The sequence below is a fragment of the Mytilus edulis genome, chromosome 14 (genome assembly GCF_963676685.1).
Source record: "Mytilus edulis chromosome 14, xbMytEdul2.2, whole genome shotgun sequence".
Lineage (NCBI taxonomy): Eukaryota > Metazoa > Mollusca > Bivalvia > Mytilida > Mytilidae > Mytilus > Mytilus edulis.
In genome coordinates, this window is record NC_092357.1 from 33,973,178 (window position 1) to 34,045,266 (window position 72,089).

The 72,089-nt window shown below is 32.4% G+C and overlaps 2 protein-coding genes across 2 annotated transcripts; both read right to left on the minus strand.

Moving 5' to 3' along the window:
• Window positions 1–22,859: 22,859 nt before the first annotated feature.
• LOC139503262 (uncharacterized) lies at window positions 22,860–28,320 on the minus strand. Its single transcript, XM_071293024.1, has 5 exons — window positions 28,296–28,320; window positions 27,537–27,677; window positions 25,759–25,893; window positions 24,488–24,555; window positions 22,860–23,693 (listed from the first exon to the last, which is right to left on the minus strand). The coding sequence occupies exons 1-5, from the start codon at window positions 28,318–28,320 to the stop codon at window positions 23,526–23,528; spliced, it is 537 nt and encodes a 178-aa protein (XP_071149125.1). The 3' UTR covers window positions 22,860–23,525.
• On the minus strand, window positions 28,131–36,354 carry LOC139502553 (uncharacterized). The gene is made up of 8 exons (XM_071292052.1): window positions 36,215–36,354; window positions 35,419–35,469; window positions 34,834–34,872; window positions 33,947–34,279; window positions 32,983–33,060; window positions 30,390–30,497; window positions 29,684–29,705; window positions 28,131–28,814 (listed from the first exon to the last, which is right to left on the minus strand). The coding sequence occupies exons 2-8, from the start codon at window positions 35,465–35,467 to the stop codon at window positions 28,667–28,669; spliced, it is 777 nt and encodes a 258-aa protein (XP_071148153.1). The 5' UTR covers window positions 35,468–35,469; window positions 36,215–36,354; the 3' UTR covers window positions 28,131–28,666.
• Between the last annotated feature and the right edge of the window lie 35,735 nt (window positions 36,355–72,089).

Here is a 72,089-nt window from a genome sequence, read left to right on the forward strand (position 1 = left end):
CCCCTTAACTACTTACTGGTTCCCCAAAAGCTGCTTCTGGTGTCATGTTACATCAGAACCACAAGTTAAACCTGAAGAAAACTAGTATAGCTGTACTTGTGTTGAAAAAAAATAAGAAATTATGTAATTTATTTATTTCGGTGAAAATAGTAGGATGTACATGCAGCCGAAGGATGTCGCGTCTCAAATTTCAGTGGTTGCACATGTGTCAGACACTGCGAAAAGTTAAAGCGAGCATTTATAATTAAAAATGTATTGCAAGTTACATAAAAATAATGAAGTTCTACTTTCTAGGTAAATTTTTACATTATTACCCACAGATCAGGCAAAATTTGCTGAATCAGCAATTTTTACTCTCAGGGGTGGAATTTAAGGCTTGTTTTTATCATAGTTCCCCTTAATCAACTTTTTATTGATAAACTTACAAATTGCATAGGTAAAATAAATTCCTTTATTGATTTAGTGTTAAAATATATATCCCCCTTAAGGTGGCACGGTAGTATTTCCTGGCCCATAAGGGATAATGATAGCCTTTTTAGAATTTTCACCACTTTCTAACACTGCAAAAAATTCTACATTCACAGTTAACTGAAGTACTTTCATTTTACTATTCAGAAATGAATTTGAATATGTATCATGACCGTTTACTTTTTTTGCTATTTTTAAAAACCTAAGGCGACTAGTACTTTTAGGTCTTTTATGGTGCAGTGAATACAAAATTTAAAAAAATTCTCAAAAATTCATTTTCATCTGTATGTAAAATTATTTCATATTTTTCTACACCTGATTCATCCCTCAGTTTGGGAAAGTATGTTCAGTTGATACTGTATTTTTTGTCCAATCACACTGTTTAGATACATTAACCTAAGTACCTAAATTCTGGAATGCAAATACTACCGTGCCACCTTAAGGTTGTACCTAACACTACAGGGAGATAACTCTGTAAAGTCAGCTAAACGTTTTAATTACGTTGTGTTGTAAAAGGATCATTAAGCTTCTCAATGATCAAAATTGGTGTTTGTCAAACTGCTATATAACCAGTGTAATTTTTCTGACAAAACGGTTGGTTCAAAATTTTAAAAAATTTTATATTTTTGTTAAAGGGTCAAAGTAAGTACTTTGACAAAATTTTATGAAAATTAAACGAGCCAAATTAATTTTAGTGCAAGTGTTGGGTACCACCTTAATTTTTAAGTTTTGTTTCCAGATTTTATAAATATCTTGTGGTGTTTTAGGCGTTTTGTTAAATTTTATTGAATTCCTAATTTTCCATAGTGTCCATTTAAAATATAAGATAATTATGTTTTAAAAAAAATCATATTTTAGTTCTCCCGTGTTTTTACCCAATAAAACGTCCTTTTCACCAAACGGATTGTTTATTCCTATGTTTGACTTGATCAGTATTTCTTGGAGGTTTTTTTAAATTAACTGTGATGTACAACAACTGAAAAATAAGTGTTGCAGGGTTTCTATATTATTGTCGTTTTGACAAATGTGGCATTTTCCATTTGATATCTTCATTTTTTTTAATCTTTCTTCAGTATATAAAATATTGTGCAAGGATCTCCATTGGAATTCTTTTACTTTATTTTCAATTTTCAAATATTTCAATCCCGACCACATATTTTCCCAAGGTATATTTGTTCCAAATATTTCCTCCCACTTAATTTGACATTTTGGAGATACATCTTTATTTAAAACCGTACGAATATAATTGAGTTTTAACTTTGATGGTTTGATTTTATGGTTGTTTAAGTTAATGATCTCAAGGTCATTTGATATCTTTAATTTACTTTCATAATGCAAATTCTGGTTTCTACAAGATTTCAAAATTTGCACGAAATCTTTAGGAATTGCCTGTTTTATTTTTGAAAATTCGGAAATACAATTTCGCCGATCAATCAGCTTCCTATAAATTTCATTACAGCTAATGAAATCTGTAGTTTCTGAATTCCAAATGTCCTGGATAGTTGTGATACCGCTTTTTAAAAAAGAAGAGTAAAACAATGGTTTATTTTTGAAACGAATAGAAGAGTTTCCAAATATCCTCGTATTTAAAATAGCACTTTTATATGGAGGTGAATCAACCTTTTGAATGAATCCTGACCACGTATCTATAATTTTTTGATAAAATTGTGGTAGTTGGTTCATATCTAAACCATTTAAACTTGAACATTTACATACAAAAAAGGCATCATTATATTTTTCGTCAAATTTCCGAAGCCAATACTTACCGATCGCATTCCAGCTTTCCAATGGCTCCTGAATTAAACGATATACAAGTTTTGTTTGTTTACTTTTTATAAACGTATCTATACTTACCATTCCCATCCCCCCTTTTATTTCATCCAAACAGCAGACATTTCTATCTACCTGGTTCACTTTTCCGTCCCATATAAAGTTCCAAATCATATTATTCAGCTCTTTAGTGTATTTATCCGGAATTCCTCGTATTTCGATCTCGTAAGAACAAAGAGATAGTATCATATTTTTTACTATAAGTGTTTTACCTTTAAATGTAAGCTTCCTACTTTTTTACATGTATACAATTTTTAACTTTTTCTATAATTTTTCTCCAGATATCATCGTCATCTATTGCATAACCATGGCACACCCCTAATGTTTTAACATTGCCTGTGATCCATTTGATTTTATCAAATTTAAATCGTTTTCTTTTAGAAGCCCCTAATAGTAAGCCTTTTGTTGTGTCATAGTTTATTTAAGAACCCGAAGCTCTTCGTATAAGGACAAAATTTTAAAAGTATTTTCTACAGATTTTTCATTTTTATTAAATACCTGGGTGTCATCTGCAAACATGCATAATTTGATTTCTATAAAGTTCCCTCCCCCTCCTGGTAATTTTAATCCTTCTATTTTAATGTCACCCCTAATCGCACATGCCATGGGTTCAGCTTGTATGATATACAAGAGAGGCGCTATTGGACACCCTTGCCTAGCGGAGCGAGTAATAGAAAAGTATCTTGGTACAAACCCATTAGTTTTGATACACGTAGTAGCATTGTATAATAGCATCTGTATCCATGCTCTAAATTTCCCACCAAATTCAAATTTCTCCAATACAAAATCTATCCATTCCCATTCAACCCTATCAAACGCTTTTTGTTGATCCAAAAATAATATAATTCCTTCTTCATCTTCGTTGTCAATATATTCTATAATGTTCTGAATCATTCGGTTAGCCTCGCTTATATTCCTACCTTTAACAAACCCCTTCTGATCGGTATGAATAATTTTAGGCAATACTATTTTAAGTCTTTCAGATAAAATCTTTGCAATAATTTTATAATCACAATTAAGTAAAGTTAGTGGTCTCCAATTTTTTATATTTTCCCTTTCCCCTCCTTTATGTAATAAGGTTAAGACCCCCTTATGTTGAGAGTTACTCAATATAGTATCATTAAATATTTCTTGTAGTAAACTAAAGAAATCTCTTTAATTATATCCCAGTATAAAACATAAAATTCTGATATTATACCATCTTCGCCAGGTGATTTGTTTTGTTTAAGTAATTTTAGTACCTTTTCTACTTCAGAGATATTTATATCTCTATCTAACATTTCTTGATCTTCCTTACTTACCTAGCTTGTCTACCATAAATTGACAAAGTTGTTCGCCCGCTGTTTTGTCCCACCCTTCCGTGGCAAAAAGTTTAGTATAAAATTTTACTTGTTCATTTAAGATTGAATCAATGTCACATTTATACTCACCGTTTTCTGTTTTGACACGTTGCCATAGTTTATTCTGCCCATTTTTCTTTTCTAAATTAAAAAAGTATTTTGTCGACTTCTCCCCGTCTTCGGCCCATTTAGTTCGTGATCTAATTTTTGCGGAGACTGTTATTTTAGTATAATATTCCTTAATTTTATTTTCTAATTCACATGATTCATTTGATTCGTTTAATTGAAGTTTCAATTTTTCAAGCTGTTTTTCTAAAGCAATGACATTATTTTGTTTTGATAAACGGTTTAGTTTTTGACTAATTTCCATGGTCAAAAATTTAATTTTTGATTTTGTAACATCCCACCACTCTTGAATGCTATTGAGCGGTTTTTGCTTTTAACCCAAATTTCCCAAAACGTTTTAAATGCATTTGAAAATTCATCAGTCTTAATTGTATTTAGATTCATGATCCACATTCCCGGTCCTCTTTCAATATCATCTAATTTTATTTTTGAAGTAACTATGTCATGATCACTAAATGGAAATGTGATTATACGTGTGTTTAAAATTTTGCAGCTAAGGGATTTCGTACAAAATATATAATCTATTCGTGATTTTGAATTGCCTCTTTGAAAACTATACCGTCTATTTGTTGGAAATTTAGATCGCCATATATCATCTAAATCAAAATTCAATAGAAGACTTTTCAACTCGTTTAAGCCTGTATCATCCTTTTGGTGTGAAGGGGACCTATCTAGTTTTCTATCTATCGCACAATTAAAATCTCCTAAAAAAATATTATAATGATCTGTGCCATCATCTGAATACAATACATTTTTAAAATTTTTCAGGTTTTCAAAAAAATGTTTCCTTTCAGAACCCTTATTTGGGGTATACAAATTAAATATATGGTAAACCGCAGTGTTAGTTTAAAATTCACCAATTTGCATTCTACCTTTATCATCAAAACTAAGCGTAAAATCTTTATTTAATAAAATTCCCACACCTCTTGATTCGTTTGTACCACAATTCCAGAAACTTTCACCACCCCCGTATTCTTTCCATTCTTTGCTCCAAAGCCAAGTTTGGTCCTGTGTACAATGTGTTTCTTGTAAACAGACAAGATCTATGTTGTGTGAAACAATCCAATTAAAACTAATATACGTTTATTAACATTTCTTAATCCATTTACGTTTATTGATGCTATTTTTATACTCATTGTAGAAATTTGAAAAGGTAATTCTGTTTACTTCTGATGTAACGTTTAATGACACGTGATAATCTTTAATTTTGTTTCCAAACAATAGATTTTTAACTTCATAAAGAGTAATTACCTTTACGTAAACTTTAACACATACATTTACACTATATACATTACATATCACATTTAATGCGTTTACATAACCGTATTTGGTTAAACATAACAATCTATCATAAGTATTAAATAATTTGACATTATACTGCTCACCTTTCCTGAAACAGTTATTTTTATGCATATGATATATGAAATAAAAACTACAGTCTACAATCAATAGAAACAATATACAAATATGATGTTTGAAAGTAGTGGACATATATACAAAATTTAAAAACTCAGGCATGCATTTTTTTTTTCAGTTTTAGGTTTTTGATTTCTTATTAAAATAATACAGTTTGATTTTGACATATTTTGAGTTAAGCTTTTTTAGGTTCAGTATTGGACCGCTTGCTCATTCTATCCGCGGAGGTAGGTGTCGTTGTTCCGTCGCTTCTCTTACGTTTTGGGTTCATTGGTGTGTGTAGTTCCTGTACGCACGGTTTCGGAGAATGAAAGAAATCGTCAAGTTTTCTGTTTATATTTTGTGCACCTTCAGTGTTTATATGCACACCGCTGTTGTCGGCTTTGTCAAACATAGATCTGATGATTGTTCCATTTTTATAGAACAATTTCTCTAAATCAACATAATCTACATTGTCTTCGCGAGCGCACAATTTTCTTATAAATTTGTTAACGCTTGTTGCCGATAGGTTTAATCTGTTTATTTGCGCACTGTTATAGTCCGGTCGATCGGTGAAATGATTGCTCAAATAATGAGGAAAGCACCAATTTTTGCATGATGGTACATTTTTGTGTACTGAGTAATATTAGCTATGGACCCACCCTCAAAATTCAATATGGCGGCTTATTTCAAGATGGCTGCCGTACGTTCTAAAATATTTTCCAGTATTGCACAAACCACAGTGGATTTGATCTGGAAGCACAAAAATCAATATATTTGAATGACTTGGCGTACTTAGCAAGATTTTGTTTTAATCTATTTTTGAAAAACAAAATGGCTATTTTCAAAATGGCCGCCTTGAAAAATAAGCAAATAGTCATTATTGAGAATTGACCTGAATATAAGCCTTTTATTGATGTATAGTGTCACTTAGTATCTGTCCCAATTCTGTCTTTTTTGATTTTGCCTTGCTTGTGATTTCATACACAAAGTAGTAGCTTTCATAAAAAGCTGCAGTAGTAGCTTTCATAAAAAGCTGCAATATTTGTTGTTTTGGGTCACACATAAAAGCTTTGATTTGGGATTGATCTGCCTTAAGATATTATTCAGTGCCTATCTTATTTCTTGGGTCGCAATATTTTGCAATTTGAGATATTATACTGTGAATTGAAAATCATTTAAACATATATCAGTGAAAAGGCAGGAATTGAGGACAACAAGGCCAAGAACATTGCAATGGCAGAAACTGAACCACTTGGGGATATGGAGAAATCCACAGCTGAAGACGCTTTAACAGAGGACAGCTCAGAAATGACTATTAAACAATTGTACCAAGGACTTTTAGCAGATAGAAAATCTTATGCTCAAAGAACAAGTGAGATTTACAGCAAAATAAAACAGAGCGAAGCGCGAATTGATAAAATATATGTTGGTCTCATTACGATTCAAGCTGAACAGAAAGAAGCAATGCATATCAATAAAGAACAGATGGGAGCAATATCTCAGCAATTTCAGCAGTCTGAAGGCAGGATAGACCACAAGATTAGTGGTAATTGCTTTACGGAATTGATGGTCAGACCAATAAGATATTCAATGTTGTGTTGAGACGGATGGACAAGCTGACAACAACTGATCAAGGAGACCAATTCAATTTAAAAGTACATTTGGACAGCAGGGTACTAGTATATGTTGTAAATTAATTAATGGACAATCGAAATAAAGAAGTTAAAATTCCTGCAATGGACACATCATCTAAGCCAAAATTTGACCTTACTCAGTACAACGCAAGTTTACCAAAAGTACACAACAAAATCCTTGCCTTAGGTCTTTCTCCAATTGTAGTTCGCATGAACCATCAACCGCGCCAACTCTGTTGATGGTGTCTTCACCTTAAGTCAAAAGTCCTATGTTAGGGCTCTCGGCCCTGCATGAGACAGTTCAAATAATTCAACTCAATTTTCATTTTAGAACATACTATAAACCTCTTGTACTAATCAAGGATACCAGCATAAGGCTAATGTGTCTTCTTACGCACACCTACCATCTACTATGAGTCAATAATATTTGGTTCAGAGCAGCACACCATTACAGAAACAGTTGGCTGCAAGTGGATCCTATCAAGTTTCTCCAATGCTGAATGCAGTGCCTACTTACGGTATCATCCCCTTCGAATTCGAGTCAAAGGCAAATCCCACATTTATCACTCCAATTATGACAACCTCGTCAGCTCCTGGAGCACTAACAGGCTTCCCATAACAGCAAGCTGACTCCACTGACCGATCCAGGAAAGTGCAGAGGAAACCAAAAGAGTGAGGCAACAGCTCTTCTTCAGACTCCTCATTGCAGAGAGAATATACCCGATGGCAGAAAAATCTTGGTGCAAGGGACCGGAGCCGAAGCCCACAGCTGACAAAATTGCAAAAACTCAATTGAAGGGGATCCTTGAATTGGAAGGCGTTCATTTAGCAGTTTGAACGAACTGCCGGTAGATGACAATGGGAAAACAGGAAAATTGTGTGTAGGCCCCAGATTTCCAGGCCGATGTTGGCTTTGAGTACGCTCGAAAGGTAAACACAGATGATGATTCCAAGGCCTTTAAAAAGCATTGGAGCAGCGCTTCAGCAGGAAAGACGATCAAACCAAATTGGACCCGAAGCATTCCTCCGAGTATGTAAAGACAATCACTAAATTACTGAATTCAGAGGAAAATCAACTCGGAAAGCCCCTAATCTTGGCAAAATCAAATGACAAAACACATCCAAAACGAGTGGACAACGACTGTAATATTCCTGACTTGGTACAGGCATTTTCAAATTTAGAAAATGGTGGATTAAACCTGGTTTTATAGCGCTAACCCTCTCACTTTGTACGACTGTCTTATCAAATTCCGTTATATTTACAATGATGCGCGAACTAAACAGACATAATAAATAAAATAGTCAAAATATGGGTACAGCAGTAATCATAATAGTGAGGAACCCAGAAACATCCAACAAGAAGTTAAAACAATTAAAAACCACAATAGCAAACCAGATGGCGATATATGGATCAAAAAGTGCCTATAATGACCATCGACAATTCTACTTTGCTGATGGCGCAGTATCACCGACCTATAAAGGAAATATGAGCAGTGCTTTGGATAATGAGGTGCATAACCTCACACAAATTGTCCCAAAACAAGCTGATGTTATGCTTCCACTACTCAGCATAACCGTGGATTGGCCGATCAACGTAACCTCGGTTCTTCTGATTAAATACTCATGTAAGATCACCAGTTCAATGGAAGATCACCTGATCAATATACACGTGTAAGATCTCCCGAAAAAAAAATTGCGGTAGATCGTCAGATAGAAATACACCCAAGCTTAATGCAAACCGATGAGCAACACCCCCACTAAGCTAGAGATCATATTGTCTCTAAAGAAAACTGTTATAATCTCCACGGAGAAACTCCAGAAATTCCGGTTATTTCGGACAACGGCCACCTTCACCAGGATACGGAGCAAATCAAAGCGCAACCCCAACAATGGAGTCTATAAACAGCAAAGGGTCGGGCCAGTAGGCCAACGCACGATTCCAAAGTCTATTGGCCATGAAACATCACCTCATCACAAAATCGAACAGAGGCCCATGGCCTCTTCCGATATTGTCATCAGACGAATCATTTGAAAGAGCTTAGCAGTACGAGGTACTATACATGACTAGAATGTGAGCATGATTGTGGACACTGCTGCAATGGTAAATGAGAAATTAATTCCGGCAGAAAATGGAGATTTGGAGACTGTAACGCTACGTGGTTTTGATTAACAGCTTGTTATTGGGAAGATTATTAAAGCAAAGAGCCGTTAACAGACGATGTTATACTTAGGCTAGATATTTTGGACATACTGAGCGCAGTGATAAACCTGAGTACTCCCACATTCACCATCAACAATAAAGTGATAAATGCGGCATTTGTTAACAGTCGAAACAAGATTTCAACTCAGCAAATTTGCACAAAACGAACCATCACAGTTCCGCCAAACTCAGAAATGACTGTTACCATTAAAACTAATAAAATGCTGACCAGGAGTGCATTTTAGGACCATGATCACTGAATATAGTTGCGAATTGGTTTCGCACGTAGTTGGGAAAGGAAATAGTTGTCCCTTAACCATTTTAAATGATGGCAATCGTCTAATCAGCCTGAAGAAAGGTACGCCTATTGATTACATAGAATAATTTGTCGATGTAGTTGGTACGGCAGATGAAAACGCGATAAATGACGTAAGACGTGGTATTGAAGAGACACGAGACAAGGTGCCCTCGGCACTGCCTCAACGTTCAGATGATACCTACTATTCCAAGATATTTAACCGACCTATATTAGCGTTCAATCGACTCGTTTCAACCTATTTCATTCCAACCATTAAAACTGAAAGCATTTAAAGAACAATTACAATAACATGTAACATATTGATTAACATTTTGAATTTCACTATTTGTTTTTATATATATATATGCTGTCATATTAGCAAATGTATGTGTTATAGAAATAACCAATTTTTTTTTTATATTTTAAAATTAATTGATAACAAATTCAAGAACATGAAGTACATTTTTAAAGAATCATTACTTTAATTTCCGAAATTATATAGAATACATTTAGGACAATATTGATATTTATACCGTTTTTCCGCCATCTTGAAAATGGCAGCCATATTGAATATTTCAGAGTGGGTCCATAGCTGAAATCATAGGGTATATAACCCAGAACTACTATGCAAAGTTTCATGTTTTCCTCATCAAGTGAGCAATTCTGCTCTATATCTGCACCAATCGGCCGGACTATTACCTTTACGTGGTATGATGCTACAAAGACCGACATGCGACTCTGGATAGGCGGATTTCACTTGAGCCACTGCTTTTGTCACAAGTAAATTTATTTGGTCATTGTCATCCTTATGTTTACTTATATCATTTGTACCGAGACAAATAGCAACCTTATCCACTTTGAAATTATCTGTTTTCTGAACAGCAATGTCTAAAATTTGTGTGAAATTTTCAAAATTTGCACCTGATTTTGAAGCATTCAATAAATTTTCATCGGTTTCGCCGAGTCTTGTACAATTGGACGCGCCTATAAGGACATTTAGCGTATCTGTAGTGTCATTTTTCCCACTTTCGGAAAAGGTGTCGTTATCACAAACTGAATGTGTATCTGAGTGTGCATCTAATTTGGTTTTTTGTCTACCCTCAATTATTTCCGGACCATGCTTACTATAACCTTGGTTTTCTTGGTCTTGCTTAAAACTTTCACAGTCTCGCCTAGAATGCCCATTTATGTTGCAGTAAGAGCAATACGCTTCATTCGGACAAGCATTAGCTAAATGACCAATAGCAGCACAGTTATAGCACCTTCGCTCATTCATAATTTTTGGACGACCTTTACATTGATATGAGGAATGACCGATCAACTTACAATGAAAGCATGGTGTACGGTTATTGTCAGCAAATAGGCGAACTTCAAAGCGGCCTAGGCTAGTTCTGAGAGGAAGAACAGGATCGCAGTTCAATATATCAATATATGGTGCCCCATTTTCTATTTCGGTCCCTTTTATATAACCTCTTTTGACAGAGCCGGGAACAATTTGACCAAATGGAATCATTTGTGCAACAATATATAACGATCGTCAAGCTCGTACGGAGCATCTTTTATGGTAACATGTGTAATTGACTTTTCTACATCTAAAAAGTTAACTGACCTGTTCCTTAATGTTATACCATTTAGGGAGCTACCATTTGATTTTTATGGGGGGGGGGGGCTAGGATGAAAAATTTTGTCCTGCTTTTTTTTTTAGTTGTAATCCCTGTCCTGCCTTTTTATCTTTTACTCTATTCGGTCCTGCCTTTTTTTTTTTTACTAGTTTATCCTGACTTTTTTTACACAAATTGTCATCCTGCCTTTTTTTTTTACCAAGTTGCTCATCCTGCCTTTTTTTTTTACTCAAAACTCCTGTCCTGCCTATTTTTTTCAAATTTCATCCTAGCCCCCCCATAAAAATCAAATGGTAGCTCCCTTACTACCAACGTATCTTTTGACTCTACGTCTTTAAGAGACACAATACATTCTTGTTCTGTAATTTGTATAGATCCAACATTGTTTATATGTATTTGTTTACTAATTTCCGTTAAAATTTCATCGTGTTTTATCCCTTTGAAACCTTTGGTGTAAAAATGTATGGATAATTGTCTGCTTACCCTCGACATTTTTCAGTGAGTTGAAATCAGGATGTCACAACAGGACACATAAACAAAGTCAAATTATGCATATACTGTGCAAAATGTCATTATCTTTGTTTTCTAAATCCTTTTGAAGAACAAATATATGAAAATCTTGAAAAAATTGGCACCAGAAATATCCAATATAAGGAGTTTAAATTAATTTTCCGCTGCACAAAAACTCACACGTCCATTTACAAAGGGACATCACTCATCCCTGCATGTAGCAGCATGTTAGCTTAAAGCTTCCGGAATCTGTCAAACAGAGGGTTGTAAATAAGAACAATGAGTTTTTCGACTTTCAGTTTTTTCATATCACATGCATGAAACGTCATAACTATAGTCTTCCATGATACTACATGTATAAATAATTCATCAAAAATCTCATTTCATATTTGTATTTATCCGGCTCAGTCTGTCGGATTAATACAAAGCAGGGTCAAAATTAATTTGTTCTAGTTCTTATTAATAGAATGCATTATACTTGCCACTGAACGCAAATTATGTGTGAAGTATTTTTTCAAATCGTTATTTATTTCACAAGTGACGACAGAAATTATCCAAGTGCCAAGTGTCGTCCATCTTTCTCAAATGTTCCTTTTATATCTAACGCCTATTTTTTAGAGGGGGGGGGGGGGGGGGCAGCATAAAAAGGAGTGATTCGTAGAGTATCCATATATATTAGTAATCATATATATTGAAATATTTTAAAAACATTAATAAAATAACGCTAGTTGAAAATCATCCACAATTTTACATCGGTTGATGGCTGTCGAAATCAAAGAAAATATAGCACCGTATTATATTGTTCATGATACTCAATGCTTTTTTCAGGCTTACATGATTTGGGCACAAAAAAAACATATTTTGTAGTATTTCTTTAGACTGTTGTTAGCGAACTGTAGTACCAGCAAGTTAAAAATAAGGCTGCTAGACGTCAAATAATTTGGAAATATCAAACACTATGCCTCGTTATATATTTTGGTACATTTGATGACCTACAACAACAACAACAACAACAACAACAACAACAATAAAATGCTTCGCTAAGCGCAGCCTGATACGCCCGCAGAGGTTGAACAGTTGGGGCACGTTTGGACACAATATTAAAACTTGATACATCTGAATTTGGATTGTGATCAATTTTTTGATATAATTCAGGTTTCTGATACAAAATAAATGTGCTCGAAGGTCTTAAAAATCTATTGTGCACTACTGTGCAATTAGAATTTTCTTCTTGATCGATATATTTCGAAAAATTTAAAATTTCAAAAATTTGCAGAAAAAAATTGTGACCCCCCTCTTTATTGAGTAATTACCCCCAAAGTTAATCCCAGCCTTCCCTTAGTGGTATGGGACCTTGTAGTACAATGTTTGCTAGATCCGTACACTTAAACACAAGTTATTGTAAAATAGTAAAACTAGTAAAATGCTTGTTGTTGGCCCCTAATTCCTGATCCTTTAGAGCAATTACATGTACCCCCATACTCAATTTCAGCCGTTCACTTGTGATATGAAACCTTGTACAATTTCAGAGAGATTCATTACTACTCAATGTCATACAAGAAATTTATGAAAATCATAATGATAATTGGTGAAAGCATTTTAGAGCTAGCATATCTCGGAAACGTAAAATTGGAAATCTATAAAATGTTAAAGGGAGCTTAGTACATAAGTAAATATGAACAATTCATCAAAGTTTCATGAGAACTGCTGAAAGCATTATTGAGTTATTGTACGAAAACTGAAAATCCCCCTTCTTCTAATGAATAAAACCCTCGGAAACATAAAATCTAAATTCATAAACAACAAAAGGGAGTTCACCAACGTTTAATGCCAATTGGTTAAAGCGTCCGACATTTTGACGACGGACGGACGGACAGCGGTATACAATAATAAATGATAATGTACGTCCCGTAAACGGGCGTATAAAAATTTAACACGTACTATACATTTGGCTACAAAAGTCTCCATCAAGAGAAATATTCAACACACACACATGTAGAGTTACATGTCTCACAGAGTACTGCTAAGCTGATTAACTCTTGATTCTTTGGTTCTTTAAAAAAATATGGACAATATGATGTAGCAGAGATTCAATCAGTTATTTTCAAATTAACTATCATTAAAATTAATCAGTTTTTTGGGGAAAAAAGTACATATACCGTGATGAAAGATAAATATGATAAAATAGTATACATTCAAAGAAAAAGAGATGCACCAACAGAAAATAGAAACTGTGCACAATCTTACTCTTAGTTTCATCGAATCTCAAAATGTTAACTCTTTCCAGAATTTTTACATTATCCAACAGTATAACTCGGAAGTTTCTTAGTGTAACTTGAGCTTTTACTTGAACTCTAAAGCCTCGGTCACACCTTACCGGATAGCTCGAACGGACGCCTAACGGATAATTTTTTTTCAATCCGTTCATGTCCGTTAGACGTCCGTTCTTATCCGTTAGACGTCCATCCATATCCGTTGCATGTCCGTTAAGCGTACGTTTTATCCGTCGACGTCCGTTCTGTCCGGTGGAAACTTTGAACGGACGTCCAACGGATAAAATGTCCGTTGAACGTCCGTTAGGCGTTCGTTTTGTACGGTACTCGTCCGTTTCGTTTCCGTTTTGTATCCGTTATACATCCGTTGAAGGTCGGGAGGATAAATTCACCAACGGACTTCTACCGGACGTTTAACGGATAAAACGGATGTTGAACGAACGAGAAACGGACTTCTACCGGACGTATAACGGATAAAACGGATGATGAACGGATTTGAAACGGATAAATGCTAATTGAAAATTTTGCGTCAGAAATTCCAATTATTGGTATGTCAGATTTCTTAAAGTTCATGAATTCTTATTATTCATAATCAATCTTATCGAGTAAGGGCACGTCTTCACAATCAAGCAGCTTTTATTCAGGCCAGACACTGCCCTTTGGTGGCATTTTGAAGAACAAACCAAAACGAGTTACACAGAAACATTTGAATATTTATGCGATTTACATGTATTATTATTGAAACCTTAAATATTTCCGTATATCTTGTTCATCCGTTTTATCCGGTACGCTTCCTTTAGGTGTCCGTTTTATGTGGCATTCGTCCGTTGGATGTACGTTTGACATCCGTTTTGTCCGGTACGTTTCCGTTTCTCGTACGTTGCATATCCGGTGTGTGTCCGTTATGCATTCGTTACACGTCCGTTTTATTCGGTCATTATTTCAACGGACTCCCAACGGATAACAATTTTGTCAACAGACAACTTCTATTTTCATCCGTTAGGCGTCCGTTCGTGCTATCCGGTAAGGTGTGACCGAGGCTTTACTGGAATAAATGTTCGAAATAAAAATAAAAATCGCGAACTTTAACTCAAAATTTAACTGGAAGTGGAACTTAATTTTGGTTCGATTATGGAGCGTTGTGTAATTACGGAAATGTTATCCAACTTTAGATTTTTTCCGAAAATGGTGTCTTTAAGGGCCTTTTTTTTAAAGAGCCAAGTTTGTGGATTTTTAAACATGGCATTTCAGGTTATATCGTCCCGGTGCGAATGGACAAGGTAGTGAATTTATTCTGTCTGTATTCTAAATGGAACGTGTTACTTTTCAGTCCGGATAACCTCAGTCTTCCGAAGTAGAAGATTTTTAATCTGCAAGTTTTAAAATATAGCACAAGGCAGACATTCGTTTTCCCTATACAACAAATGCCTTTTAAAAATTAAGATGACTTCAACTTTGGCAATTCTTTTAACAAACTGTTACTGTATTTAATGTTTAACGTTTCGATAGATTGATAAAAATATCAATGAATAATCGAAATATCTTGAAAAAATGTTATTATATTTTGAAGTGAAAAGGTTTAATTCAACCCAATAGTTCCAAGCATTGCAAGAAATGCTCCTATGCTAGCAACGTCGTTCTATAACGTTAGTTATAGTTCCCGCCACAATTCGATAATAAGATTATTTCCGTTTTAGCGGATTTAAAATATCGATGACCCCCAATTTTTATTTATGCTTTTAAAATCTCCCCTGAAGCTGCAACTTATGCAGAAGTTTGAAGGAAAAAACATTAGCAGATTTTTTTTTATTTCAAGAAAAATCTATAATAAATAGAAATAAAAAAATGGCGGGAAATGGTCAAAGGCCTTTAAAAATAAGGAAACTGGGGAAAATAAATGTGTACAAGGTAGAAATTACAATTGACTGTTTTAGTTTTACCAGTGAAACATCGTTTTTCAATAATTTTGCCCTCAATTAGCCACTTAAGGGCATATCCAACAGTTTATTTTTGACGGTGAGAATTTTTTCCCTTCAAGATATTTCATTCTTCAATAGACAGAGAATCAAATTTTGCCAAAAAAAATATTAGTCGTCGATTTCGTTTTTTCAAAAAATACTGCTGAAAATTGAACATTTTTGCAATTTTGGAGTAAAAAACGTTTTTTATTTAAAAAAAAATAAATACGATTTTTTAATCAACATATACTTATATAATGGAGCTCAAATTAAAGCAAAATAATTCAAGATGGTAAGAAAAATCTAACTTTATCATTTAAAGCATTAATTCTTACTCAAATAAAGTCAAAAACGTTATGATGGACCCAAACAACGGCAAGAAATGAACATTTGAAATGCACATTTTTAATTTATTCAAATATTTCTAACGGTGTCGATTTGGCCAAAGTGAGATATGTTATTCTTTGAAAAAAATGGAATGTCATAACGTTTTGAAACATATTTGTCACCGTACTCGTTTTTGAGAAAAATCGATAAATAGGATATTGTTTACTAAATCTCTTCCGTAAGCCTCACAAATTGCGCCAAAAATTAAGACGTTTCGGGAAATGACGTTATATTTCCCCGCTAATTTTTCAAAGGCAGTGCGACGGCAGACAAATCTATTTATACACTGTGACTTTGTTGGATAGTTGTCTCGATAGCACTCATATCGCATCTTCTTATCTATAATGGGCCAGTATCTGTACGAGATAATAATTCAGTTAGCTTTAATATTGTGTTCGTCAAAATTGTGAAACCCGGGTGTGAAACATGCAAACCATGGAATTGCAAACTATTAAAATAGTCCTCGGCTCTGGTATATTTCTTCCCTCTTTTAAAACAAACGTATTACACGTTAGAAATCCGTTTCTGTGTGTCGGTTTATAGTACAAAGCAGGGTTGATTTTCATATTACAGTATATTTCAATTTGATGTTTTTGTTCTGATTATTCCTCTAATTATATGCCATTTGACCTCCGTCATCCATAAATCGGCATTATTTATTTTACCGTTACTTCACAAAGAAGTGTTTTTCTTACACTGATTTACATAACATGCACTGTCTATAATTTCACATATCACGGCTGGTAATCTACACACGCAGAACATTTGGTTCTGCAATGAAAACCGTGAGAGGATTTTCCGGTTGTGCTTGAGTGGAGTAATTGTCACCGCTTCAAAAGGTATGAACATTTCTAAATCTCAATTTTCTTTTTCAACTGATCAAAATATTGAAAATCAGAGAATGCTATGCTGTGGTGAATATTTTAACGAATAGATACATGTATCATTCACTGTTGTACGTAGAGTTGAACTCCTACAAAATCAGTTGCCCCACGAGAAATTGCTTAAAAAAGTAACATTTCAATTTTAAAATGGTTCTAATAACAGACCTACAAGTTCAAATTTAGTTTGTTTTTGGGCAATGGGTATGAATGTTGTTTTTGGCGGCGTGTACGCTGTCCGGTGTTGATAGACGTCTTAATAATTCCAAAAACTACATTTTTCCATTAAGTCATGGGTGAGGGGATCGGTTCTGATTGAGGACATCGTGAATGCGTGAGGGGAAGTACAAATCATATCTTTATATTCAAGTTATGAGTCGTTGAAACTTACCTAAATTCGGCTACATTGTTCATTAAAAAACACATAATAATTATTATGTGTGTGCTTAAAAAAAATTTGAGATTGAATTATGAAATAAATTGTGGGAACCTTTAATAATTAATAATTTTTAATAATATGTTTCACGAAGAATAAAAACAAAAAATGTTGTCAACGATAACCAAAAATACTGCAGAGATGTTGGGAAGTATCTCATTAGTCTTGATTCGTCCTTTTCAAACCCTCAACAATGTCCAAAAACAGGTCGAATGCAGAGTTGTTTAAAGGAAAACGTCCACTCTGTACTAATAAAAAAATCTTTCCCTTTTTCCTACGTCTGAGAGTTTATCTAAAGCACTTTAAAAACTTTATATTCTTCCTCAAGGTCTTCCATGTGGTCTTTCTCGTGGTCTACTACGTGTTCTTCTTCTGACATCTTCGTTGTCTTATACATGCTCTTCCTTATGGTCTTCCTCGAGATTATCTTGGCTTTCATCGATGTTCGTGAATAATAAATTCTGTAAATCTGCCTTTTTTGTTTCGAACATTTCGTGAACAGATTACGTCTAATATACATAGGTGTTGAAGTTTTGATCGGCGATATACTTTTCTTAAATATATGTGGTGATCTCTGTGACGTATATTTGACGACAGGACTACTTCCAGAGGGTCTTGTTCGCTTCGAGGGCGGGGATGACTTGTATCTCCATGGCTATTTGTAGAGAGTCAATGTTAGTCCTCTTTTCCTTTTTCCTTTCAACAATGGCATTTTCTAAAATTGAACAAACAATTAATAGTTTGATTTCATTGAATCAGTGATCAGTTTACATCTATTAAAGTATAAGGATAAATCTGTGCTTTTTAATCAGCATTGATCACATTTATTGAGTCAACAAGTCACAAAGCCAAAGATTAAAAAAAATATTTGTCCTTCCCCTTACGCATTCACGATGTCCTCAATCAGAACCGATCCCCTCACCCATGACTTAATGAAAAAATGTAGTTTTTGGAATATTAAGACGTCTATCAACACCGGACAGCGTACACGCCACCAAATGTTCTGCGTGTGTAGATTACCAGCCGTGCATATCGAAATCAATAAAGAGCACGTGTCTAAAATCTTACCGACTCCGTATCATATATTCATGTTGTAGTTTTGTTTTTTTTTTTCTTTACAGGCTTCTAGCTATAACAAAAATCTGTAGGATGACTCTTAGTGTTTTGAATTATATGTGTCGTTGGGTTGATGTCGTATTAATGTATACCTTTAAAATCTTTTTCATAAAAAAAGGATTGCTTGGGTATAGAAATATTCACATTTCTGGACTACTCCAGTCCGACAGTTACGTGTTTATCTTTGCTAAGATTGGGTGCGGCAGTTTAGCTGCTTGTATGTATAAATTTGCAGCCTCGTTTAGTCGAAATAAAAATGTCCGATGCATAGAGTAAAGAGTTTCGCGCTATCTATACGTTAAAATACCATCTAAATAAATGGTTGAAGGGATATACGAACTTCGAATAAAATCACTAAACAACAACAAAGGTCACATGCATCTTCAAATAAGTCGCATGGTTGATTTTAACACATCTGTTACGCCTTTTGCAGTTGTAGATCAAATAAATTTTAATTAACAAATCAGTAAAACATTAACTTCAGAATACACGAAACGGCCGAAAAAAAATTTACGTGTGTTTTTGATTTTTTGACATATTTACAATGATATAAGTATATGAAAATGACACAGTAATTTTTCCACCTAAACGAGCCTGACTGCAGTGATTTAACGCTTCAATATATGAGTTATTGCATATACAATGGAGATTGTTTTCTGTTCTACTGCCGTCTATATAGTTTGGCTGCATACAATGTAACCACTGATGTAGACTACTATATTATTATTGATTATTCAAACAAATGAATTCAAAGAGAAAGATGCGGAAAGAAATTCTAAAATTTTCGTTTAGAAATAAAAAATATAAAATAAAAATAAGACACCAAAAACTGGAAAACTGTTTGAGACAATTGGCAGCTGAGAACTAATGATTATGCGTCATTATATGAAACTGATGAATTGATTGCTACCGTACTCCAGTGGCAAATATATCACGCATATAGCTCAATTTCTGTATTTTGATATAAAGAGGGTGGTACATGGAAAGGGTTATTTTCGTGCAACATGTTTTGACATTTTTTTTCCACGTGCAGCCGTGAAAAAGGTTGTCGTTATTCATCGTAATTTGTGAAATCGGTAAAAAAATCAATGTGCAAGAAAGTTTTATTTGTTCGTTCATCATTAAATGGCAATTTTATTTCGCCTTCTTTCGTGAAGTTAGGGGAACATGGTGTAACTCGCACCATAAGAACTATTCAAGCTGATGCATTTTCCCCTCACAACTTTCGTGAAACTTTTTCTTGCGATACTTAAGTGTATACAGTGTTCTACAAATACCAAAATCAATTGTATGTTTATACTCTATGATAAGAGCCTACCCCCTCTATAAAGCATCATCAAATGTAAGATTTGATATCATCGAATGATTAAAAAAAACGAGCAGTGTTCTCAGTTTCTTCATACTTGGCGCGGGTCTGTTTTTTTTCTTAAGCACCATCGATGAAGAGTTCGACTGAACACTTTGCGGATCTTTGCATATCACCACAAAATTAGGGATACCAGTATATAGCATTGTTATAATTCAACCCTCATATAAGTCTCAACTTATTGAGTAATAAATAGTTCAGCGGCAAATATTTCACGAATATACAACACTAACTTATCCTTTTTCTGATGTATGATCTGAAATAAGTTGCTTTAACATTACAATTGTGTGACTTATCTTTCATTTTGATTTGCCGGTTTGGTTTTGAAGAATGTCACTTTTCTGACTAGACCAGTACATGTAGTTGAAAATATTTAGCATTCATTTTGCTTCTTTTTTATATAGCCTAAAATTATTTTATTTTTTGGTATTCTATAATTCAAGTCAATTAATGTTTTACATGTCAACGGCATGCAAATTTTCATAATTTCACTGAATATTTATTTATGAAGCACTTGGTGTCTAAATTTAATGTATTAATACCTGTGGTTCAAACTGTCTTGACCTTTTTATAGAGTAAGCCTATTTTTTTCCAGACACTATTTCTAAAAAGTGTACAATTAAAGGTACAGTTTTAAGAAATACTTTGCTGTGCTAAATACATGTCTGACCTAACCTCAGTTTTGTCATTAAATGGGGCCTGTCGCTCAAATAATTTTATGTTTCTTGTTGCGATCATTAACATCGAAAATCTGATATGAACCCCTTTTTCATGGGTGTGATTTCGGCAGAAAATGAGGAGAAACTATCTCATCGTAAATACACATTCTTTTGGCAAGGGTTTATTTAGGAATTTCGTTAAAATCGATATAGCCCTAAATGCTTGAACTATTTTCCTTCATTGATTCCTACATTAAATGTATAGTGTCTAATTACTAGTACATGTACACAGTTAGTTTGAAGTTTGAAATAAAAGAGGTTAATGTTGGTACCAATAGTTTACTCCAATCATAATAACGGACAACGTACTTTCCTTTTTACTGAGATTAATTCTTCAAGTAATGAATTTGATTTTAATAAATGCACAAATATAATCACAAACTGGTCGACTTACATTAAAAGCCCTTCTCTAAATTTTAAATACAAAGTATTCAGTACATTACGGAGGCACACAAGGCCAAAACTAACAGACATTGTGGAAACATGTGCCGCCTTTGTCAACAGACATGAAACATTGTTTAATTAAATATCAAATACAATTAACACGCTTTGTTCTTTTCATTTTCCAAATTCCACCATGAAAGCTAGAAGCTCAACGTCTACAGAGATGAAATGTGACTTAAAGCCCATCATTTTCTTTATAATAAATTTTAAAAAATCTATGTTATTTGAACTCTGTAGTAAAGTTCTATTATTGTCAATGAAAGCAATAAAATCAACAATGATTTCATTTTTTTTTTAATTTTGAGACGACCCCTCACATTTTACCTGTCGTACTCGTTCTCAACTGTAGGTGTCGAGAGATATTGAAAAGGTCTATTGCCAAGTTTTGTATACACTTAACATACACAAGGCCTACATCGACAATCGACTGCATGTAGACAAAACATGATTTTAAGAACATGTAAACATTGAGTTTTATGAATGGGAACGTAATTGTGTTTAGTTTACGTGTGAGTAACACTAACACAACACCGAACAAAATTGGATCCTCAATGCTCTTCAACTTTTTACTTGTTTGGTTTTATAAATATTTTGATATGAGCGTCACTGATGAGTCGTATGTAGACGAAACGCGCGTCTGGCGTACTAAATTATAATCTTGGTACCTTTAATAACTTTTAGGTAGAATAAAGTCGATCTTTCTCATCTATTGAATTATCTTATATGTTATCCTGTCACAGCATAAAATGCTCGTTAAACCATACACATGCACATACAAATACAAAGCGTGTGAGTACACACCCGTTGTAAAATATGAATATATTGTTTGGGCTGTTCCGATCGTACTCCCACGTCAAATGCTTTTTTATGAAAGAGTTACCCGACGTCACAGAACGTTGCCGTCAGAATGTAAGCATTTTACGGGAAAATACACGCTTGTGAAAACAGTGATTCTAATATGACGTCCTTATTACGCTTTGTAAACAAAGCCGTGTTCTAATGAGCACAAAATATGTTTGACACATGCGCACAAACTTACTGTTTATATTAACGTTATTTTCCATCGTTATCCTTTAAAATATATACATTTAGGCAGCTAACATAAACTTTTATTATATATTTTTATGAAATATATTTACCCTGCTCGTAGTTTTTAAACTTATCAAATATGAAATGCAATGCACAGGAGGAAACGGGAACAGCCAAACATTTTTACGGTAATTTCGTACGCTTCGACCTATAAAAATACTATATTTGTCCTATTAGAATCGAAATAATTCCTTCATGTCATGCTCTATGCTCATTTTAACATGGGTAGGCATTATATTTGACCACATTTTACACCTCGCTAACGCTCAGTGTAAAATATCGACAAATATAATGCCTACCCATGTTAAAATGAGCATAGAGCATGACATGAAGGAATTATTTCTTAATTGTTTTTAATCATTGCTGACGTCCGTGCAGTGACATATACATATAGCTGCTTCATGTGGTCTCCTTGACAAGCATGTATTAAATACAGTATTTAACCCTCTTGCTGCCGACCGTTTTTCAAGGTTGCATTTCATATGCCGGAAAATACGACAGCTCAACGTCTGTGACGTAACATGCAAAACAACAACGTCATTCGATATATGACGTCACGACAAAATGACCACTACATTTGGGACCAATTGGAGAAAAACATAACCCTGTTTATTCTTCCGTATTTTAATTGAAAGAGATACAGCATTGATAAGAAGCTTGTATAAATTTATCCATGGACATATGTGTCCCTCCGGCACTGCCGGTTTGGACATATGTGTCCCTCCGGCAGCAAGAGGGTTAATTAATGTGTCTGAAATTTAATAAGTTCACAACTTGTTAAACAATATTTATTTACAGCGTATTATTTACTACCAACACATGTGTGATATCTTAAAAGACATGTTGAATTGGAGTTACTACATTGTATGTCTATTTAAAACTGATGCAAAAAGTACGAAAGGGACATTAAAACTCGAAAATTAACTTTCTATGCCATGGCAAAAAAAAAAGATATTTTTTGCAAGAAAACAACAATTCTACTTAAATAAGATTGAAGCGAAATACACATATCAACTGCAGGGTTCGAATTCACAACTTTAGTGTTGACACGTTAGTGATACAAAAATTTGACTAACGAGATCAGTCGGCTAGGATTTTCTAAAGATGTCAAGAGGAGTTTTGCTATTTTACTATATTTTGTATGTCAAATATAACCAAAAGAGCTAAAACTATTTTATAAAGATACAGCTGAGGAGAAGTGTTTCAGCAAAATGTTAAGTATTTGTACATAACAAAACAAAATCAGTATGCTTGTTTTCATAAATTGTCATAATTAGGTATTAAACAACACAAATGATTAAAACGTGTTTTGTCTTGATTTGCTGAAGGCTCTCTGTATACTTTTTTACACCAATGATCATGATGATCGCAAATAATGTTACAGCTTTAACTATGCACTGCAAAGTAATACTGCTCTCTCCAAAACACTGTCAGTCGTCCTCACTTTCACTGCTTGACGACGGTAAAGGCTCTGCTCTGATTGAATGATCAATTTCAGAATAAACTGTTCTATCATCATTGCCATGGATAACAAAACGATGTGTTGGATGTAGGACTTCAAACGAAACCTCAGCGTAGTGCATGTTTCTACCATTAATCTGAAAATAGTGATAATGCAAGTATTGAAGTCATATGAAACCAGTGAGTGGTGAAAAATAATGTTTATCCAATTCTTGAACCAATGCATGTATATATCATAAACTTAGTCCTCTGTGCACGATTTTATCATTTTTTACGCAAATATATCGTATAATCGTCAAGTTTTTTTTCTCTCTGTCTGTGATGATTTAACAAATATGGCGAAGTTTACCGATTGACACCTTATAGTAAACAAATAACAAAAAGCATGAGCATTGAGCACGTGTTTAACATATACAATCAGATAATTGTTTAATTTAATGATAGATTCATGCGTATTGCGGTCACCGGATGTGTACGAGGAGGGTTACGCTCAGGTCACTATGCATACGGAAAATATGTCGGCGAATTGCTTCCTGGAAGCAAGCAATTAAAAGTAAGTAAACTTCTTCTAAATGTGGACAAATTAAAGAACTTTCCTCAGAAAAAAGTATATGTACATAAGATGTATAATGCAAACTATCCATTTAGTTATAAAAAAACATATGCATAATTTTTTTAAGTAATCGATATACTGTTCTGCATTCATAGCAATATGTCTGGCATTACCTATAAAACGTATACAAATGACATGTTGACTAATGTTGCATCAGGCATCAGGCATTTGGATAAAGTTTTGTATTTGTTTGTAATCTTAACAAACAAACAAACTTGATTTATTAACACCCAAACCCTGCTTTTAAAATAATGCAATAATTTCATTAATTGAGTGAAATAAGCGAAACAATTTAGATTTTTTATCATTTATTCTCACCTGTGAGTCGACATTTTGAGACAAATTAGTTCTACGAGTATGTGTAGTTTCCGTTGCTGGTACTGTTGCTGAATAAAAAAAAACAGCAAATTGAAAAACTTTATAATATTTTAACAATAAAATTCAACTACATATATGATGCAATATCTGGATCCGAATACACTCTCCATAAAATACATTCACAAGTTCACCCACAATGATTTCCTACTATTACAGTACACTCTCAGTCTTTCTAAACTGAATTATATACGTGTATGATGTTGCTCCACTACAAACACAAGTTACACTTTTTTAGAATGAAATCGCGCGGAATAGTTTTCAGATGAAAACAGGAATAAAGCTTGACTGGAAATACACGCAATAAGGAATGTGTAAATTGTATGCACAATTAAAAAATCCACCTTACACAATCCCTAATAGCAGCATCCAGCAATTGAACATAACTGTTCCGAGTTGCACCACACTTCAAGAGGGTTTGAAATTGGTTGTGTATTTAGATATTGCTGTTTGACGCCACTTTCAGCACTTTTGATTATACCATGGGGGTTGGATTTTGAAAACCGATCTGATGAGAATCTCCTATATTAGTAAACAGTGAAAATGGCATTTTAAGTCAGCTAAAATTTGTGTAGAGCTTGTCCAAAATGGGTTTCAAAGACACAAACTTGGTTTTGAAAGAGTTTGATATCAATAGATGAAATACTGGACCATACTGCCACCGAGTCGTTATAGGTGCATATTATCATATTATACGTTCGTTACGCATTTCATATAAGTATTATATCTTTAACGAACATGCTTCATAAATAATTTACAATGTCAGAGTTTAAAGGGAAAAAAGCGCAGGAGTATAAATACTGAAACTATATATAACCTTATTAAATTATAAACTTTGTTGTAATATAATGTAGACTTGCAGGAAAATGCAAAATATTAATATATTTCTTTTTTAAAGTTTTTCCTTATGTAACTAGTTTTTGATTCATTTGAACTCGTACCTTTGTCAATTAAAGTGTATAAAGATCCAAGTAAGTTAGCTACAAATTTGAACAGTTGATTGTTTATTCTTTTTTTAACACAACTATGCGGAATGAGCATTGTTGAAGACCGTACGATGACCTCTAGCTGTTTATTTTTGTATCATTTTGTCTCTTGTTCAGACTTGTCTCACTGGCAATAATACACATTCTTTTTTATATATAATTTATTGCGTGTTTGTAAAACAAAGCAAGATACTATACTTAATATTATATCTAAATAGTATATTTTACCGCTGACACCCTTATATCCTTCGTCGGTATGAGAGGATGCCAAAGCTTGATTTCGGCTAATTCTATTATGTCCCTGTTTATTGCTTATGTCAGGAATTTCGGATGCATAGTACCTGCGGTTTTGAACAGATTCACCTAATTTTATTGAAAAGAAATTACATTGGTGCATAAGTTTAAAATAAAACATGCGACCCAATTTAAACTGTCATTATATGTATGTATATTTTAAAATAAGAACGCAAATTGCTTATTTGAAATCTTCAGCACTTACAATTTTAAAGCATATATGTTGTTCTTTCAAAATGTCTCATTTGAAGAAATAGTTATTAAAAGTACCAGGATTATAATCTAGTACACCAGACGCGTGTTTCGTCTTCATAAGACTCACCAGTGACGCTCATATCAAAATATCTATAAAGCCAAACAAATACAAAGTTAAAGAGTATTGAGGATCTAGAATTCCAAAATGTTGTGCCAAATACGGCTAAGGTAATCTATGCCTGGGATAAGAAAATCATTAGTTTTTATAAAATGGAAAGTTTTGTAAACAGGAAATTTATAAAGAAAGAATTGTTGTTCGAATTAACCGATGTTAAGATAAAAACAAATCAAGCCACCGCTCCTTTAACAAAACCTTAAGCATTAATTCAATTAATATTTGATTTGAAGCTTAACTCGTTATGTATATCAAGTTGATTTTTTTAATGGACAATTATGAACAACAACTTAAAACTTAATGTCAAGTTAACTTTAGATATGCAAAAGTTGTCAAATTTGTTAATCTATTCACATTTTGCATTGATGGCCCTGACTATTTATAAAACCATACCAGTTCTAGGCCTATTGCTACGAGTTTTATCATCGTTTAGACAAAATGCGATTATTTAGAGATTTAATATGCATAGATTCCTTTCGGGTGTGACTATCAAATAATAATGAATAATATGCATATGTATTAAAGGAAAAAAGAAACGAACGCGTATAAATATTTAACTATACATAATATCTATTAAAATATTTACTACAAAGGAATTTATGTTGACTTTTAGGAGAGTGCGAAATATGTATAATATTTCTAGTAACTGATACCAATATGTCCATCTGAGATTCTCCGAATAACTCAAGCGAATAAGCGAATATTCTGTTATGTTACTTCGGAATGTACATTATTTTTTGGCTTGAAATAACAAAAACTGTATATACATACTTTGTAACACAACTGATCTAGCTGGGTTGAACGCAATTCAATATGATTAACCCCGCCACTTCCGTTATGTGCATGTGTTATCGTTGGTTGGTGTCTTCCATATTTGTTCTTCGTATTTTATGTTGTTTTGTTATAAATAAGGCCGATACTTTTCATATTTGAAACGTATTACAGTTTTGATATCGTTACTTTCATAGCCACAATTATACGGTATTGAGTTTTCTCAGTGTTGACAGACGTACGGTGGCCTACATTACGACGAGTGCCACATGTGGAGCAGGATCTGCTAACCCTGCCGGAGCACCTGAGATCACTCCTAGTTTTTGATGGGGTTCGTGTTGCTTGTTCTTTAGTTTTCTTTGTTGTGTCATGTGTACAATTGTTTGTCTGTTTGTCTTTTTTCATTTTTAGCCAGGCGTTGTCAGTTTATTTTCGATTTATGAGTTTGACTGTCCCTCTGGAATCTTCCATCCCTCTCCTGCTACCATCCACTTCAATTAAGCGTTTGCAATATTTCCACATATTCCTATTGTTTTATATAAATTATATAAATATATACACTGTTTTTTACCGTTCACACCGCTATATCCTTCATCGGTATGAATTTGAGAAGATGACAAAGCTTGATTACGGCTAACTCTATTATGTCTCTGTCTGTTGTTTATTTCAAGAATGTCGGATGCTTGGTACAAGCGATTGTCAAACGAGTCACCTAATTGCAAATAAAAGAATAAACAAATGATGAATGAATAGTTACAAAGCCAAACACGTACAAAATTGAAGAGCATTGAGAACGCAAGATACAAAAAGGTTTCGCCAAATACGGCTAAGGTAATCTATTCCTGGAATAAAAAAATCTTTAGTTTTTCGAAAAATTCATAGAATTATAGAAATGACCATTTTATTTATATACATGTCAACACCGAAGTGCTGACTACTGGGCTGGTACATGTAATTATCTTGAGGACGAAACGTCCACCAGCATTTGCATCGACCCAGTGGTGTGAATAGTTAACAAAGGTACAAGGATTATAATTTAATACGCCAGACCAAAACATGTTAACCTTTTTTTTAGTTAAATTGTCATTAGTTATCTATACATGGGGATAACATTACGCACTGCTAGTTTGCTTACTTATTTTCATTTTCCGAAGAATAGTTGTTGTTTTTCTCAAGATGTCTCATGTGAAGAAAAGTTTCGTTTTTGAAATTAACAGAATCCTAGTAATGAAAATATCGAACCACCACTCCCCTTAAAAAACAAAAACATAGAAATTCCAACGTAAAGAAAAATATTTGATTGGAATTTAAACTCATTATTTCTATCTACGTAGCTTTTTGACATGAACATCCATGATGGAATTTACAGTGATGTCAAGTAACAAATGTCAGCTTTATCTTAACTTATTGTTGTATGTTTTAAAAAGTTGCTATATCTTTTTAATCTACTAGACATTTATCATTGATGGTCCAAACTGTTTGCAATACCATATCAGACCTATTGTTATAATTTTTATCACCAGAAAGAAGTAACAATGCTGTCGCGATTTGATATTTTTCAATAAATATTTCTATCTGGAGTGTAAGACTACACAAATATATTTTTCTATTGCATTGTGCTATCGCTTTAGATAAATTTATCAACATTTATTGCATATTTAATAAATAAACAGCTTTAAGCATATTCTGTCAAACACAAAATTAGAAAATAGAAACAAAATATGAAGAATGAAAGAAATAGAGTAGAATTTGAATAAAACATGTGTAAGTTTCTAATAAATATGTATACTTTCTGAATATTAAAACGAAAATATCACCTTGAGCATTTCCTTCAATATCTTCAATCCACCTGAATTTTCCAAAAAAATAATAATAATATGAATCCCTTAATTGCCGAAAGTCAGACGTTCAATGGAAACCATCATGCATTTCTGTACATTTGTAACAGCATCATATGATACAAACTACCTGAATGGAGAGTTGTCTGATTGGCACTCATATCACGTCTTCCTATATCTATAGAATCACATTAATATATATATATATGTCTACCGTAATAACTATTTTAATGATTATAGATAAAAGAACAAAACAAACTGGCATTGAAATATATATTGTATGTAAACTTTTTAGGAACTAAACGTTATCGCTCAGGTTAAATCATTTGAATGACATTTTTTCCTAATTCGTAAATTAAAAGCATGCGAAAACATGAACCTTACTTCTTTTAAGCTTTTTATGCGTCTGCATTTAAGTGTTTTTCTTGTTAAATTTACCATTTTGGTTCATGTGCACTCAAGGTGTACACGTTCGTATTTAAAGCGACTCTACATATAGATAGGATAGTAAAAAAAATCTGTGTATTCAAACTTGTATTAACCACATTTTTACTTTCGGAATTCAATTTATCCTTTATCAAAACATAAGCAACACGACGGGTGCCACATGTGGAGCAGGATCTGCTTACCCTTCCAGAACACATGAAATAATCCCCACTGTGTAGTGAGGTTCAAGAAGCTTAGTCTTTAGTTTTCTATGTTTTTTCTTCTGTGCTTTTAGTTGTCTGTTTTTTAATGTTAGCCATGGCGTTGTCAGATTATTTTCAATCTATGAATTTGACTGTCCCTCTGGTATCTTTTGTCCCTCTTTTATCACATGTCTTTTTAACTCTTTATATTCAAAGTAAGGAGATTAAGAACCTTAACAGAAATGCCATACCTTGTGGTGTTTTCCCTTTTGTCTGAAAAGAAACGGGGTTTGAATTAACACGTTTAAAGACAGTTAACTATCATTTCTAAAATCCGAAATTCATGAAAGGATTTGATAATCAATAGCAATTATACCTATCATCAATGGCATATAACGCATGTATAAACTTGTAGGATAACATTCTGATCACAATGACTTCAAACGAAATATTGAAATAATGAATTTTATTTCTTTTTTCTATAAATGTATGAACTTTACCAATCTAACTCTGGTATCGGTTAAGTATAATCCATATTTTACGTTTGAATTGTTTTACATCACATTTTGTGAGCCGTGTGCAAAGGGCCTACGGTGACTTTTAGTTGCTTATTTCCAAGTAATTGTGGCTCTGGTGGGGAGTTGACTCTTTTGTAATTTTACCACATATTCTATTTTGAAGAAGTCATATGCATATCACACCAACATCTGCTTGTCCTGTTATGTAAACTAATATGTTTGTCATGAACGTTAAACATTGCCATCTTTATTATGTGATCACACAAGTGTTTTAAATATACATTCTTTCTCTTTTTTACTTTCTGTTTTACATCATAGTTTAATGATATATATCTGTACTACCCCTACATCTATCTATTTTTTCAATTTTTAATTATTTATATATTAAGGTGTTTAAATGCAAAATTATTATAATCCAAATATTGATTTTAAGACTCACATTTTCTACGCAATGCAACAGTTGTTATTACACCAAATGTAATAAGGATACCAATAAGAGGCAACATCCATTCTAGGGACATGGTCCTGTTATCAGAAACTTCTTCGCCTATTTAGATAACAAAAAGCTTATTATATACATATTAAACAATTACAACGACGTCAGGTGCCTACTGCTGAACAAACAAATGGAAAAAAACACAATTAATAAATCTTGAATTGGAGCAATATAGCAAGTCAGATGTGTCATTCGTGTAGGTGAGAAGTGAAAACACCGGTCAGTGCCCATGTGTATATGATCTCTGATGCTAACGTTTAGGCCACCAATCATTTCGATCTACACGCTGACTCTAGGTTACAACTTTCCCTCCGCAAATATATTTTCCAAGCAATTGACTAAAAATCTACCGTACTTTAAATACAAAGTTGATGACCTAATAATTGATGATAAGATAAATGATCAAGATGTACTATTTACATTAACGAAAGTCAGAAAGTTTGCTTTCGGTAACATTTGATGTTCTCGTCGTTTAGCGTTCAATATTATAACAGCTTGTGAATCGTTGTTGTTCCCATCAACTTGATTGTTATTTGATATGTCAGTTTCTGCTCGAATTGTGAATAATGTTATTTTCCTTTGTTATCTTCCGATCTTTTATTTGAGAAATAAAGTAGGACCTTTAATTAGGTCGATGCCAAAAAATAAAGTCTTAAAAATTAAAAATTAAAAATTTCACGACATTTAACAAAACGCATTTTGCATTTTATAATTTCTAGTTTTAAACATCCTTGGTAGTAATAGCTACATTTTGGGGTGTTGAAGTTATCTGGTAAATTAAGAAAAGTGAAATCCACTTTATTTAATCCTCAAGGATCAAAAGATATGATTCCTTATATGATTTCCTCAAATCTTATATGTGAGAAACAGAAGTATAAAAGTGTCAATTGAAAGATACAGACTGAGTTTAAATCATATTTGTCCGATTATAGTGAAAATCAATTAAGACACGTAGTTAATATTCTACAAAATTCGACCCTAAGCTGATTCTCGCAAAATGTTGTAAAGTTTAAAATGTTTAAGTTTATTGTCTGGTCATAAAGACCAGTTACGATTGAACCTTGGATTTTTTTGGAATTTTTTTTAACACAATTTAAAGGCAAATAACAGGAGCGGTAATGATGAAAATATAATGGATTGTTTTAACCTTTAACATGTTTAATTCATGAAGTGAGGAATTGATGCAAAAAAATTGCCGCAAAGTAATGTTACAAAGTCAACAATTCGTATTGAAAATGTGATAAAAACATTTATTTTAAGCTAAAAAAAAACGAATAATTAACGATTATATACTACATCTTTATTTTGCATAATATATGGGTCAAAATGATGTGAAGCATTCCACAGGTATATCATAAATTCATGACATAGCCACAACTACATAGCTTAAATCCGAAAAGGAAAAAATTAAAAACAAAAGTAGATAATATAGGGTGTTCCAGAAGGTATGCAGATTCCTATTCAAACGCGATACTGGTCGAATATTACATTATCCTTTTTTCATTGAAAAGGCCGATCGATTTGCAGTTAAAAGAGGGACGTAAGATACCAAAGGGATAGTCAAACTCATAAATCGAAAAAAAACTGACAACGCCATGGCTAAAAATGAGAAGACAAACAGACAAACAATATTACACATGACACAACATAGAAAACTCAAGGATAAACAACACGAACCCCACCAAAAACGAGGGTTGATCTCAGGTGCTCCGGAAGGGTAAGCAGATTCTGCTCCACATGTGGCACCCGTCGTGTTGCTTATGTGATAACAAATCCGGTAAATAGTCTTGTTCGGTAGGTCACATTCATGAAAGGGAAGGGAAATGTAGTTACGACGTAAGGAACATATCCGATATCATTTGTCATGTTTGTGAAACGGTTATTTCATAACGGTCAACCAACTCGTGATGGCGTCAGTAAAATTTACGAAGGGAGGGATGATTTCACCTTCACCATTTGGAACTCTTGGCTTCATAGCTTCCTTGTGAGAAGCAAACCTCTATCAAGTGAGTCATTGAGGAGTTATATTTCAGTTTTAATTAACTATTTGTAAGTGACAAACGTACATAATACGATTAATAACGGTTTCCATCTGCTGGGGATGTATAAAGTCATTTTACTGTTAGACAATACAGTCTAATTAGAAAGATCCAAATTCCATCCATGAATCTTAATGTTATAATTTTGTAATAGGAAGTTAACAGACCATGTCTTTCAATTTCGTTTCTGATTTTGATATTCAGCAAGTAGCAGCTACAGTTACAGGTTGTTAACAATCTCAGAAAAGTTTATGTTTATATTATAACAATCAAAGTACACATTCAATGAAAATGTGAATTAACTGCATTTTCAGTCTTTAAACATCAGTCTAATGCATTATCATAACAAATCAACATTATTCAGGTAAAATGAGAACATTTACTGCCTTAGAAAATAACAAACTCATATAGTTATGCCTTATATTAAAATATTGATGATAAAATGAATTAAAAAGCTCAGATTTCAAAAAAGGAATTTGGACTCAAACTCTACTTACGATTATTTTCGAATGTGTATGCTTCTGTTTTCGTATTCTTTTCATCAAGATTTACTGAAGATGTATCTCCCACATATTCTGTAATCGGGAATGCGTTATGTACAGTATGTATCATTTCAATATCTGTAGATCGAGTTTGGTCATGTGTTGACCCTTCAATATATCAATCAACGTTTGATTCAATATATGTATATTGCAAATAGATCATTATAACCTAGCAAACTGAACCGGATTTCCATTTAACTAATGGACTTAACGAGAAACGTATAGATAGGAATAGATTACCCAAGCTGTGTTTTGCAACTTTTGGACCCTGGTCTTCAGTACTCTTCAACGCGTACTTTTTTGGCCATTTTAATTTGTTTCATTCGAGCGTCACTGAGAGTCTTTTGTAGTCGAAAACGCATTTTTTCTTGATTCTCATGCAGCAGAAACCATCAAACTTCAAAGATGAATGTCCAAATACGTGAATAATTGATATACATTTCAGATAATCCTAAACCCAAAAGGATGACTCTATGAACATGATGAATATAATTTTATCAGTAAAACACAAAAAACTAAACAATGAAAATCACTAAAATAATCCATTAGTCTATCTTACATCTCATATAAGGGATTTACAAGCGTTATAATTTTTACATCATCAATGAAATAATGTATCACAATGTACCTTTGTTGCCAGGTGAAACTTAATATATTTAGTACTAACGCTACTTTGAACACTTGGTTCTATACATCATAACTAATTTATTTGTCAATCATGTCTGCCTGAAACATTTCATCTGTTTTGTTTTCGTACTTTTTTTCTGGATTTCTTTTTAATCCGTAGTTGTTCAATATCATCTGGTATCGTTTGCATTTATATTGTCTTTCAACATATGTATTTCAATTTGAGATGGAATGTTAAAATAAAAGAGGGACGAAAGATACCGAAGGGAAAGTCAAACTCATAATGACTTACTTGTCACAAATACGTTATATTCATCTATGTGAATTGTGTCCGAGATAATATACTGACACATGTATGAACCATTGTCATCTGGCAAAACGTTTGTAATCTCTAGATTGCATTTGTGAACATCATATCCACCTAACACCATGTATTTTGACTTGTTTAAACGTGGGTTCAATTCTGTTCCATGTGAATATGGTATGTAAGGGCTAGGAACAGTAGGTAGGCGTTTATTTGGACCAGTCCATTGGCTATTGGTTTTGTCGAAGCAGGTACAGTTTAATATCAAACTATCACTAGACTGAACAACCACTGAATGTAGATTCTTGATACAGGGCTTGTCTATATTAAGCAAATTGAAATTGTAAGTTCAAATGAAATATGAAAAACACTTTCTACTATAACACAACGAATACAATTATATCATTTTCATAAAACTCACATTTTATGTATTTGATTGCGTGCCAATTTTCTCATCATTTATGCATGCTATGTATAAAAATTTTCCTGGTTATCAGCAATGCTTATAATGGTTATATCTGGTAATTATCAATCTCAACTAATATTATTGTTTAAAAGCTTTTATGAAAATGGTTCCCACATGTGTAAGTGGTAGCTTGAATAACCTGGCATAACAATAACATAGGCGTTTGATAGTTCAGTATCAGAGCACAATGGACTTCATTTGGACTATTACAAATACAAATTATTTGTTATAAATATTGGCACAATACTATCAGTTGTAACATCAAACACGTTTGAAATTGTTTTACCATTACAATCAATCATATCTATTTCTAAACAAAGTTGTGTTCTCTTATTTATCTTCTAATTGTACAATTATATAAATGACTTTTATTTTTATTATTTAACATGTGTTATGCCAGATACATTACCCGGATTATATTTTGGACATTCTGTATCCATAGTGAATCCTGTTAAAAAAGATACAATAATGTCATTTAAAGAATTTGAATTATGTAATATAGAAAACTAATGAATGAGCAACCTGGAACCAGATTTCCAAAAAGTTTCTACTAACCATATTTCCAATACTTAGATTTAAATGAAACACAGAAGAATAATTTTTCAGTATTATGAATCTATTGCATAAAGAACCATAAGACAAGATGTTTTTTTGTTTGTTTACAATATGTTTTCAGTGTGTTAAAATCTCTGTTAAATGATTCACTATGCTCTTGTACCATATGACATTTTGAAACATGAAATAATCAAACGAAATTGATGAATTTTTTTCTCCCGTCACACCTGTGTATAAAATTGATATTACAGATATCATGAAAAGTCTGGATTAATAAAGTATGTATATAGACGATGATGATGACGATGAAAATAATGATGATGAATATGATGAAATAGCTGTGCGCTTCTTGAACGTAATAGGGAAATATTAATACAGGGTATTACCTAATATGATAAACAGACGCTTTACTAAATAATTTGTATTAACAAAATCTTACCTATAACTACCACTTTAAGAAGCATGACTTTTATATACTGGCCTGCCATACCTAAATATATATTATACATGAATGTGTGACTACCCATACGATCTCCATGGTAATGAAGGTAACTAGTCTACGATTGTATGGCAAGAATAGCATAATTGGTGTGGTTTTGTAAAAAGAAAGAAGGTAGTTCCTGTATAGCATTCTTAATTGATAGATGATAACTTTCATTAGAAACAAAATGTAATGTACAATACATCAAAGCTAAAATATCATCAAGAATGTCAACTCAGTATGATTAGACAATGAAAATAAGCATAGAAAATTTTATGGCAGGTAACATATGTGGTTCTATTTTACAGTGTATGTCCATACATTTGTGGATTCGTGTTTTAATACTTTATTTGGTGCGCGGCTTATATGCTACTTCCAATGGGAATGCTGTACACGTAAAGACTAGAATGCTTGCCTATATATCGTTTGTCGTTCAAAGTTAAAGAAACAAACATTTAGCATCAGCACTAAATCATATGAGGATAACATTAATTTTGTGTTGTCTTTTTCTTTATTTTGAAGGAATTGTTTGTTCATCTAGATTATTTAGAACTTGTTATATTATTTTAAGGATTTATCAGAATAGCAACGCTACATATATTTGTTTATACAAAGTGAATGTACAAGTTGGGTGTACCACACATATTTTGTATTGAAATTTGTACGATGCGCATTACAGATTATCAAATGCACCATGTGTACGAAATAGAAGTACACTAAATTATCTTTTTACGGATTTTCAACAATTACTTACTTTAGAAGTTGGTATATAGTCTTCCATGATAGATGATCGAATGCATCATTGCAACAACAAAAGAGTATGATCAAAATTCAAATAAATTATAACTTTTTGAAAAAAATATGTTCATAAAATGCTAAAAGTCTATTTCTGTCATTATTGCAAAGGAAATCGGAAATCAGCTATTGAAACAATTATATTGTTTAATGACACATTGCCCCTATCAAATATTTCCGTGTTCATATGTTTTAAGCCAGATTTAACCACTCTTTACATGCTATATTTGATGATTTGTATTCAGTATAAAAGTATAAAAAATGACAGCAAAAATTAGGGTTTTGTATATGCTTATAAAATGTATAATAGAATTGGGTTAATATGAATCTATTAAAAAATTTCTGCTTTTTAATTTTCTACTTATGTTCATATACTGCCTTAGCCGTATTTGTACATTATGTTGAAATTGTAGGGCTTTAATGCCCTTACAAAAATGAAAACATCTCTTTATCAAACATGAATCTGAAGCGTGATTCTGTGTTTACCTTCGTAAACATAATTATAATATTTTACCATTATGTCAAGTGATATTACATCACGTTTTTCACATATCCTCTATTAGTAGGATACATGTATGTTCTGCTGTTTCAGATTGAATTATGCAGTTGTACAAGTTGCATTATCATCTCCTGATCTCTATCTTCCAAAATAACGATTAATTCCTGAAATCCAGAAATGAATGCAACTCACCGTCACGAAAATCATTTAACTAAAAGTAACTGTCGTATATTATTAACCGTTTAACATAATACATTTTGTAATACAATGTTATTGGCAGATAGACGAATCATCAGCATGATAAATCTTTGTCAATTTTATCGAAAATTATAATCAATTCAAAATACATGTACATATCGGGACATATCTGTAACAAACCATTCAAATAGTGGACAAATATTCCTTATTTGATTCAAACACTGAAAAAATACCAAAAATGGTTCTGAGTTATACCCGATAAAGAGAATACTTACCGATGTTATCAACATTGGCTGTCTACTTATGAATTAATATGTAGTGATACATAAGAACACACATTTTGAAATTATACTGTTTTCCAATGTTAGTAATAAATTGACAACAATGTAAATTATTAAAAACAATATATTGAATGACAATGAGTAGAACAAATATGTATGACATTAGTATGTCGCTGTGAAGGGAGGGAAACTGTTGACACAAAAACAATTTTTAAATCAAATAAAAGTAAACCACATGAACAGAGAGTGCAAAAACATATCATTTATAATAGAACTATCAATAAAAAGGAGGAAAAGTATTCTGCAATAAGCTACACAACAAGAGCGTTCATAAACGACGACAATACAATGTAATAACTTATATTGATAAATTCAAGGGAGTCTCTCAAAGTTGACATTTCAATTGGAAACACAATTTCAAAGTACTGATGGATTCAGTCGAGGATTATGCCAGACAATGGGTTAAACGTGAGAAAAAAGACGTAGATAATCTGTCTGAATGGATAAAGGCTATAAGGTCTTTGATACAAATCAGAGCTAAGAAACTTAAAGGGTCTATCACTACTCATGCTACGTCAATCTTTGAAGACCGAAATGTTGAAAAACACTTATCTTACGTTGACTTCCATGACAAATATGATGTTGTCCCCGAAGATAATGCCCAAAACAACATATTTTTGTGTGTAAATCTCATTACCTAACTGCTTGATTAAACAATTACATATTAATTGTTCACTTTGAACCTCAACATATATCGCCAGGACACCTACCAAAGAGAAACTCCTTGATAATCATAGGTATTTTCTATATATAAAAAAGAAGATGTGGTATGATTGCCAATGAGACAGCTGTCCACAAGAGACCGAAAAGACACAGACATTAACAACTATAGGTCACCGTACTGCCGTCAACAATGAATAAGGCCATACCGCATAGTCAGCTATAAAAGGCCAAGCAATGGCATTGTAACACAATTCAAACGAGAAAACTCACAGCCTTATTTATTTATAGATATTTATATATTTATTATATAAAATAGCGAAAAACAAATATGTAACACATAAACAAACGACAACCACTGAATTACAGGCTTCTGACTTAGGACAGGCACATACATGCATAATGTTTCGGGGTTAAACATGTTAGTGGGATCCCAACCCTCCCCCTAACCTGGGACAGTGGTGTAACAGAACAACTTAAGAAGAAATATAAAAATCAGTTAAAAAAGGCTAAACTAATCAGATGGACAAAAATACAATAAGGACGTGGTTCCTTCTATGTTCCTTTGGAATTTAATCATAGATGAAGAACTTGATCTTCCATCACTGTATTGCATACCTAAACTACATAATTGTCCTCACAAACAACAGTACTGCGCTATTTAAAGATGTCAAAATTTTATATATGAATATATTTTATGAAATATCTTATTTCGGATATTATGCATTTTGTAGGAAGTCACTTTGTATTTACAGTATTTTTACATAAAAAAAATGAATCTTAATATTATGTTGTGTATTTATACCATTAACTGGATAAAGGTTTTTGTAATTTGTGTAAATGTAATGATGATAGTGGTCAACTAGTGATACCATTCTCGAGAATCGTAAAGATTATTCCAAACACGAGAATGTCCATTTTCAAAACCCAATCAAATGCACTCATTATCAATGCTTACGAATAAGCATTACTTTTAATTTAAATCAACACTTGCAAAGATGTTAACGTTTCGTTAATATCATTCTTTGGAATTACCTGTATATTGTACATGTATGATGTAGAACATATATAGTACCTCCCTTACCTTCCTTAGATTTATTCACGAATCTATCAAAACTTGTTGTTGGCGTGCTTGAATGATAATGATAACGTGTAAATGGAATCTTAGTCAGCCATGACATTATATTTCTCGTCCGGTATTTTGAGAGCAATTACTCTCCCGTTTTAATTTTACGCCTGTCATGCATAATGGGTGCGTTATGGTTATACTAAAAAAATATAATTTCTTAACCCATGGATAAGTTTTGCTTTTGCTTATTATGACTTTAGTCCTTTTTTCAGTTTTTTTATTCAAATACAGACACTGAAAATGTTAAAATATTTAACACGCTGCCTTTACTTATCAAACTTATTATAGGATTAAACACATTTTTCTGAGGTTATTGATGTGTAAACCGGGGCGATTAACTCACAAACTGAATAAAAGTCCTCATAATTCAACAGCCAAACATCTTTAATTTACATTGTTTGTTTGATGGCTACTATATTTACCATCAAAATCCTAATTGCATATCGTAACTAAGGAGTACGCCGCCATCTTGACTTTCGAAAAAAACATAATTGTCCGATAAATGCAACAGAATCTAAAATGAAATAACAACTACCTAAAAACTTCCTTTAATTAGATATGATCGGAATTTGAAGCGTACAAGTAACGAAATAATCTTCCGTCTGAAATTTTTCAATCGTATGACGTCGTGTTTTGCTATGACGTAAATTCATCAAATCTGAATTTTATACATTTTTAAAGCTTTAATGCATTATTTCTTTTCTGTTATATATGCATTAGAATAAAAACAAGTCTACCATATTTTTGTTTTTCAATCTCAATTTGCTGAAAATCCCGGGATCCCTTTATGTATACATGTGTATTGCGCATGAATAGATCACTGAAGTTTATAAAAGTAATTTCGGAAACATGGTTTATCGAAGTGTAAACCAAGGGGAAAAATAAAATTGAAGTATTTATAGATATGCAAATCATATAAAAATTATTAGAAAAATAAAACGTTCGCAGGTGCATTGCATGCTTGATACCTTGAAGTTAAGCAACTACTACATATGAGGTAACAACTATAACCGTTATATATTTGCCTACGCAAATCAGAAATTCAAAATTTTACTTTAATTGATTCTTTGGTATTTTTTTTACCAAATGTAAAATAATTATTGTTAACCTTAAAGGTGACTCTAAAGTTTTGATAATATCGTGATATATTGTGCATTTCTATATCATTTTTCAGTAATATTTTTTTTCTTCAACTTTTGCTGACCTATTTCTGACTTCAATATAGTTTAAATAGATTACACTTTTAAAGTATTTTTTCTCCCATATAACCCGATACATAAACAAATATTTTGTAAACTGTTCAGACATTCTAAGTAAGTTTTCGTTTTATCTTTGAGATAATTGTGAAATTTAATTTCTGTCGTGTATTTTACCGATAAACTGAAGGATATTTTTTTTCCAAACGAAAATCTTATTTCTGTGTACCTGAATAATAAGAGCGAGCCTCTAATGTGTTATGCTTTGTCTAGTGTTAAGGTGTCAGTGATTAAAATTTACTTGGATCCATGCTACACATTTCTATTAATGCAACTATAGTCCTCTTTTAATTTTTTTTTATCTTAGATAAAATGCAAAATGAGGTTGTTAAATTTGATGTATGCATTTTGTTCTTCTCTGTTACATTTGTTTGTTTTCTAGTGCTTAAGGTGATAGCACAATGTTGACGGTTGTAGCCTTATTGTTGACATTTTTACCAATGAGCTCAATCCTCCCCTAACATGGGACAGCTCAACACAGCACAAGTTGACTAAAAAGCCTCAATCTCAACCGCTGTAATGAATTCAGTAACATATCTGTTTTCATTTAAACAACCTGCAAACATCAGTTTAACACGCCTATCCTCTACTATTCTTCAAAAGTTTTTTTTTAGTTAATCTACACAACGACTGTGTATTTTATAGACATATTTAAAACGATATTGATCTGTATATTGATATAAAAGTCACTATGCCCCAAAAGATGGCTCAAATTCATCCTTTTTTAAGTTAGATATATATTTCGACCGATTATTCGATCAAACAACCGTTCTAGTCGTAGGAATAGAAAAACAGAACATTTGAAATACAATACATTCGAATTTTCCGATCATTTCACAATTGAGATATATTATTTTCTTCCCCTAAACTTGAACTTTTATATTGTCATACAAATATATTCTGTATGTCATTTATAATTCATATTTGCTTTTGATTTCAGCACATGATGCTGTACTGACATACCTTATTTACAGGATTTAGAGGATCTGTACATTTATTAATCAGAAATTATTAGGAGGTTCTTATATAGATTATTCGCTTTTTTTTTGTTATATTAAAAGCTATACCCAAATAAAGTATGTCTAACGGTTCAGTATTTATACATCTTCGGATTTCAAATGTTTGGCTTTGAGGGTTCTTGATGAAGGTAAATCAAGAAAAAATTTTGGACGCAAGAGATTAATAAACGTGTTGTTGTCAATTTTTGATACGGTATTTTGATTTGAACTTTGTGTATCATGTTTATATCTATCTTATAAGTTCTTTCCAAATGGCCAACAATTTTTTGAAATGTGTTCTGTCTTGTTCTTTTTAACTTTTTTATATTTTAGTTAGGTAAATTGACATAACAAATACTTTATTCCATCTAGGACCTTTTTCCTTTGATGTTATGTTTGTTATTTTATCATTCAAACCATTTTCATGTCTTTTTATCCTTATATAGGTTTTTTTTTAAGTTGTAATACTGATGGTATACTAAGCCTTCAAATAAGATTGAGAATTGATATGGGGAATGTATCAAAGAGACAACAACCCGATCAAAGATTAGAAACAGTCAAAGGCTACCAATGGGTCTTAAAAAAGCGAGAAAAGACAAATCCTGAGGCGGGCTTTACCTGGTTCAAAATAGTAGTTTGTACTAGTTCACTGACAATTGACGTCATACTAAACCCAAAAATATAAATGAAGTAGCGTTTAAAAAACATACAACTCTGATAAAGACCAGTTGCTTAAATGCGGCAGGGATTAAAATCTTTTGTAAGAACTAAACCATCCTCATATACTTCTAGCATATATATAATAAACAAACACACAGTATTACACATAGTTAAACTTAGTTTATAAATAGTATTAGTCCAAAGTAAAAACAGTTGCATACATTAAATAGAAGGGGAAATACAAAATAGTGTTGTGGTCTCGAAAAATCAAGAAAACAAAATAGTCCTATCCATTAACATTATAAAGATTTCATGGATACAGACCCTTCTGATTTACTTGTTCTTGCGGGAGGGAGGGACTACTACAAACACTTTATTAAAGTACTGAACTGAAGTCATATATTTAATATGAAACTTAATAAAGCCACATTACCATGATGACTAGTTGATCTAAGTGTACACTTGTATCTGAATTTTCGGCAATAGTAGAGTATTTTAAACATTTACTGATTTTGTATTTACATTGTATCTCCGATCAAATTTATTCGTTCAGTGTATGTTTACTTTGACTGTATATGTCTTTTGTTTCATTTAAGTTATTTCAATTTATATTTTATAGTAAATCTTTCTAAGTTTTGATGTTACACTACTGTTAAAGATAAGGGTGACAAAAACATCTAACAATTAATAACCACTGCATTTGTTTGCACCTGTCCTATGATAGGAATCCAATGTTCAGTAGTTTTCGTATGTTGATGTGGTTCATAAGTGATTCTCATTTCTTAGTTTAATATAGTCAAGTATAGTTAAGACCGTTGGTTTTTCCGTTTTAATGGTATTAATCTAGTCATTTTTGGGGCTTTTTATCGCTTGTAATTCGGTGTGAGCCAAGGCTCCTTGTTGAAGACCGCACTTTGAATTATACTGGTTTACTTTACAAGTTGCGTGTTGGATGGAAAATTGTATCATTTGCATTCATACCACATCTTCTTATACATATGTTATCAAAACAAATTTCAAGAAATGCCATTGTCTTTCTTCTGGTAATGAAGGAGGGAGACAATACAAATTAACCATTATCATTAGATAGCCACAGACCAATAACCTTTTTTAAATGTAAATATTATGCTCGACCTCATTGCTTATGTAACATGTATCTATATATATTTTAATGCTTGATTAATTAAAAATATAAAAAAAAATTGCATCCTCCCGTGAAAACAAGACACTTTCCTCTTGAATTTTCCTTGGTCTGGTAATTTTGCTATTTTTCTATGACTAAAATAATGAAACATACAAGACTCATGTTTATATTTCCCGTGTTAGTACATCTAAATACTACGATCACCTTTTTCTTCAATGTCAGTACCTTCAAGATTTTTAGAATTAAGTAACCATGGTAACGGTGCTTCCCAGCAAAACAAAGATAGGTTCACATAAATTAAATATAAACATTTTTGTAATTGTCTGTAAACATGATACAGTACACGATATAATGTATCATGCTATATGTCTTTTTTAACTAGCAAAATCTATTCAATTCATAAATTCACTCATATATCCAACTATAAATAACTAGGGGCCTGGTTTTCGAAAGTATCTTATGACTAAGACATTTCTTACGTTGGTCTTAGGACATGTCATAGTCGTAAGACATGTTTTCGAAAGTATCATAAGTTACGATTTGTCATGACTTTTGTCTTAAACTTCAGACCCCTCGCGACATGACTTATGATGGTCTCATTATTGTCAACTAAAATTTTAATTACTTTTCATGACTTTTTTTGCATGATTTCATATTGATTGCAATACAAATATTTGTTGTGTTTCTCGGTTATCTAAATAGTATAAAGATTTTATTACTACGTAAATTAAAATTTGAATTCTGTGATATACAATTTGTAATTCTTTTCTATTTTTTGGTTTTGTACAATAGATATACATATTATTTCGTTCCTAAATAATTTAATAGTACTACATTTACGTATGTGCACAGGCGTTATGTTAAGCGGGTACTCGATGTACCGAATCTAAAAAGTATTCACAATTACAGTTACAATAGTAAAGCATGCAATCCAAGAGTTTAGATGCCTTGCTTGCCAACTTTGTTTTGTTGTTTGATCATGCATTGTGTTTAAGATTGACACCATAATTCAATGGATAGGTGGAGTATACCACTTTGTTTACTATACACGAAGATGTGAATGGTCAATGAATATTAAACGTGTTTCCAATATAATATCCATTGTCCAATCAACCCTTGTTTATATAGTAAACAAACTGTTACTCCATTTCTCGTTTGAGTTTAGGTGTCAATGCATGAGCAAACAACCAAACAAAGTTGGCAAGCAAGGCATTTGGATTGCATGATTTAATATTTAAACCTGCATGCATGATGATACACGAAAGCGAAGTTCAAGATTAATCATGTATTACAAACTAAATTTAAACAAATTATCAACTCATATTTCAAGTCCTGTTTGTATAAAATGTCATGTTCATTATAATGAAAAAAATAAAATATTCGTAAATATTAAGAATAGTAATATTTAATATGTTCATACTTTTCATTTTCATTCTTATATTTAATACTTTTTAAACATTATCTAAAATAATAGAAAATAATGTTCACTTATGACAGTCATACATTGTAATAGCATCATAGCTATGACTCTCCCAAGACAGCTTTGATTTACATCATATGATAGTCATAAGATGATTAAAATATGTCCTAAGATATATCTTATGACATATCTTCTGATACTTTCGAAAACCAGACCCCAGGTTTATATGTTTATGTAGTTTCCAGAAATGGATTTTTGAGCAAATACGAAATTTACATAGTATTCAAAGACAAAAACAGCAAATCTTTGAAAAAAGGTCAATGATCAAAAAGCTAGATATCTGTGAAAAAAGCAGATAAACCAGTACATTTTCCGTAATCATGTGACATTATATATTCCGAAAATATTGATATTTACTTTGAGTTGTAAACCTCACTTCTCTAACAAAAACAAAAGAAGAGCAAAATTAACTAAAGTGATTCACTAATCAATTCAATAAAAAAAATTGAACATTTTTATCCATTGCGAAAAAGGACTGGATTTTTACTTACATTAGCACAACGATCTGTGCCAAATATGGAGCAGGATAAATAAATAAACTCATCATAGATACTAGGATTCAATTTTGTATTAACGCCAGACGCGCGTTTCGTTTACAAAAGATTTATCAGTGACGGTCGAATCCAAAAAGTTTAAAAGACCAAAGAAAGTACGAAATTGAAGAGAAAAACCATTGCGCAAAGCCTGATCACCACTGTTTTGGTAGGGTTCTTGTTACTCCTCTTATTAGTGTTTATAGATGTAATTTGTGTTTGTTTTGTATAAACGTCGTTTTTCGTTTTTTATTTGCAATGCCATTGTCTTTATCTTTTCAAATTATGAGTCTGAATATCCCTTGGTGATCCTTCATATGACAATGACAGCCACTTTTTTCATAATCTAACTTAGGATAGGCACATACAGAATGTGTGATTGGGTTAAAAACTATTGTAGTTACGGAACCCGATCCCTCTTTGGAAATGTTGTTTAAGATCTCAGAATTAGAGCAAACTTTAAAATCATTTGAAAAGGACTTAACATATAATATAGTTACTAAGCACAAATTAACAATAAACAGAAACACTAAAACACACAGTACAAATCTGAGAGTTATCACAGTTACTAAAAGGTGGTACACAACAGCTGGTAGAAAACCATGTAGTTAAAACTAATATATATCGACTGGAGATGACGGTTTTAAGAATATTAATAAACATGGTATATTAACGAACTGTGTTGCTGTTACATGATCTCTACGCCAAAAATGTTCAGTATACGCCAATGAAACAGCAACCAATCAAACAACAAAAAGAACAATTTTAATGTCAGCTTCTGTTTTTTTTTTTTTAAATAGAAAAAAAAAATATTCATAATAGGTCGAGTTATTAATAGTTCGAATAAAGAATAAATAAAACAATATCAAAGATATGCATTTTATCACCGGTATAAGGAAATAATTCGTAAATATAACTCAACATGCAGACATCTTATACGTTCAGGTATTTCACATCCAATCTTTTATAGTAATATTATTTACAAAGCACAAAAATGTCAGTATTCACCTCAAAAACTTACAAAACCTTTAAACAGACTTATTAAGAAGGGATGTAGTTACGATACTGTTGTCAGGGCCCGGTTGTTTAACTTGTCGTTAACTTAACCATGGTTAAAATGGTGTTGTTCAACTTGGTTTAACGCCGTCGTTAGTTTACGATAACGTTAAATAATTTAACCACTCGTTAAATATTTAACTAAAGTTTAGAGATTATTTTTGTTACCCACAATGCATTGGTTTGTTAATATTTATTCAAACATGGCTGACAAACCTTCTGTTAAACACAAAGGAACAGAAAACCTAATTTTACCCAAGAAGAAGAAAATGTAATTCAGGATCAAGTGCAAAAAAATTACAAAGTGATTAATGAAAAGTTTGGGGATGTTTTAACCAATTCCAGAAAGACTGCTGTCTGGAGCAGAATTTCCATCTTGGTCAGTGTTCTGGGTGTTGCCAACAGGTCTCCCTAAGACTGTAAAGACAAGTAGGCTAACACCAAGAAGGAGGCAAAAAAGGTCTTTAACAAACGTCACAAAGAGCAGAGGGCTACTGGTGGTGGTCCACAGCCAAAAAAACTGAGTCTTGCCATTGAAAGAACAATAGACCTTTGTAAAGACTCAGCTTCTTTCAAAGGTCTGGAAGGAGTTGAACGTGTACATGGTATGTATCAGTAACTAATTTATACTCTTTTGTGAATATATAAAAATAATTAATCTTTAAATGCTATTAATTATTCTCTCCGATTTCATGCAACTTTGTGTTCATAAAAAAAAATTGCCGATTATTTATACCATGTCATCGAAATTTGACAGGTATTTAGCTGATTTATTAATCTTTAATAATGTGTAAGCTTAGTATTTATTTGGCATTCGGCTACATTCAGTTTTACTCAGTGAATAATAAGTATTTCAATTCATTTGGTCAATTATTTATGTCGTCTGCATTCTAATATTTACGTCCTAAATATTAGCCTTGAAAGACGCTCAGCATGCTAATGAACATATTTGTTTTTGAACCTTATTACCTCATGACACACATTTTTCTAGCGATGGATGATTTTAAATAATGTCAGTTGACAATGTTGTAATGATGGTTTAGGACAATACATGTTCAGTTCAAATTTTCGTTTATCCATGGAAGAACCTCCTTGCTGTCATTTCCCTTTGATTTGTAGCCGACAGGACAATGTTTCTCGGACCCTGGCTTACCCGTACCTTAAATTCGATCGTGGCATACGCTCGTTAAGGCCAATTTTAACAATTGTTATAATTATCTTTTGTTGATTGTTCAAGATTTTGAAAATAAATATATATAGATGGTGTTAAACTTGGTGGGATATGAGTGAAAAAAATGTGGATAAAAAGGGGGAGGGTCATACCGTTAGAAAAGTATACACGGAAGTGCCACTGGAATATGTCTTTTTTATTTTGTCAAATATACCAAGGGGACGCAATTTCAACACTATAAAATGTAGATGTGCCAGAAATTTTCATTTAACAATTAGCAATGTAAAGAAATTTTTTGACAACGAGTGAGATTGTGAGTTTAAATCCAGCATGGGCAGGTGCCCTCTAATCATTGATAATAATTGACTAAGGATTTGAATTATCCTACCTAATGTCGGGTGTTTACTCCAGCTTCATCCATCAATAAAAACTGACTTCCACGAAATAGCACGATTTTGCTGAAAGCGGCGTTAAACATCAATATTCATTATTCATCAAAACCAATAGATTTGCTTGAAAATTTATTTAAAATGGTGCAATACTGCCTTAAAATTGAATAGAAGGTTATCTTCTGATATAGTTCGTTTACTAGCCATCTCGTTTTGGTTGTCATTGATGTATATGGTTTGTCAGGCTGGGTCAATGAAAGCAAATAAAAAAGGGCTGACAAAAAAAACCCTCTTTAAGTAAGAAAATTTAACAATAGACACACGTCTATTCATCATCATGATAATCATAAAAATAACAATCACCGTATTATATTTTCAAGATGACAACCGTCAGCATTGCCAGAGGAGAGTGCAAGTAATTCCCAGGACCTGTTTGATACCTCTCCAAGCCAACCACTTTCCCAATCTGGATCTGAATTCATTCTTCAGCCATTAGCCCTACTACCGCTTCCACCGGCTGTAAATATCCAGGTGCAACGCCCAGCAATTGCAGTAGTTGAGCTGGGGACTCTAACAGCACAGAAAGCAGAAAATCCAAAGAAGAGAAAAGCAACTGCTGATGATGTTTATGGGCTTCAGGTAAAATTTCACATTTGCATTTATTTTAGAAAAAATCCAGAATAATAAAAAATGATTAACATACCATTGTCTTATAATGAATGGCTCGGTGTTTGTTTCAAGACTGAAATTACTCGGAAAAATGAAAAGGTAAAAATCAGTTATCAACACTAAGAAAGTTGACTTTTTGGGTCCCCATCGATTAGTTTGTATCATACAGATGCAAATCCAGGGGGCTTGGGGCCCGGTCGATCCCCTCCCCTTTGTGGTCAGTCAGCTCCGCTTATTAAAAGTTCTGGATCTACCACTGGTATAGGCAATGATGTGAGACCGTGTATTGATCTTTAATTACACTAAATCAACATCTTTATGAAAATCTTTTAATATAGATAATTTACATTGCTGGTCTTCCAGCTGCTGGTCAACAGGTCATACACTTTATCTGGAAATCTCAATTTCATGCAATACTTCTGTAAATTCCACAAGAGTTGTAAGGTATACAGACACATATAAAGATATATGTTAAAATAATCATACGGATCTACATGTATCATTTTTATTTCAGGTACTGCATTTGAAGGGTGAAATGGTAAAGCCGACAAAAGAGATGAGGAAATTAGACCCTCAGATAGAGTTGCTGGAATTAATGAAACAAGACAAAGAGAATACTCCACTAACATTTTCTCAACTTTTAATGAATTAAATATTTATTTTTCTTATCAATTAACAATTCTTTGCCAGACAGTTTTCCCTTGACCTCGACCTCATTTTATGGATCAGTGAACAGTGTTAAGTTTTGGTGGTCAATTCCATATCTCAGATACTATAAGCAATAGGTCTAGTATACTCGGTGTATGGAAGGACTGTAAGGTGTTCATGTACAACTGGCAGGTGTCATTTGACGTTGTCTTCATTTTCATGATTTATTTGTCGATGTTTAGTCTTCTTGGTAAATGTTAAGGTTTGTGACAGTTGTAATTTAAATGTATTATGTAAATCAACTGTATCTGATTTTATGCCCTTTATGGGCCCTGTAGTTTGGCAAATAAAGATATTCTATTCTATTCTATTCTATATTAACATCAACATAATATTAATGATAAGTAAAGAAGGCTAGACATTTCAGCGTGTGTACTCTTTTTTTTAATTCTGGCTATGCATTTATTGGGTATGTTTATATTCATTCTTATCGTTTGCTTTACATCCAGTGGCAAATATTCCATGCATGTTCATGATGAGAACAAATTAACAAAGAGTACAATATGTATGATCAGACCCCTCACACGATTTTGTAATATGCATGACGTTACATTATATCCAAACAATGCAATCAGATTATACATCCCCTTTCCAACCGGATGTGCAAGCGTATTTACACACCCAACAGTCTATGGAAGACCCACTTTGCGACAAGGGTTTCACTCATTGAACGAACAAATGACCTTAAATGTATACCTTAATCAAGCCTCGGGGTAGAATGTCATTCAGTGTAGAATTAACAATGAGATGATGTTTAAAAAAGCGTGACGACCGACACTTCGTAGTGCCAATAACATGAATAAATCATATTACCGCAAGTGTATTTATGAACTCATTATTTGCTAAGCCTTCAATTCCACATGTCGAATGCATGTGTTTTTGAGAAAACATAACTTGTATTATTTATCACAATTTTATATTGGATGAAAAAAATAAAGACTCTTGTGTATTAAACATGTATATAAATAAACTCATCATAGATACCAGGACTAATTTTGTATATACGCCAGACGCGCAATTCGTCTACAAAAGATTCATCAGTGACGCTCGAATCCAAAAAAGTTAAAAAAAAAGGGTCCAATAAAGTACGAAGTTGAAGAAAACTCTTGCGATATGCTCTCTTATGTGTCTATCATCCTGTTCTCCTTCAAAATTCGGAACTTGCACTGGCTGGTCTTGCTGAACATGTACACCACAAACATCTTTCAAAGGTTCATTCCTTGTTAAAGCTATGTTATGTAGAACAGCACAAGCACCAAAGACTCGACAGACTTTTTCTGGTTTCATTCTGACCTGAAATTTAATTTCATAAATATGGGCAGGAAGATATCTTTCAATTTAAAAAAAAAGTTTCAGAAGTGTATTCCCATCTACAATAGTGTCTCCTCCATGGAAAATTACCCATGCAGATATCCTATTTAACAAAATAGTACCATGTTTATGATTATTTGCATTGCATTCTAAAAAAAACCATTACCGATAGTTACTGAAATAACAGGTTCACTATAATCCCTATTAACTGCGTGTCTTTCTGTTACAATTGTGTCTATTTTCAAAGAGCTACCATTAAGTGTTATGGGGATAGTGTATCTTGTATGAAATTTAAAAAAGTCAGGGCAAAAGTTTTGAGTAAAAAAAGAGGCAGGATGACAATTTATGTATGAAAGTGTGAAAAATAAAAAGTCATATTTCATACTATCCACCCCCTCCCTCAAACAATAAATGGTAGCTCCCCAATTAGTATCCTTTTTATAATTAGTTTCTTTTTTGTGTCCCTTTTTTCTCAATATATTTTTTCCTTCATGACAGAAGTTTTTTTTTGCATTTTGTATATGAAACTGCTACGGTATATTAACCATTTTAGCTATGCATCACTATATAGGATTGTCTAATTGTTGAAGGCTGTACAGTTACCTATCGATGTTAACTTCCAAGAAAGTTGGTCTCTGGTTTGGAGTATTCTCATTGGCAATCAAACCACGTTTTTTGTTGTTATCATATTTCAAAGTATTCTATAATTATTTCTACCTCAGAGTGTAAAACATGAAATCTTCTCTTTAAGATTCCAAAGGCCCTTTCAATAATGGATCTTGTACTGGAGTGTGCTCTATTAAATTTTTTCCTGGTGTCTTTCTCGGGGATTTAGATAGGGTTTCATGAGAAAAGAGCGACATGCATACCCGCTGTCTCCTAGTATCAAACCGTCTGCAATTCATCTGCTGTTTGTCTCCAGGTAACGACAGAGGTTTGAGGTGTTGAAGATGTGGGAATCATGGGTCGACCCTGGTCAGTTAGCAGATATATTGGTAAATTTCTCTGAAAAAATATTAAACTAATTTAATTGTAGGAAGAGTACTAATTAATGTTACAGTTAACTGCAGCTTAAATAAAGGTCAACCAGTTTATTGCTACTTGTGACAAATAAGAGGGGGTATAGGAACTTTATCGGGACTCCAGTTAATAATATATTTTTTTTTAATTAAAAAGTGTAACTCAATTAGAAGTAGTCTTATTTTCATTGAGGCCCAATGAGGCTCTAAAAAAATGCAGACAGACGAACTATTAGTATATTCAATAATTTTATAATTTATGAATGTTCAAAATTGTTTTCAGTGAAAAAAATATTTATATTTCCTTCAGTATGGGGGGAGGGGGGTATGAGGGGTCCTGATTCAGAAATACTGGGCTTAAAAACACAAAATCCCCAGATCCCGAAATTCGAAAAAAGAATTCCCGGATCCCGAAAGGGTCATTCCCGAAAGAGTGTCATTCCTGAAATCACGAGCTTACAAACACCTGATCCCATACAGACACTTGAAATACAACAGTCATATTATGCTTTCCTTCATCAACATTGTACAGATTAGAAAAAGCACATATAAATAAGTGACACATACACTGCTTGGAGTCACAGGTGTGCGGTCTTATTCGTAAAGATAGCACACAATGACCCGATCGTCGATCGATCACTTGTAATATTTGGGTCGTATAAGATCGAGGGTCGAATTGTTGCCTTACTGACAAGAAAGTTTAAGGGAGATAATAACAAAGGTAAACAAATAAACAGACAAAGAGGAGATCAGACACATAAGATTAACAGATTAAATAAGTACCTTTGTAATCACACACAGCCTGCACGTTTACACTATGGAACCCCTTTCTGTTGACGAAAGCTGCCTCGTCCTCTTATGGCCCTTGTATCTTGATGTGTGTGCAATCAATGCACCCCAAAACATTTGGGAAGTTCATTTGTCTGTGGAAACCACACTTCATCCTGTTTTTATAATTGATGTCTTTTGGCCACTGGATGAAGTTGTCTTTCACATTAAGTAAAGCATTGGTAACATCATTCACCGCTCTAGATACTGTTGCTTTGTCGTAGCCCATTGTATCTCCAATTACTTGTAAAAATGACCCAGAGGCATAAAACCTCAAGGCTATGCATACTTGTTTTTCCACTGTTAGAGCAGTTGTCTCTGCTGTAGATCTTCTCAATTTATCTCCAACAATATTACATATGTAGGCTATAGAGTCTCTTCCAAACCGATATCTTATCCTCCTTTCATTGTCAAATTGTTTAGATGTGAAACCATTCCTTTGAAGATTCACTCTTTTCTTTGCCTAGGTACCATTAACAGAGCAGCCATTTTATAGATTAAAACTCTTCGTTGAGTATTTAACGAAGGTCTATAGCAACGTTAGATTTTATATTTTTTAGACTTTTCTACATTGGCTAGAGGTATAGGGGGAGGGTTGAGATCTCATAAACATGTTTAACCCCGCCGCAATTTTGAGCCTGTCCCAAGTCAGGAGTCTCTGGCCTTTGTTGGTCTTGTATGATTGTGTATAATCGGAGTTTAGTATGACGTCCATTATCACTGTACTAGTATACATATTTTAAGGGGCCAGGTGAAGGACACCTACGGGTGCGGGAATTCTCGCTACATTTAAGACCCATTGGTGGCATTCGACTGTTGTCTACTCTATGGTCGGTTTGTTGTCGCTTTGACACATTCCCCATTTCCTTTCTAAATTGTATTCAATAGAACCACAATTACATTTAGTTATAATCTATGACAACCGATAATGTCATTTTTAAAATACAAGTTATTGCGAATGATACTTATGTACAAGTACTCATATGCTGCCATTTTATTTCCACTATACCAAATAACAAAAGTGTAACGTAGAATCTAACGAATCTATTGAATTTACATTTATGGAGTGTTCACATTATATGAAAACAACATGGATTGTTTGAACGTTTGTCTTAAAAAATATCATAGTCGCCTTAAATTCTATCATTGGAAGAATACACGTTGAAAGTTTCAACCACATGATGTTCTCTTATTCTTAATGAGGGTACCTGCTGTAAGGGTTTTCAGGTATTCTGAACAAGAAAGATTGGTAGGGGTGTTGAAATTTTATCACGGTGATTTATTATTCAATGAATTTATCTAAACATTGTTTTCTTTCTTTATCCGATATGTTTCATTCTTTTTCACCCAAGCTTATTTGTGTTCCAGTTCGTTTTGTAAGTTCTGCATTCAGTATGACATTTATCGTTTCAGATATACAAGAATAATACTTTATGCCAAAATTTTAGATAAAACAAAGAAAAATAGACAAAAATGTTAATGGTCTTATTAACTATACCTGTTGTACATAATATAGTCCAAACATCACCACAAAATTTATAAGCCTACTGAATAACCTTGCGTCTAATGCCAAATGTTGACTCCGTAATGAGAAATATTGTTTGCTTATAAATGAAGTAGATGTATTGATCACTATCTATTATATTTAATATAAAAAAGAAGATGTGGTATGATTGCCAATGAAACAACTATCCGCAAACATTACAATGACACAGCCATAAACAACTATAGGTCACCGTTCGGCCTTCCAAAATACTCATTTAAATCCATATTAGGACAAAACAAATTAACAATACGTCTATTCGATAGGTTCTTCGACCGGTAATAAGAGTGGACCGTTCAAACTGAAACCGGAAAGAATGATATGTTATTTAGTTTTAAATAGTCTGTTTTGTATCGATTCCTTTGCATTAAACACTCCCAATGCATTTATAGGTGTTTACACTACTGTTCCTGTAAATTATAAGCCATGGATCTCTTTCTTTGAAGTGTTGAATGTAATGTTCAGTTTGTTTACTTCGTATCTCCTCTTGGAAAATGATTGTGTTTTGGTACAAGTTTGAACCTATTATACTATATAGATGGGGTTGTATATTTTCAAGATCAATCATCTGATACGGATTTTCATAGTCGTCTAAATCCATCTGTGTATTTGAAAGACTGTGTACTGAACTATCAGAAGAGTTCTCCTTTTCAGGAGATGATATAATACTGCTGGCATTTTCAAGAGCTTCTCCATCGACATCATGCACTGATTCTTGCATATTGTTTGGTACGTCGTGGATACTCGCAATGTTATCAATAATGGATCCAATTTCAAAGTATTGAATTTCAAGAGGAATTTCTGAAACTCTTCTTGAATTTGATGTTTTCCTTTGTTTTAGTAAGCAATATATATTCAAACATATGCTGAAAATAAGAAGTCCTCCAAACAAACTACCAATTAACTGCCAGATAGAACTGTTCAATATTCTGGAGTTGCATTTGCAGTCTAAAATTTAAACAGTAATGAACATATTTTAGGATTGTACAACATGTACAAAGTATGAAAAAACGCTATTTCAACAAATGAAGAAAAAGGAAGTATTTGAATTTTGTTTCCCATATAAAACAATTTATAGGATATTGAAAGAAACATGATTCACCTAAACTTTCCAATACGCTTCTATTATGTATGTAATGTAATTGATTTATAACACCACGTTAAGTACATTTTAGTCGTTATGTTAACTAAGAAGAATATAATTATTTACAGATAATACAAAAATAAAAACTTAGATATTGACAAGTGTAGAGATACATTTTTCTTTTATTACCTAATGTGAAATAACCGGAGAACGGAATACTTCGTTTCGTTTCATTCGGTCAAAAGGAGAGATCAATAAGGAAATATAACTCAGAATTATTAGTGCAAAGCAAACTTATACATGACGTTGTATGTTAAGTTTTAAAATGTTTGCAAAAGAGAATGGATACCAACGCATTATATCTAAATGGATTAATCGAAATCTGCAAAGAAAATGACATACTAATAATGATCAAAAATACTACAGCCATCACCCTGTAGTTGTAGAGAGACTCCTATCAACAAATGATTTAAATTCAGATAAAACTTTATTTAGAAGTCACTCTTGGGAAGTATCAAACGTGACAGTCAAATTAAGTGACATTAGAAATGAGGTTCTGCAAAAAAGATGAATCCGCGATCGCTATAGGTGGGGATCGGGGAAAACTGTTTTAGTCTCTTCATTACCTTAGCCGTATTTGGCACACCTTTTTGGAATTCTGTATCCTCAACGCTCTTCAACTTTGTACTTGTTTGGCCTTATAACTTTTTTGATATGAGTGTCACTGATGAGTCTTATGTAGACGAAACGCGCGTCTGGCGTACTTAATTATAATCCTGGTACTTTTGATAACTATTCATTCATTGAATAAATGGTTCTGGCTTGAAATAATAAAAAAAAAATGTGCATTCCGACGATGTTAACGTATTAAAAACATTCAAATATTTTGATATATCTAGAGAAATAAGTAGGCAATACGGTTTTCAAATCTCCTTCTATTGCAAAAAAAAATCATTCATTTTGACTTCGATACTGAACACATATATGTTTCAGAAGGAATAATTGGGTACTTACAAACAATTTAATGACCGTTGCTAAAAGTTGAAATGAGGATTATGTGCAACGGAAACGATTCTAATATATTTTATAAACCTGATATGGATATATTTTGATATTGGAGAAGACAGATATTATAAACATGTTTTGTCAGAAACGAACATGTTAAAAATTTACTGAAAGATGTGGAGTTGAAGTCAATGAACTTAACTTTAAACCTGCCATTTACTTTACGCTAAAGTTTTGGAAAGTAAAAAGTTGTGTAAAGATGAAACTGTTGGTTATTTTCCTAACCAAAATTCTAGGTCATCCTTGAATTGGAACAAAATGATGTCATCAATAAGTAACGTTGCTTACCAAATAAAAAATGTCAATTTATGCGATACAAAATACTTATTCAAACAAATGGTTTGATGAGTGCATCAAAATTTACCTCTGGTTGTTTCATGACATTGCAAATTGTTTAAACAATTTTTCCCATCAACAACCAATTTTGTATGTTTAAATATTGATGATTCAACAAATAAAAATATCTCACAAAGGAATTGGAACGCTTAATAAACTTACGGTTAGTTTCAAACGTGTATGTTTCTGTTTTCGTATTCGTGCCATCATGATTTACTGAAGATGTATCTCCCATTTGTTCTGTAATTGAGAATACGTCATGAGCTGTATACATGATTGCAATATCTGTAGAGCGAGTTTTGTCATGTTTTGACCCTTAAATAACCAATCAAAGAGCTATTGAATAAACAAACTGTATATTACGTGTTTTATACATATTTGCAATTTAAAAGTGATTTCCATTCAATATACTTAACTAGTGAAAGACAATTGCAAGTATAGGCCAAGAAAATCTATTGAATTCGAAAAAGAGATATAAATATTACTTTATAAATTTCATGCATTTGAAGCATTATTATGGGTTCACTTTCAGAAGGAACCATTAAACCCAATGGTTGCAAGCCAAGATGTCAAAATACGTGAACAATTGAGGTACATATATAAACTAGCCCAACGGTTGACTACACATGCTACATACATGGTTTGTTTTTATTAAAAGATATACAGCAAACTTTATATTGAAAATAACAATAATTAGTTGATCTTTATAAAACCAAAAGAAAGGACATTAAGCCTGAACTGATACTATCAGGACACGTTTCAATGTCGCTCTCTCAATTTGTAATATATTATTAGTTTAATAGTGTTTCACAAAATTGCTCATATCTTTTTTACCAGGTCTTTCATATTAAAACTAATTTTTAATACTAGTGTAACTTTAAACAATAGTATCCTTGCTATTTTGTTTACCATTTAATTTCTTGATTTTCTTTTCAATCCGTAACTGTTCAATATCATATAGTTTCGATTGTAATAATATCGTGTATCAAAATGTATATTTGTGACGAATACATGGTATGTAAATGTAACTTACTAGTCGCAACTATGTTATATACGTCTATGTGCATTGTTTTTGAGTTTATATACTGACACATGTATGTACCATCGTCATCTGGCAAAACGTTGGTAATCTTTAGATTGCACTTGTGAACATCATATCCACCTAACACCATGTATTTTGACTTGTTTAAACGTGGGTTCAATTCTGTTCCTTGTGAGTATGGTATGTAAGTGCTAGGAACAGTAGGTATGTGCTTATTTGGACCAGTCCATTGGCTATTGGTTTTGTCGAAGCAGGTACAGTTTAATATCAAACTATCACTAGACTGAACAACCACTGAATGTAGAGTCTTGATACAGGGCTTGTCTATATTAAGCAAATTGAAATTGTAAGTTCAAATGAAATATGAAGTACACTTTCTACTAAATGTATAACACAACGAATACAATTATATCATTTTCATAAAACTCACGTTTTATGTATTTGTCTACGTGCCAATTTTTTTTAGCATTTATGCATGCTATGTATAAAAAGTGTCCTGGTTATCAGCAATGCTTATAATAATGGTTATATTTAGTAATTATCAATCTCAACTAATAATATTGTTTAAAAGCTTTTTAGAAAACGGTTTCCACATGTGTAAGTGGTAGCTTGAATAACATGGAATAACAATATCATAGGCATTTCATAGTTCAGTATCAGGGCACAATGGACTTCAACTGGACTATTACAAATGCAAATTATTTGTTATAAAATTTGGCGCAATACTATCGGTTGTGACATCAAACACGTTTGAAATTGTTTTACCATTACAATCAATCATATCTATTTCTAAACATTTTTTTTTATCTCTTAATGGTACAATCATATTTTTATTATTTAACATGTGTTCTGCCAGATACATTACCCGGATTATATTTTGGACAATCTGTATCCATAGTGAATCCTGTGAAAAAAAGATGCAAAAATGTCATTTAAAGAATTTGAATTATGTTCATAATACACTTTTAAAATTCATAATTGTTAGTTTCCAAAAGCGAGGAGGAATATACGAAAAAGTATATATTAAAACTCATACGTAATGGAAAAAGAAACAGTCCCAAAAAAATGCAATATAGAAAACTAAAGAATGAGCAGCCTGGAACCAACTATCCCGATTTCCAAAAAAATTTTACCAACCATATTTCAAATACTTAGATTTAAATGAAACACAGCAGAAGCAATTTTTCAGTATTATGAATCTATTGCATGAAGAACCATTAGACAAGATGTCTTTTTGTTTGTTTACAATATGTTTTCAGTGTGTTAAAATCTCTGTTAGATGATTCACTATGCCCCTGTACCATATGAAATTTTGAAACATGAAATAATCAAAAGAAATTTATGTGTTTTTTTCTCCCGTCACACCTGTATTTAAAATTAATATTACAGATATCATGAAAAGTCTGGATTAATAAAGTATGTATATGGACGATGATGATGACGATGAAAATAATGATGATGAATATGATGAAATAGCTGTGCGCTTCATGAACTTAAAAGCGAAATATTAATACAGCGTATTACCTAATATGATAAACAGACGCTTTATTTACTAATTTGTATTTACAAAATCTTACCTATAACTGCCACTTTCAGAAGCATGACTTTTATATACTGGCCTGCCATACCTAAATATATATTATACATCAATGTGTGACTACCCATACGATATCCATGGTAATCAAGGTAGCTAGTCTACGATTCTATGGCAAGAATAGCATAATTAGTGTGGTTTGGTAAAAACAAAGAAGGTAGTTCCTGTATAGCATTCTTAATTGATAGATGATAACTTTCATTAGAAACAGAATGTAATGTACAATACATCAAAGCTAAAATATCATCAAGAATTTCAACTCAGTATGATTAGACAATGAAAATAAGCATAGAAAATATTATGGCAGGTAACATATGTGGTTCTATTTTACATTGTTTAAGAAAATGATTGTGTATGTTATATAATCGCATAAAATTCACAATATTTACCATTATTTAATACTTTTTAGTTCCATCGTCCTGTATGTCCACACATTTGTGGATTCGTATTTTAATCCCTAATTTGGTGCGCGGCTTATAGGTTACTTCCAATGGAAATGCTGTACACATGCTTGCCTATATTACGTTTGTCGTTCAAAGTTATAGAAACAAACATTAATCATTAGTACTTAAATCATATGAGGATAACACTAAATGTGTTGTCTTTTTTTTTTTATTTTGAAGGAATTGTTTGCTCATCTAGATTATTTAGAACTTGTTATGTTATTTTAAGGATTTGTCAACCCTAGCAACACTACATATATTTGTTTATATAAAGTGAATGTATCATGTGAGTGTACCACACATATTGTGTACTGACATTTAAACGATGCGCATTTACAATTATCACATACAACATTTGTACGAAATAGTAGTACAATAAATGATATATTTAAGGATTTTTAACAGTTACTTACTTTAAAAGTGTGTATATAGTCTGTCATGATAGATGATCAAATGCATCATTGCAACAAGAAAACTGTATGAACAAAATTCAAATAAATTATATTTATTTGAAAAAAAGTATGTAAATAAAATGCTACAAGTCTATTTCTGTCATTCGGAAATCAGCTATTGGAACAATTCTATTGTTTAATGACACATTGCGTGACGCATTGCCCCTATCTAATATTTCCGTGTTTACATGTTTCAAACCAGATTTAACCGCTCTATAACTGCTGTATTTGATGATTTGTATCCAGTATGAACGTATTAAAAATGACAGCAAAAATTAGGGATTTGTATATATAAAATGTATAATAGAATTGGGTTAATATGAATCTATTAAAACATTTTCTGCTTTTTTCATTTTCTACCAATGTGCATATACTGCCTGAGCCGTATTTGTACATTATGTTGAAATTGTAGGGCTTTAATGCTCTTACAAAAATGAAAACATCTTATTATTATAAATGAATCTGAAGCGTGATTCTGTGTGTTACCTTCGTAAACATAATTATAATATTTTACCATTATGTCAAGTGATGTTACCTAACGTTTATCACATATCCTCTATTAGTAGGATACATGTATGTTCTGTTGTTTCAAATTGAATAATGCAGTTGTACAAGTTGCATTATCATCTCCTGATCTATATCTTGCAAGATAAAGATTAATTCTTGAAATCCAGAAATGAATGCAACTCACCGTCACGAAAATCATTCAGCTCAATGTTACTGTCGTGTGATATTAACCGTTTAACATAATACAATGTGATTGGCAGATAGACGAGTCATAATCATGATAACTCTTGTCAATTTTATCCCAAATACATATATGAAAATATCTGTATAAAGCCATTTAATTAGTGGACACATGTTCCTTTTTTGATTCAATGTCATAGAATACCGAAAAAAATGCCAAATGGTCTGTGTTATACATGATAAAGAGACTGCGTAACATTTCAAACGATGTTCACAAAATAGACTGCCTGCTCAATTATCAAATGATATGTTAGAACCAAACATTCGAATTAGACTGGTTTTTTTTATATAAATAAATACAATTGTCGAGTTCAAATTTTAGAAATTTAGAACACTAGTTGCGAGACACTATTTTGAATAAAAGAGGATATGCTAGCAATCTAGATTGATTGGAATAATTTTTTGTTGTCATTGTATTGCAATGTTGTTGTCATTTGTATAATGCAATGCATTCTGACATCAAAATATTGCTGATCACTATGCTGCTATATAGATTTACATAATAAAGTGCAAATATGGTCAGCTTTGGTTGATGCGTTAAAATAATTTTATTATACGAGTCAGTCTGAGGTATCAAATCACTGAAATATGGTTGCGAGACAATATTTTGAATAAAAAGAGTACATGCTGACAATCTAGATTAGTTGGGAAAAAAATATGTTGTTATTGTGTTGCAATGTTGTATAATGCAATTCATTCTGACATCAAAATATTGCTGATTTGCTATGCTGCTATATACATGATATAGATTTACATAATGAATATGAAAAAGTGCATATACATGGTTGTTGTCTCTTTGACACATTCCCCATTTCCATTCTCAATTTTATGGTGAGTATTGGTTGACATGTTTAAATAATTTTATTATATGAGTCAGCCTGAGGTTTCAAATCACTGAAACTTTATTGCAATACAATAATTTGAACAAAAAAAGAACATGCTAACAATCTACAAAATTTATATAATGCAATATATTCGGACATCAAAATATTGCTGATTTACTATGCTGCTATATAGATTTACATAATAAAGTGCAAATATGGTCAGTATTGGTTGATGCGTTAAAATAGTTTTGTTATATGAGTCAGCTTGAGGTATCAAATCACTGAAATTTTGTTGACGCATTAAAATAATTTTATTATATGAGTCAGCTTGAGGTATCAAATCACTGAAATTTTGTTGACGCATTAAAATAATTTTATTAGATGAGTCAGCTTGAGGTATCAAATCACTGACATTTTGTTGCGAGACACTATTCTTAATAAAAAGAGGATATGCTGGCAATCTAGATTAATTGGAATACATTTGTGTTGGCATTGTATAGTAATGTTGCTGTCATTTGTATAATGCAATGCATTCTGACATCAAAATATTGCTGTTTCACTATGCAGCTATATATATAGATCTACATAATAACGTGTGCATATTATCAGTTTAGGTTGATGCATTGAGATAAAATTTCATTATATGAGTCAGCTTGAGATATCCAATTACTGAAATTTTGTTGCGAGACACTTTTTTTAATGAAAAGAGGACATCCTGGCAATCTAGATTGATTGGAATAAACCTGTCAAATAAATAAATAAGTCGCTATGAAAGGATGGAAATGTTTGACACAAAAACTATCCAAACAGCATGAACAGAGTGTGGTAAACAAATAATTTATAATAGAACGACATTTCAAAAAGAGGAAACCCTGGATAATCTTAGTTATGTTCTATGTTTCTTCGAAATTTCAACTAAAGATGAAAAACTGAATCTTCCATCACTGTATTGAATATCTAAAACTATATAAGCATGGTCAGTGTCATTACAAACAATGTTGTACTGCTATGTCTTCCAGTGATTCACGAAATCTCTTTCTAAATTGAGAAACATTCATTTTATCAGCAATAAAAGCTGGGCTTCAAAGTAGTTTTGAAACTGTATATTCTAGAGGTGGCGTGAATCAAATGTGGATACTAAAAAATCCAAAGATCTTTTTTTAGAGAACATACACTCTAAGACTCTTTCATCTTGCAATAGTATTAAAACATTTGACTTTTTTACACAATTATTCCCCATTTCAAATTTAGAAAAAAAAATGAAAGAGTTGGTATAACCTGGTTTCATAAAATAGAATGGCAAACGTAGATGCAACTATATTGTTTATGGAGGGACACATCCCACTTTGTTAAAATCACTCTGTTCAGACAAAATATTTTCTGACACTGACATTTTCAAGATGCTTGGTTTCTTGATTCACAACTCATTAGTTACGTTTGAAGGACGTGTTTTCCTCAAACTAACGGCTTTTTTATGGGAACCAATTGTGCCCCTCTCCTTGCCGACTTTTTCCTTTATTCTTACACGGCTTTTTTTTTTATACAGGAACGTCTTAGCAAGAAAGATAAGAAGTGAGCAATATCTTTTTTTTTTACTTTCCGCTATATATATGATGTTCTCTAACTAAATAATTAAAAAATTGTTGACTATGTTGGTCGCATTTAACCCTTCGAACTAGAGATAAGGCATATAACAGATATAGTTAAGTCTGCCTCATATCTACACTTACATCTGGAAATTGATAACAGGGGTCGGTTGAAAATAAAACTTAACGACGAAATAGACGATTGCAGCTTACAAATCGTGAATTGTTCATTTCTATGTGGCAAAAGAGGGACGAAAGATTACATTCCAGCAGCGCCTGCATACGGAGTATATATCTCCCAATTGATACGATATTCCCGGGTATATATTTCTTATCATGATTTCATTGATAAAGGGTGGCTACTCACAAGGAATCGGAGCTATTACAACAAGATTTCCAAATGATGAAGCTGAAATCATCCCTTCGAAAAAAAAATTCGAACGTCATCACGAGTTGGTTGACAGTTATTATATATCCGTTTCACATATTATATCGGATATGTTCCTTATGTCATAAGATCAATTCTGTTCCCTTTTTACGAATGTGACACAGCGAGTTTCTGGGTTTGTAATAACATGTGCAACACGACGGATGCCACATGTGATGCAGGATTTGCGTACCTTTCCGGACACATGAGATCACCCCTAGTGTTTGTTGGGTTTGTGTTGCATAGTCTTTAGTTTTCAATGTAGTGTATTGTATACTATTTTTTGTCCGTTTGTCTTTTTCTTTTTAACCTTGACGTTGCCATTTTATTTTCTATCTATGAATTTTAATGTCCCTCTGGTGTCATTCGTCTCTTTTATAAAAATTGATGGTTAGCAAATCAGATTTTGAGTAACCATCACACTGACCAGAATAAGGCAAACAAAAAGAAAAATAACAAAATATCAAGAATATCTATTTAAACGGAAATTCCTGTAATACCACGAACAAATGGCAAAATCAAACACACGAAACGAATCAACCACTGACTTAAACATGTTAAAGTCACCATACATGTAACAGACACACAAAGAGTATGGCCAAATTACACATAATTTGCATCTCTCAAATCCTCTGTTTCACCTCAGCAGATATTTAATTCGAATTATGTAATGCTAATTGTATAAAGTCATATATGTATAATGTTGCCATAAAACGATAACATGAATACATATAAGTTTGCCTTAGGAATGTTCAATCGTAGCTGTTGTAAAAATGACGTATAATAAAGATGATGTTTCAGATTAAGGTTACGTAAAAAACGTTCAGGTAAACAAGTTTTGCTATTGATTACGCAATTGACGTATATGGACGGAAAATGAGTCCTATATATCAAAGTACACATCTACCGTTGTTAAATTTTGATAATTTTACTTAAACATGCCAAAGAACAAATAATCTTCATAAACTTTAAAATGTAATGTTTATGGTACTGTATATTCTGTCACAAAGTCAAATATTAATAAATATTAGAGCTTTAGCAAATATTTTACAATTTTAAACTAAATTGAATACCATTTTTCAGATAGTAAAGATAACAGTTGTTTGCATTTCTATGATTCGATATGTTTTTTTCAACTTGCTCTTTGCGTTTACGTTCTCTTTTCCCTTCACAGTATATGTTTCCACAGGGTCTACCCATTCCATCAAGTTGACGTCGATAGCTTTTATAATTCAAATCATAATTGTTTCTGTGTACTTTTTACACGTTTTTTTCGTAGACTATCAGCCATGGTTTGCGTTCTTTTGAATGTTTAATCTTTACTTTCTTTGGGAAAACTATTGTATTTTCATATAGATCTGAACAAACGATACTGTATGGATGCTTTTCAATATTGTCACGGTTAATCGTTTGATAAGGATTTTCATATCCGTCGTCATTCATCATTGATAAACTTTGTTCGGAACTGTACGAAGAACTATTTTTTTCGAACGATGATAACTGATCGGCCATCCACTCAAGTTCTGCTTGGTCGATGGTACTGGCTGCTTCTTGTACATTGTCTGGCAAATCTTGAATATTGCACTGGTTATTTCAATATTTCCAATTTCATCATATTGAACATCAACTGGTATATCTGAAGCAATTCCTGATTTGATTTTTCGTTTCAGAAAAAAAATAAATATGCAAAATAATACTTATTAAAAGACTTCCTCCGAGTATACTACCAATAATCTGATAGTACGAAAAAGTAAAGCTCAAGGACTTGCTGCTGTTACCTGAAATGAAATAATCTTTATTGAGCCATGCTAAAAACTCAACAGTGCAAATAGCCTTTAAGTATAACAAATAATACAACGATGCAATAATAAGCAAAAGCAGGTAATTTTTTATTCAAATCAAAAGATGTCCTTCTAGGTGTATGTGTTTTCTACTACTTTTTGGGATTTTTCTTAATTAAAAGGTTTTCATGTTATCTCAAAATATTCATAGGAACATCGAGTATGATATATCTATTTGATGGCATCCTACAGCGAGTAACAATAATAGATCAGCAATATATTTCTTTAAATATGAAACGTGTGCGTTCCTTAACTTGAAACAGCCACAAAACGGGGAGCAAGAATGTTAAAGATAGCACTATCTCATATTTTGAATGTTGATATCAAAATTAAAGGAATCGTAAAAAATATAGGTATGTATAAAGCACTTGCATAATGCCATAATGCAAATGTGAATTTCGTTTTGCTTCATGATGTATGATATATTACTCTTTCAATATGTTAATAAAAAAACCTCTGTATTATAATTATAAGTCATTACTGTACTTACTAGCTGCTCTTAGTTCCAATGTCATGTTACTGCAACCTCTTGTGTTACAAACTATGCTAGTATAATTGGTAAAATCATCAGTGTTTTGTATATGTATGTCAAAATGTAGCTTTGTTCCTAATATCATAACTCTCACACCGTGAGCTATAATAAATCCTAAAACTTTTGATTGTTCTGTGTCTGATGTTCTATTGCTTTGTCCATCATATCTTTGAATGGTGCTAGAAAGCAGCTTATCATAACTATATATCTGAATCCAAAAGCTTATTAAATTACTAATTGCACCATATTCCACTTTCATGTTGTCGTACAAAAATTCGGGCGGTCCTGTAATTAACCATTTTAAGTGTAATGTAAATTCGTTACAGCTGAAAATAGCAAATTATACTGCATACAAAAAGACTCAACTAATGATCTACATCCATTCTGTGTAAATTAAATTAAAAAAATAGCTCTTCCTTTATTTGTTGTTAATTTAATTTTTCGTTTGCGAATATGATATCAGATGTTGACTGTCCCTTTGGTATCTTTCGTCCCTCTTTTATGTTACAGTGGAAGGAATAGAAAACCAATTGAAAATGTATAGAACCTGAAGACAGAATACGATGATATTGAACATTATTCGAAGATGGTTTTTAGTAAAATGCTCCAGCAGACAGAACGTATTCCATTAAATGTGAGCTATTTTCCTTTATTTTATTGGTATGCGAATGGATAGATTTCACACACAGCTTTTCAAGGATATAATAATCTTGCATTTTGCAAAATCCTTTATTTCACTGCATGATAAATTTTATTCAATAACCTACATGTCAAAGAGTGCTTATTACATCTCATATACCATGAATAAATTCAAGTGAACTTAAAATGTATATACTACTAAACGTATAAGGTTTAGTCTGCTTGAAAGTTATCTTTTCTTTTATATAAACACAAATGGAAAACTTCAAACCAAAATATATGCAAAACGTGAAAATACTTCCTTTCTTATTTTTACCTTCCTACTTCCCAGCAGTATCATACCCTCTGATAAATCGCTATACGCTCAGTATACAAATTATATTCACAGGCGTGAGCTCGTTACACAGATAAAAAAATGTTTCAACACAGTTTCAGTGAATGACGAGCAATAACTAGAATGTACAGGGCAAACGTTTTCGGCCGCAATCACCAGTTTGTTGACACATTAAAGGTTTCACAACTGGTTAGCAATATAAATGCAAAGTCTTATAAGTTGATATATACATTCTGCTAATTATGACATTTGGATTGAATGTGGGTTAAAATGTCAGATGCAGGAGTTTTAACCTAAGATATTACATTGTCTTTCTCGTTTTGAAGTTATGCCCTATTGTTGGTTGTATTCTTGCTGTTTGTTCCCTTGTAAATGGATACTGATACCTACAAAGTATTTCTGTTGATACCAACAACTAACACCATCCCAAAAATCCGGGGGTGATTTAAGGATATCTAAGGGGTTCTGGAATACGAATATTTTGTTATAAACATATAGTTATAGGTCTGATTCACAAGGACACATGCGAGGGAACAAACACGGGAGTTTGAATACAACAATAAGAAGCTACCTGTCGTCATCTGTGAAGCACAGGTATTTTGTACAGTCAACTTAGCATATGTTCAAAGGTTTATGATATCATGAATCTGAAAACAGACTGCGATATATTTCTTTCTTCTCCTGAATAATCAACTTAATTGTGTATACCTGTGATATATGTTTTTAAAATTTGCTAGAAACATTACATTGGAGTTGAAAGTTTAACCAAACTAGAACACAACCGCGAAATCGCTTGCATTTAGAGTTAGGTTAAAGGTAATACATGTAAACTGTTGTAGGGAGAATTTTAGTATTATATTTTGTGTCTGGAGAATTCCAGTAAAAGAGTTCATGTCTGGAGAATTTCAGAAAAGGTATCAAAATTTAAAGGCACTTGGAGACAGCTTCAGCCTTCTCCCTTGTTTCAAAAGTCCGATATTTTTTTGTTTATTTAACATTCCATCATTTTCGCTTTACTGTTTACTATGAACATACGTATCCTGTCAATAGAGTGTATTTGGTATAAACTATTAATTTCAAGTTTCTTCTCATAGGCCATCACTGCTATATTATATAGAGAGTATCTATCAAAGCGATTATTTTTGTCCTGTGCCCGAGTAATCTTATGAAATTTATGTGCAAGTTCAAAACCGTAAAAGCGAATCGCGGGCATTTCAAGCTTGGTTGAAAGTATGTAATCTATTTTATTTTAAAATTTTTGTAAAATATTTTATATCTGGTGAATTTAAGAAATGATATCAAAAGTCATATACAATGTAGGTATATTGAGACAGGGTAATATTGTTAAGCCCTCTCTCTTATTTGCAAAGTCTGTTATCATTTTCTTTTCTGTTATATTCAATTGTTTTCGCGTTTCTATACACTATGAGCAGAGACATATATTACATTTGTCTCTGGAACAAAGATACGTATCTATATTATAAATATCAAAGTGTATTAATTTTTCTATTACCTATTAATTATAAATTTCGTCTCCATGGCGATCATTGCTATATTATAAAAAGACTCTATATATATTGAAGTAGTTTTTTAATCAAAGTATACATGCAGAGAAACGCCAACATAATTTGCCTGTTCCCGTCTGGGTAATTATGTGCAAGTTAAAACTGAGGTATAAAAGAAGTGGTTCTTACGATCTAAGAACCACGATAACGAAACCCCTCTGATTAGCTTATTTATTTTTCATTTTTGTTATCTATCATACGATTGGTTCTCAATGTTAAAACCGGTAGTCAAGGCAGATATGAAAGTCGGTCTGAATATCCGGACGCATTTATTTCTGTTTTTCTTTCAAAATAATCCAAACTGAATAGTCATGAATGGATGACAAATGCGATTATGCTTCGTACATATACATGTAGGACATAGAGGCATGACGGTCAATTGATTGTGGGAGGAAGAGAAGCGACACACATAATGAGGTCTTCTCGTTTAATGGTATATATATAAGGACACATTAAAAACAAATACTAGTAACTTAAGTTTAAAATAATATTTTCAGAACAATGCATACTATGGTTGGGTTGTTGTCGCTTTGACACATTCTCCATTTCAATTCTCAATTTTATAGAAACCAATCACCAATCATAATATTATACTTACCTTCAGAAACGAAAAATATCTTCGCTTCTTGGATCGTCTTTCCTTTTAAATCGGGGATACCGTTTGATACACGACAAATGTAATATCCAGTGTTTTCAGACGGGTTCGTTCTTTCAACATACAGTTTCCCAGGTCGTGTTCCATTTACAAGACGTATCTTTTTGTGAAGCTCTGATTCATGTACCCATTCCAAAAATGTATAATTACTTGGTTCCCCAGCTGCATTACAGATAAATCCGATATAGTCAGGTCTAAGTGTATAGTTCACATTGACTTTTGGAGGATCTGAAAATTATTAACAATCGTCTGGTTTACGCCTAAACATAATACTCTATTGTTTTATTCAATAAAAAAAAGTAAAATAACAAAAATACTGAACTTCGAAGAAACTTCAAAACGGAGAGCCCTTATTCAAATGGCAAAAATCAAATGATAATAAAACACATCAAACGAATGGACAACAAAAGATATTTCTTATGAGAATCTGTTTATAACAATATTGATTACTGTTTCTTCTGAAGTGTTATTTTTTTGTCAGTCGAAGTTGACTGATTCAAAATATCGATCATTATTGAAAAGGCAGTATTGAAAAGCCTGATAAGAGATTGAAATCAATATATTTGCATGAAGGATAGCATTTTTTCACACCTGTTTGATTACAACATAATGTAAACGTATCCTAACAAAATAAGAAAAGCTGGCACAAGTTGTACTTTTAAAACAAGTTCGGTTTAGTCTGTTTATCTGTTAAATATTTTTTTCGTTATGGAAGCTGTTCAATCGCTCTTGATATTTACAGTTAAACTTACACAATATTTTTAATTCGGTTGATAAGCTTGAACTGCAAAAAATATGTTTTACTAAACATGTAAAACGGCCGGAATCGTTTCGATGGAAATTCAAAACAATTTGTGTTTCCTGATTTTGCTTGAAGCGTTGTGTTATTTTTCATCAGTATTGTCGACGAAACAGGTGAATAACTGTTGACTTCACAGCAAATAGTTCCATTTTTCCCTTCGATCATATTAGACTTTGTTGGTTTTACTACTATATGTATGACTGTTTTATCTACAAATTAATCGCATACATTTAATATTGAATTGTAAAAAAATACATATTTGCACTGATAAAATAACCATCTTTACTTCATTTTACCTGGTTTGCATTAAATACGCTTACATACTAGAAAGTTAAGACAACCAAAACGTAAACGCAAACTACAAACAACCATTTTTCCCTTAATGACATATATCAATTAATACCCAATTTGAAAGTTATGAATTATTGTCACATTATATTGGGTAAGCATGTTGTTATTAGTTATTGATATTACATTATGCACTCAAATGATACATATTGTATCCATACTTAACCTGCTTTAGTGGGATTATCTGTTGGTCGGCAGATTTTCGTTAATTCGGTTGCCTGTATGCAATAAAACACGTCGCTTTTGAAATGAGTTAACTTTAAAACAATATAAAATGTTCAAACGGCGTCATACGTGAAACAATAAATTATGATTTGAGTAAGAAAAGTGTCCCTTTTGGATAACCATTACATATTGTAACAATATATTTATCAGATTCATTCCCTTCACTTTCCACTTGTCACATGTAGGCAACACTTGTACTAAATTATTGGTTCTATGCTGTCAATATGAATGAACATAAGTTTTTAGAAGTACTTATTCTCCGAATAGATCTAATCTGTCAAACAATCATTAATCATGGTTGATGATTACATATAGCTTCATTGTACGTTAGAAAAGACAACTCTGATAGCTATAATGTGTAAACAAAATTGTATACGATTTCATATGTCTTACACCATATATTTTGGATTGGCATATTTTCAAGTGAAAACAAATTATACAGTTTCTTTAAAAACAAGGTTTTCCTCTTAATAGGATTCTCAAAATAGTGAATATACTAGGTAAACATGTTTTATTCAAAATGTTCAAACGAGTTCTACTAGACAGTGAATAGACTAAATATATTCCCTTCTTAATTCATGTAAGGATCAACGATTAACTCAGATATAACTACAGATATATTAAAAACATGATAAATGGTATACATATTAATCATTCCATAGTTTATGTAGTATAGAACCATTATCTGGTATTTCAGTTCGTTTTCCACTCTCATTATCCATGTTCATCTATGATTGCATCTGTTGTGTTCTCTTCTTTTTATTTGACACCCTATCACACATTATTAACCACTCTTCAAGTTTATATATGTCTATGGAGAGATATTAGAAAAAATAAAGATGTAATATCTGAAGATACCAAAAACAATTTATGCATTATGTTCAAAGGATATTTATAAAATCGCTCCAAAGATTCCTGAAGACTTTTCAAGGAATTTGAATATCATAAACCTAAATTAAAACAAAATAGAGAAACAGACTACGGTTAACTCTAGTTTTACCCTGCTATATTACCTCTTAGATGCAAGAACATGATTAAAATTATAAAATAATTACTTGTAATGACAACACTATACACATATGAACAGATTTTATCCATGAACAGATATTCACATTGATATATGCCACTGTCCTGTCTCGAAAACTGTTTAATCTTTAAATTGCATTCATCGTTGTCGAAATTACCAACGATCATGAATTTTGCCCAGTCTAATTTTGGGTTCAGATTCCGTCCACTTGAGTATGCCATAAGGTGAATCTCTGTAGTGTCCATTAATGGTGCTAAATTCGGTCCTGCAAATGAACCGTCACTTTGATTTGGACAAAAACAATTCAAAGTTACATCCGATCCGGGGGCAACAATTACTGTCGTCCTATTCTGGACGCATCGTTTGCATTCTACAACATACAAAAAAGAAAAGATTGAAAACGCAGTTAATAGCTTAACGTCAAAGGGTTAATATACGTTGCTTAATCTGTAAAAACAACTAATTAAACCAGGAAATTTAAAATGCAAAAACAAATTAAGAAAAATGATACAAGAAATATTCATGTTGTGTGTTTGACAAATGTAAAGATGACAGACGACACATATGAAAATAGGTGTCTTCTTCCATTATTTATGTAGTGAGTGCAAAAGAGTTCATCCCATTAATTCTGGGAAAGATTATACTTATATCTAACGTAATATGTAAATGGATAA

Coding starts and splice junctions, on each gene's coding strand:
- LOC139502553 (XM_071292052.1), bottom strand. CDS start 35,467: ATGGCAGGCCAGTATATAAAAGTCATGCTTCTTAAAGTGGTAGTTATA. Junction 34,280..34,833: donor ATGTCCAAAATATAATCCGG/GTAATGTATCTG, acceptor TGCTTAATATAG/ACAAGCCCTGTATCAAGAAT. Junction 29,706..30,389: donor TGTTGCATTGCGTAGAAAAT/GTGAGTCTTAAA, acceptor GTTTCTTTTCAG/ACAAAAGGGAAAACACCACA.
- LOC139503262 (XM_071293024.1), bottom strand. CDS start 28,320: ATGGATGTTCATGTCAAAAAGCTAC. Junction 24,556..25,758: donor AGGATATAAGGGTGTCAGCG/GTAAAATATACT, acceptor TTTTTTATTCAG/CAACAGTACCAGCAACGGAA. Junction 23,694..24,487: donor CTCAAAATGTCGACTCACAG/GTGAGAATAAAT, acceptor CACTATTTTCAG/ATTAATGGTAGAAACATGCA.